Source organism: Oryctolagus cuniculus, chromosome 11 (assembly GCF_964237555.1).
Source record: "Oryctolagus cuniculus chromosome 11, mOryCun1.1, whole genome shotgun sequence".
Taxonomy (NCBI): Eukaryota; Metazoa; Chordata; class Mammalia; order Lagomorpha; family Leporidae; genus Oryctolagus; species Oryctolagus cuniculus.
The window spans coordinates 45,491,527-45,563,615 of NC_091442.1; positions in this window are offsets into that span (position 1 = coordinate 45,491,527).

Genomic DNA, 72,089 nt, shown 5'->3' on the forward strand with positions numbered 1-72,089 from the left:
CTGCCCCTGTCCCTACTGGGTCCAGCACCCCGGCCTTCTGCAATGATGTGGCGTGTTTCTTAGGATTCTCCTTCCTTTTTCATTATTCCAACTCCCATTTTACCTTTGACAATCAGCTCCAACATTCCCTCCTTTTGGCTGCTTGTCATGTCAGTTAAACTCCTTTCATTTACACATTGTTAAAAAGCCACTTAACTCAAACGGGCTTGAGCAGAGGAAAAATTAGTAACTCATTAAACTGCAAAGTCCCAAGGTAGTGCCGGCTTGAGGCTCAGTTTGACCCAAAGTCAACTGATGTCGCCAGAACACATCTCTCTCATCCTCTGCACCCAGCCCTGTTCACCCGCAGGCAATGACTTCATTTTCAGGCTCCAAGTAATGGTGGGTGAGCTGATGCTGCTCTAGCTCTTCATCTCCTCCATTTCAAGGAAGAGGAGAGAGATCCTGCCCCCCTCAATAGCCCTTAAACAAGTCCTATAGTTTGCTTAGCATAAGATATGCTTAAGCTACATGCTAATCTCTGAACCCATCAATCAGCGAAGCCAGAGCAAGGAATATTCTAGTTGTCTCTGGCCTGGCCCATCTGCCCGGGCCATGGGGCTGTGAGATGTGGGAATCCCTTGAAGCAAGGGGTACGGGTTTGTCTACAAATAAAACCCAGGGGCTGCTGCCAAAATAGGGTGGAGGGTCAAGGGGTCAAGGGATCAAGAGACCCGAGTCAACAAATGTCCTCTCCTCTTCTCCTGACCGTGTCATCGACTGCTCCTCCGCTTTATTTAATGCCCTTCCTCTGTGGTCTTGGCATTCATCACACCGTATTGTAATAGTTGCCTACATGGCTCTTTTCAGCAAGGTCCTGTAGAAACCCTAGGGAAAGAGGCCATGATTGATGTGTTTTTAGATCTTCATACATACTTCTCCACCACCAGCATTACATAGTGCATGGCTGGTCAACAACTGCTTGTGGAATGAATGAATGATGACCCTTAGATTACAATGTAAACACAATGGAATATGCACTAACGCTCAAGAGCAAAGGCAACATCTAGCTAATGGATCGAGCCTAGTTTGGCAAATTTTACCAAAATATACCAAAAAGTGCATAAGCCATAATCAGTTCACGAATTGTCATAAACTGACCACGTGTGTCACCAGAATCCCAGGTCAACACAACTTTATCAGCACTACCACCTTGAAGGACAAACAGTATCCTGACTTCTAGCACCACAGATTAGCTTGGCTTGTTTTTGAAAACTGCAGGTTGTTCATTCTCATTACTGTCTAGTATTCCATTATGGGACTATGCCACCATTTATTTATCCATGCTAATATTGATGGGCATTCTGGTGATTTCCAGTTTGGAGCTACTACAGTGTTGCAGTGAGCATTCTACCATGTGTCTTTTGATGAACGTGTGAACCTATTTCTGCTGAGTATATACCTGGCTGCAGAACTGCTGTTGCAAGAATATACAGTCAGGGGCCAGCACTATGGTGTAGTAAGTTAAGCATCCACCTGTGGCACTGGCATCCTATATGGGAGCTAGTTCTAGTCCCAGTTACTCCTCTTCTGATCCAGCTTTCTGCTGATAGCCTGGGAAAGCAGTGGAAGATGCCCCTGTACCCACATAGGAGACTCAGAGGAGCTCCTGGCTCCTGGCTTTGGATTGGACCAGCTCTGGCCATCCAGCCATTTGGGGAGTGAACCAGCAGTGGAAGACCTCTCTCTCTCTATCTCTTCCTCTCTGTCTGTAACTCTACCTCTCAAATAAATAAATAAAATATTTTTTAAAAAGAATATAAGGTTGGGAAATTATAGGGGTATATTCAGTTCTTGAAGATATTTTCAGTTTTCCAAAGTGAGATTATTAATTTACACTCCAAACATGTAAGAGTTTGACTGAATTTTGCAGTTTTCATATGTATGCTTTGTGAATACATTTTGGATGTCTTCACAGAGCTAGATACACAATAGATGCTTGATAAATACTAAATGGATGTATGAAGGAGTGAATGAATGAAGTACCGCCTTGAAGAACCCTGGAGAGCCACAGAATTTGATGGAAGCAAACTTTCTCCTTCCTTGACTACAATGTGAATTAAACGAAGGACTTTGTGGAGGATTTCCTTCATAATCCCCTCAAAATGAGTTAGTCCCGCTATGTACTAAATGGATTATGCATGAATCCCAAAACAAATCCAACTGCAATTAATGTTTTCATAAACCAGTTGCTAGTGTATGCAATACCCACAACTCGTCAGGGGGGATTTTATTATATTTATAAACATTAATTAGTTGTTTGTTATTGTCAAACTAAATTTAAAATAAATCCAAGCATTGTTGGCCACTTGGGTGAAAATATTTCAGTGGTGACTGTAATTAGAAAATAGATGTGAGAGAATAGCCTTAATTAGTTAGTCACTGGTGAGCTTTCCACTAATTGAAATGAGGAGCTCCTATCTTGCAGCATGATAAAATATCTTAGGTGGAAGGAGTGAGCTCCTTTCGGTATTAAACATAATATTCGCTTTCCTTGTGGGGTTTTGATATAGACCCACAATGCTCATTGTTAAATAAATTATAGAAGTGTTTTATAAAAAAAAAAAAGAAGAAAGCAGAAGTTTTTGGAAAACTGAAACTGAATATTCTTTTTACCAAAATCAGGAATAGCCTTCTTTGCCTTCTAGAACCTTCTCTATGTTGCCAAAGTGAATTCTAGCCGTCGTCTTTCCAGTCTCTTCTGAGACAGCTGACGTTGACCCTCGTGTTTCTCTAGCTTCTTTGTCTCCTTTCTCAACTTTCTTCATTACTCTTCTTTCTCCCAACTCTTAAGCACTGATGGTCACCCAAGTTCTAGCCCTCTTATCTATTGGTTCTGTGCTCTCTCCTGTGAGAGCCTCACCCACTGCCCTGTTTTTTTTTTTTTTAAGATTTATTTATTTATTGGAAAGTCAGAATTACTCAGAGAGAGAAGGAGAGGTAGAGAGACAGAGAAAGAGAGAGAGAGAGGTCTTCTATCTGCTTGTTCACTCCCCAATTGGCCGCAACAGCTGGAGCTGTGCTGATCTAAAGCCAGGAGCCAGGAGCTTCTTCTGGGTCTCCTACACAGGTGCAGGGGTCCAAGGACTTGGGCCATCTTCTACTGCTTTCCCAGGACATAGCAGAGAGCGGGATTGGAAGTGGAGCAGCCAGGACTTGAACCGGTGCCCATATGGTATGCTGGCACTGCAGGCGGCATCTTTACCTGCTACGCCACAGCACCAGCTCCTGCCCTGGTTTTTAGTCTCTGCCTGTGCAGGTGCCTCTGCTCTGCGACCCGAGTTCTGACTGCTCTGTAATACCCCAGCACCTGTTCTTAATTTCTACCAGTTGTCCCCCCACCACCACCACCGGGATTCTGTAGCAGACACTGTGAGCACACTTCCAAAAGTTCATTGAAAATGGATTTAAAATGTAAGATGATTTTGCTGCCAAAATTTTTGAAATTCTCATGTAGTTTTTTTGTAATTCATATTTCCCAGGACTTTTGGGAGAGCTCCTGTGTGGGTTGGCTTCTACCTGCCCACACCTGCGACTCTGGAGGACACCCCTCCAGCCGCTACAAACACTCAGCCTCCACACAAGGACCAGGCCAAGGATGGAACTGTGCCTGGGATCTTGTCCCTGTTGGGCTATTCCTTTCCCTGTCCTGCTTCTTCTATTCCCTTGTTAGTCACCCTGGGAGCATCTCCTTCCTTAAGCCCCGTGCACACAAATTCTCATCTCCGAGTCGGCTTCTACTAACCCAGCCCAGGTTATACACCAAGTAAAATGTCTCGTCTTTCTCTTTCTCTCCAGAGGCACAGCTCCTCCTTTGGTCAGTCCATTCTCAGTGGGTCTCAGCATTACCAGAGTCAGAGAAGAAGCCGCCACCCCCTTCTCCCTGCAGCTGCTGCCCCCAGCCAAGGGGCAATGGTCCCCAGGTCCTGACAACGTGACTCATCTCTGTCCTCCTCCTCCTCTCCATCTGTGGCAGAGACATCTGACTGTCCAGCACCCTCACACTGCCCTGTCCACAGCATTGGCTCATCACTACATCCCCAAGCTGACCTTGCACCTGAGCCAGCCACATGACTGGAAATTGAGGTCATGTGTGACTCTTTAGGACAAGATCTGCTGCTTCCACCTGGAGGACGACCCTCGGCTTGGGCAGAAACCCACTGCTATGGACCTGTTGGGGGATTTTGTTTGTTGGGGCTGCCAGAGTGCCCCTGACTATTAGGCAGTTCCTGTTGCCTCTGCTCAGTGTTGAATTGGAGCTCACTTGGGTCCCTGAGATGTGTCCCACCTCCCCACTCCTTGCACCAGAGTTCAGAACCCAGTGGAAATGCAAACTCTGCAGCTCCTCTGTTCTCAAAAGCTCATGCTGGTCGCCTGGGCCCTGTTAAGTACAGGGTAAAGGTGAGGGGTTCCCCAGCATCCTAAGGGAACTCCATGACTGACAGTTTTACTCCCAGCACTCTTTTATTTTTTTATTTTATTTTATTTTTGACAGGCAGAGTTAGACAGTGAGAGAGAGAGACAGAGAGAGTTTTCCTTCCATTGGTTCACCCCCCAAATGGCCACCATGGTCAGTGCGCTGTGCCAATCCAAAGCCAGGAGCCAGGTGCTTTCTCCTGGTCTCCCATGTGGGTTCAGGGCCCAAGTACTTGGGCCATCCTCCACTGCACTCCCGGACCAGAGCAGAGAGCTGGAGTGGAAGAGGAGCAACTGGGACAGAATCCGGCGCCCCAACTGGGACTAGAACCCAGGGTGCCAGCACCGCAGGTGGAGAATTAGCCTAGTGAGCCACGGTGCCAGCCCCAGCACTCTTTTTTTAAAAAATATTTGTTTCTGAGAGATAGGTGGAGGGGGGAGGGAGAGAGAACCCGCTCCCCTAGGCTGGCTCCTCAAACACCCGGGCAAGGGGGCTCAAAGCTGGAAGCTGAGAACTCAGTCCGGGTCTCCCACACGAGTAGCAGGGACTCAAATTACCTGGGCTATCACCTGCTGCCTCCCATGAGCAGAAAGCTGGAATTGGCAATGGAGACGGAAATCAAATCCATGAACGCCGATGTGGAATGCAGCTTCCCCAGCAGTGTCTTAACCTCTAGGCCGCCTTCTCACCACTTGCACGTTACCCCGCAGGAGCGCCTGAAAGCACTTAATGCAGCCTGAGAAGCATCCAGTTTTCACCTGTGCCCAGGCCATCCTCGTTCTCATGGGCCATCTGCCTGGTTCCTTCCGGTTCTTGGAGGCTCAGTGTGAATATGCCAACTTTGAATTCCCTCAGGCTACGTTAGGCTCCTCCAGGGAGCTTCTGCAGGGTAGGGCCACAAGGTATAGATTCGCCCTCTGCCTGACCCTCTCTCCATAACCTCAGCAGCCTGCATGTTTGCTGAAAGTAGGGACCCAGACTTTGCCTTCTAGAACCTTCTCTGTGTCCTAGCTACCCATCCAAAGCTTGTTGAGCCAGTTGTTCAAAATTATTTCAACAAACATGGAGGGTATGGGGTAGGTGTTTGGCACAGTGGCTAAGCTGCAGCTTGGGATGATTGTATTCCATATTGGAGTGCCTGGGTTCAAGTCCCAGCTCTGCTTCTGGTTCCAGCTTCCTAGGGAGGCAGCAGCAGATGATGGCTTAAGTACTCGGGTTCCTGCCACCCACATCGGAGACCCAGACTGAGTTTCTAGTTCCAGTTTCAGCCGGATCTAGCCCTAGACATTGTAGGCAGTTGGGGAGTGAACCAGCAAATGGGAAATCTCTCTCCCTCTCTGTCTCTTTGTGTGTATGTGTTAAATATGCATTTATTTATTTGAAAGGAAGAGTTATGGTGGGGGGGAGAGAGACGAGACAGAGACAGAGAGATCACCCATCCACTGGTTCACTCCTCAAATGGCTGCAACGGCTGGGGCTGGGCCAGACTGAAAACAGGAGCCAGGAGATTCATCCAAGTCTTCCATGTGGGTGGCGGGGGCTCAAGCACTTGGGCCAGCTGCTGTGGCTTTTGTAGGTGCATTAGCAGGGAACTGGATCAGAAGTGGAGCAGCCAGGACTCGAACTGGCACCTATATGGGATGCCAGCATTGCAGGGGGTGGCTGAACCTGCTGTTGTGCCTGAGTGAGTGCTGACAGAGGAGCGCCACACACTGAAAAGTTTTCGAGTCCTTTATTGCCAGCGGCCGAGAGTGGGCTCATGACCCAAAGAACTCTCGACCCCGAGGCCCAAACCTACATGGTTTATAAAGGCAAAAACCACAAAATCAGGAGGGGGAATACATGGTTGCTAAGATCAAAAAGGAGTACATAGTTACTGGGGTCAAGCTAACCTAAGACCTAAGCGAAATTAATATCCATTATAATCTTGACAATACCAGTTACAATCTTAACAATTATCAATTATAATCTCGACATTAATCCAATTATTGGTTTTAATTATATTTAGGACAAGACAAATCACATCTTTATCATTAACCCAGGTGCAACCTTTCTACTTTCAAGCTTGAACAATCATGCTGGGGGGTTTCTGGGCTCTGCCAAGGGTGATGTAGTGCACTGCTATTGTCTGATTGTTTCAGATCATAGTTTCAGACCAGAGTCCCATGGTGTGGGGTGGGTGCTTTCCCAGAATGGAGTCTCAAGTGCTCCAAAATGGAGTCCCTACTGTCAACGTGCTACTTCAATACCATAATGCTGGCACCAGTGTGTGTGTGTGTGCATGCACGCATGTGTGTGTTTCAAATTAATTAAATAAATAAAACCAAATCATATGTAAGACAAAACTATTTAAAAAACAAATATGGAAATTATATATAGTGGATAAAAACATATTTTCTCGTTTTTTGGCACTGCTACAGTGGACTCTATAACAAGTTGGCAGTAATAGGGTAGACACAACACTAAAGAGATCAGAGAGTTGGTTGTGGAGGAAGCAAGAGAGAGGGATGAGGGCTAGAGAGTGTGGGGGTTGGGGGAGAGCAGGAGCATGGGGGTGGGGCCGGGGAACTCAGGTTCAAAATCCTTAGGCCCTGAGGAAATGTATGGATCTGTGGGTCCAAGTACTCACTGCAAATCGACAGCGTGGAGCCCTGGATGGATGAGCTCCCTGTCCAAGCACATCCAGCCCAGCAGTGGCCAAGCCAGACCCGAGCCCTGGTCACCTGCATGCAGGCCTCTTGCAGCCATGCTGTTTGCTGCCTTCAAAAGCTAAGCATGGTCCAGACAAAGCCAGGGGGTCCATCAACTACCAACATTTCCTTTCCCCAGAACTTTGGCAACCAGACTGGAAACACACACTGGGAGAAGACAGCAAGTCTGTAAGGGAGGTTTTGGTTTTTGTTTTGAGCAGAAGTTTTAAACATTTTACTCACATTTCTCCCCTGGCATTGACAGATTCCATGAGAAATCCCTCTATCTGTGGGTCTTATAGAAAAAAAGCATCTAAAGCAAAATGCATCCACTGGAAAGAGTAAATAATCAGGGCTGCTGGGTTTTGCATGGTTTGCTCAGTGAGATGCAGCAGGCACGGAATTTCTGTAGAGGCCCCTAAATCACTTAATGGTGAGAGGAATTCCCAGCTGGCCTTATCAGCCTCTATGCAAAATCATGAGATAGCCACCAACTAATAAATTCGACATGGGGCTGGGTTTTCTGACATTTGCTCAAATCCTCAGAGAACTGTAGTTACTGTATATCCTGGTACTGTATTTGAATTCTGAAATGCTAGGTCTGGATGGCTGCCCATTGGGACAGGAAATAAAACTCCATAATTGAATGTCATTTAAAAAAAAAAAAGTCTGAGCATTACTAGTTGTAGTGATATTATATGGCAAACTCATGTTTCTCTCTCTCTCTCTCTCTCTTTTTGTCTCAAATGTTTTATTTTCCAGGAAGACTCATTTGCATCGCTGTCCCATGTGGGGACCATGCGTCGCGGTACATGATAAAGATACAGAAGGGAATTAGGTCACTAGGTCTGCTCTTTTTTTTTTTTTTTTTAAATAATCCTGTCCAACCTCCTCCTACTTAATCCCGTGCAGACAAAAGCAATGGAAGCTAAACCTCCCAGAGCCCTGATAGGAAAGGCGGACGAGCAAATCCACCAACATGCATCCTTTTACTCACTGTGGATGTATTTAATTAATCCCATGTGGACTGGTCTTATTCAAATAAAACTATATTTTATAAACTGCTGCCTTGTTGTCTGCTCTGTGTGGTGACCCCTGCCTGAGGCAGCTGTGCGGCTCTACACAGTTGGTTATTAGGGGTTTGGGCTTCTCTTTGCTAATGGCGTCATGCGGGAAAGAATCTGTCTTCTATGCAGGGTGAAATGTCCCCAGTGGGGAAGGAATTAGGAGCACACTAGGTGGGTACAAAGCAGAGGCAGCAGGCAGGGGAGGGATGGGACCAGGTAGCAGGGGCTGCAGCCTTGCACAGACGGTGAGCTCAGAGACCGGACGCTTCCTACATGCTGGCGCCCACTTAGGCAAGTTCTCATGGAGGCGGGTAGAAGCCTGCAGAGCGGGATGCTACTGTGCCTCTTGGCAATCCTCTCACCTCACTTCATTTTCCACGTTCATGAGGGGGAGGTTACCCGGCATAATGTTTGCTTGTGGAGACCTCTCAGTGAGAGCTCAGTGTGTGTCAGGCATTCTGCTGGCATTGATTCGCTCAGTCCTCACTCAAACTCTGTGAGGGAGCTCTTGTTAGTAGCCTCTATTACAGACGTGGAAACTGAGGCACAGGAGCCCAAGGACTTGGGCCATCCTCCACTGCCTTCCCGGGCCACAGCAGAGAGCTGGACTGGAAGAGGAGCAATCGGGACTAGAACCCGGTGCCCATATGGGATGCTGGCGCTGCAGGTGGAGGATTAACCAAGTGAGCCATGGCGCCAGCCCTTGTGATGTATTTCTTGATGTTGGTGACCCAGGAGTGTTCACTGGATACAAATTCATCAGGGTCAATACGGTGCTGTGCGCTGTTTTCCACATGATCACAGAAAATGTCTTATGATAGCCTCAGTGTCCATTGTCAAATCACCACCTGATGTACGTGATGAACGTCCACGCCTCACCAGGAGCTGACTTAGGACCAACTGTTATAGAACATGGAGGGCTGAAGGAGGTTGGAGAAGCATGGAAGGAAAGTTTCTTTGTGGACAGTGCCAAAGCCTCCTTCCACACTCAGCTGAGCCTTGGGTGGGTGAAGGCCCCGGATGAACACCATCCATGCTGGTTTGTAACTGCCAGGAGAAACAGTTACAATAATGAGTGTCAGAGATGTGTTGGAGGCTGCAACAAGTCAGCTCTTGGACACTTGGACAGTTAGACTTTGTAGCTCACCTTGGAGAGGGAGCAGCCAGAGGAGACATACTCGGGTCCAAGTACCTGGTTCTCTTAGGGCAGCTTTGCCAGGCCGTCATCTGCTGTTTGCCCAAGTGCATTAGCAGGGAACTGGATTGGAAGCAGAACAGCTGGGTCTCGAACCGGCACTCATGAGGGAGGCCAGTGCTGTGGCGCAGTGGGTTAAAGCCCCAGCTTGCAGAACCAGCAACCCCCATGGGTGCCAATTTGAGTCCTGGCTGCTCCACTTCCGATCCAGCTCTCTGTTGTGGCCTGGGGAAGCAGTACAAGATGGCCCAAGTCCTTGGGCCCCTGCATCCATATGGGAGACCTGAAAGAAGCTCCTGGCTCCTGGCTTTGGCTCAGCACAGCTGTTGCTGTTGTGGTCATTTGGGGAGTGAACCAGCAAAATGGAAGACCTCTCTCTCTCTCTCTGGCTCTTCCTCTCTCTGTAACTCTGACTTTCCAATAAATAAAATAAATCTTTAAAAAAAAAGCAACCAATGCTGCCACTTGTGCTGCAGGCATCCCATAACAGAGTAGCAGTCTGAGTGGCTTGCTCCACTTCTGATCCAGCTTCCTACTAATGCTCCTGGGAAGGTAGCAGGAATGACTCAAGTCCTTGTGCCCCTGCCACCCACATGGAGTTCCTGGCTCCTGATTACAGCCTGGCCCAACCCTGATTATTGTAACCATTTGGGGAGTGAACTAGCAGGTGAAAGATCTCTCTCTCTCTCTCTCTCTCTCTCTCTCTCTCCTTCTTTTTCTGTTGCTCTGTCCTTCAAATAAATAAATAAGCAAACAAATATTTTTTAAAGCAACCACTGACCTGACTTCTATTGCCTTGTATTAGTTTTGTCTGTCCTTGAACTTGCTATTAATATATTCATACAGCATCCATACTTTAGTGTCCAGCTCAGCTCAATGAGGTTTACCCATTTTATTGAAGACATCAACTGTTCATTTCTATATTGCTGAACATTTCTTTATTCCACGAACAATCCACGCTTTACATTTCTATTCTACTGGCCTATTGGACCTTTGGATTGTTTCTGCTTTGAGGCTATTATGAATAAAGCTGCTGTGAACATTTATAAGGATATATATCATTTCTCCTGGGTAACTATTTAGGAGTGGAGGACTGATGGTGCTTTTTAACTTTCTGAAAAAAAAAAACTGTCAAACTATTTTCCAAAGTGAGTGGACCGTTTTATATTCTCCCAAAAGTTACAGGAGAATTACAGTCTTTCAATGTTCTTGCCTCTCTTTGCTACACCGTGGCCATTTTCATCCATGTGACTAGAGTGCTTATTAAGAAATACGTGGTAGCTTGGATTATTGTCTGAGGTGAACATTAGCTGGCTCCTCTCCCAAGGCGAGCAGTGCGTGTGCTCCCCCGACCCCGTTGGTATCGGACTTGGCCATGTAGTGTGGTTTGGCCACTGGAAGGTTAATGGATATGAGAAAAGCAAAATCATGGAGGGCCTGTGTGCAGGCAGCCTTGCTGTCTTATGCTTCTGCCAATGCTGTGAGAAGAATGTGCCCCGGTTATAACGTCCATTGACCCAATAAGCAGGGGACATGTGAGGACGAGCTTGTCACAAACTGCAGCTCTCAGAGCCAAACACGACTGACTCCAGCCATCTTGGACATTTGGAAAGCAATGACCCCCATCTCAGGCCCCTGGGTTGGGAGATGAAGTCAGGCAGCACTTCTGCGGCAGTGACCGGCTATAGCATAGACATAGGTGTCCTTGTCAAGCTCATCAAGCTGCCCACAGGCACAACTGCCCCACTCCCAGCTTGACTGACTGCAAAAGTCTGCACACACAGCTAACACAGTGAATAGCTGCATTCTCATGACCAAAGATAACCTTGAACTCCCTCCCACTAGATAGTTAGCACAGGCTTGAGTAGAAGAAGCAGTATATACAGAAGACTGCCTGAAAGCTATGCCATCCAGCCGCTGCCCGCGCTCTCCACAATGTCTCTTTGCATTGATCCCAGACGGCAGAGAGCTGAGTCCTCGGAATGAGACGCTTGGCTCTGCCAGTATTGCTTCAACACTTGTGTTTACGTCTGCTATAAGGACTTCGTTGGGGACGCTCTGTAAGATGGTGGAGAAGGGGAATACCATTTCTAGCTTCAGAATCGGGGACAGCTGTGATTCTCCTAAAGAACTTTGAGTTTGGGGGCACGTGTTGTGGCATAATGGGCTAAGTTGTCATCTGCCATGCTGGTATCCCATAAGGGTGTTGGTTCGAATCCCAGCTGCTCCACTTCCAATCCAGCTCCCTGCTAATGCATCTGGAAAATCAGCAGAGGATGGCCCAAGGGTTTGGGCCCCTGTACTCATGTGGGAGACTTGCATAAAGCTCCTAGCTCCTGACCCAGCCCTGGCTGTTGTGGACACCTGGGGAGTGAACCAGCTGATGGATGATCTGTCTCTCTTTCTGTCTCTCTCTCTCTCTCTATTGCTCACACACTCTCTCTCTCTCTAATTCTGCCTTTTAAATAAAATAACTCTTTAAAAAAACTTTGTGCTTTTATTAGATTGTGAATCACGTGACTGAGTTTCTTTCATTGTACCACCACCACCACCATCACCACCACCAAATCCAGTTCAAATTTGTGACCCATTGGTGGCAACTGTACTTGGCCCTTGACCATGTATCTTGTGAACTCTCTTCACTCCTGGCTACTCCCTAATTTTCTCACCAACATAATTGAAAATGTTATTTAGTCCTCTTTGGGGGAGTAAGTTTTAGCAAAGACTTGAGGGTGGTAGCTGCCATCCCAGGTTTTCCCACCCACTTGTCCACCTGGTATTTTTTTTTTTTTGACAGGCAGAGTGGACAGTGAGAGAGAGACAGAGAGAAAGGTCTTCCTTTGCCATTGGTTCACCCTCCAATGGCCGCCACGGCCGGCGCACTGCGCTGATCCGATGGCAGGAGCCAGGTACTTATCCTGGTCTCCCATGGGGTGCAGGGCCCAAGTACTTGGGCCATCCTCCACTGCACTCCCTGGCCACAGCAGAGAGCTGGCCTGGAAGAGGGGCAACCGGGACAGAATCTGGCTCCCCGACCGGGACTAGAACCCAGTGTGCCGGCGCTGCAAGGCGGAGGATTAGCCTAGTGAGCCGTGGCGCCGGCCACTTGTCCACCTGGTTTTATCATGGCATCTTCCCACTTGGTCACTCTGATCATTTCTGCATCCAAGCACCAACACTTTGTTCTCCTCAGCTCAACAGACATGTGCTGAGCCCACACAATGTGCCAACTCTGTCCCAGCACTGAATAAAAAGAGAAATATGGTTGACCCTGGCCCTCAAGACACTTGACAGTCTTTTGTCCTTAACCATACATTGAAAATAATAGGAGTTATTATATAATCTGCCTTGTGGGCTATTGGGGGAATCAGATTAGAATGACAGACATGGAGTGTTTGGCCCTCAGAAAGTTTCCAGCGAATTCCATTATGACTGGTAATAGTATATTCCCTCTCTCTCTCTCTCTCTGACTATTCCAACATACCCTTATCTACTATTCCTATTGCAGTTGCTCATTGTATCAAACTTCCTCTGAATATTTTTGCTAGAGTAATGTTTACTTTTTAAATTTTTAAAATTTTTCAGGTTTATTTATTTATCTTTTAAAGATTTATTTTATTTATTTGAAAGACAGAGTTACAGAGAGAGGTAGAGCCAGAGAGAAAGAGAGAGGTTTTCCATCTGCTGTTTCACTCCCCAAATGACCTCAATGGCCAGAGCTGAGCTGATCCAAAGCCAGGAGCCAGGAGCTTCTTCTGGGTCTTCCCACATGGGTGCAGGGGCCCAAGCACTTGGGCCATCTTCTACTGCTTTCCCAGGCCATAGCAAAGAGCTGTGTGAGACACAAACCTGTGCCTATATGGGATGCTGGCACTGGAGGCCACAGCTTTAAGCCACTGTGCCACAGCGTCGACCCCTAGATTTATTTATTTATTTTGAAAGTCAGAATTACAGAGAGAAAGATCTTCCATCAGCTTGTTTACTTCCCAGATGGGTGTAACAGGGCTGGGCCAGGCTGAAGCCAGAAGCTGGGAGCTTCATCCGGGTCTACCACGTGGGTGGCAAGGGCCCAAACATTTGGGCCATGCTCTGCTGCTTTTCCCAGGCCGTTAGCAGGGAGCTGGGTCAGAAGTGGAGCAGCTGATGGCCTATGGGATGCTGGTGTCCCAGTCAGCAGCTTTACCTGCTACCCCACAATGCCAGCCCCCTTGAGTAATCTTCAAAGGACAACTTTTCTGGCCAGTGGGTACAAAGAAAGGTAGAATGAGTGCTGTTTTTGTATCACAGAATAGGGTGAGAATAGCTAATAGAAACACAGTGCATATTTCAAAAAAGCTAAAAGAGAGCATTCTGAATGTTCTCACCACAAAGAAATGATAAATGTTAGACATGATAGGTAGGCCAATTACCCCAATTGGATCATTACAAAATGTACTTTTATATCAAAATGTACTCCCATAAGTATGTATAAACACTATATAAATCAAAATAAAAATCTTAAATGTACACTTTCTTATTATAAGCACAGATGCACACACACATACACACACACACGTCTCTATATGTTGAATTTGGAAATACATTAAAGCTGCCAGGAAACCTTGCTCCTCTCTGTATTTCTCTTCCTTTTTTCTCTCATTGGCTGACTGTGTTGTTGCTTCTCTCTACATTTTTCTCAATCTCATAGTTTCGCCCTGGCCATTTCAGGTGATGGTGATGCTACCCAAAACCCTTGCGTCTATCTGAACGAGGGATCGGAAAGGGGCTTAGCAGTGGACCTTATGCATAATGAAGCACTCCATTAACGTTTCTCAAAATCACTGCATTTTTACTGTAAAATTCCGTAATTCCATGAATAAATTATGAACCAGGGTTGGCAAGGCCTTGAGCAAGTTCAGAGACACTTTTTTGCAGGAATATGCATACGTGGGGGCCATTGTCCTGGCTTATAAGGCAGAGCAAACTTTTGGGGTCACAAAACATTTGCCAAGCTGTACAAAATGTTTAGAAAGAAAAGGAAATAAATGAAAGGTAGGAAAAATTTTGCATATAGTTTCTATTTATTTTCTTGCTCTTTATTATTATTTTTGAATTTTGTAAGTTTTTAACATTTTGCCACATTCACTTCAAATGTGGGCATTATATACATACACATATATAACATTTTTAGGATATGTATTCATTTATTTGAAAGCCAGAGTTACAGAGAGAGAGAGAGAGAGAGAGAGAGAGAGAGGTCTTCTATCCACTGGTTCATTCCTCAGATGGCCACAATGGTCAGGGTTGGACCAGGCTCTGGGGCCAGGAGCTTTTTCTGGGTCTCCCCCATGGGTGGCAGGGGTCCAAACAGTTGGACTGTCCTCCACTGCTTTTCCTAGGCCATTAGCAGGGAGCTGAATCATAAGTATAGCAGCCAGGACATGATCTGGTACCCATAGAGGATGCCAGCATCATAGATGGATGCTGTACCCACTATGCCACAATGCCAGCTCCACTGTTTTTTCTTGAATTAATAGAGATATTAATATCACAGAGGGAGAGATTCGTAACAATGATCAAACTGTGGGGGAAAAAAAGAGTGCATTGCCTTTTATGTGGTATGATTCAGTGAAGCATTGTTTGTATATATTTTTAAAAGCTTCCTCTTAATAAATTAGACTGGTGCTTCTAAAATGCTTTCATTTGTCTTTGAGAAAAGATCACTATTTGTAACATCAGAAAATGTTTCACGATTTTCTCAGCACCAGTTCTGATGAGGGCCATGTTTGGGGGTCTCCCATGCCTGAGGTCCTTTGGGAGCAAGAAGAAGCATATAAACCCTCCATGCCAAGGAGTTAAGGGCACCATCAGCACAAGGAGACATGAGATTATAATTCTTAAAAACAAGAAAAGATTTATTTATTTATCTGAAAGGCCTAGTGAGAAAAAGAGAGGGAGAGACAGAGAGAGAAAGATCTTCCATCCGCTGGTGCACTGCACCAAATGACTGTGTCGGTTGGAGCTGAGCCAAGCTGAAACCAGGAGCTAGGAACTCCGTCTGGGTCTCCCACATGAGCAGCCAGGGCCTGAGCCTTTGGGCCATCTCCTGCTGCTTTTCCAGGCACATAGCAAGGAGCTGGATAGGACGCAGAGGATACTATGGGATGCTAACATCACAAGGGGAAGCTTGATCCACCATACCACAACAACAGCCCTGAGACTATGATTTTTTAAAAACGAAATTATCTTTCATTGAGCAGGGAACCAATTCTTGAATCCCATTTTGAACTTGCTAAGTGAGCACAGGCTTAAACCAGCAAGTCCTCTTGGAAGAATCTTCCTTGATGAAATTGGTTTAAAGCTCGAGCAGGTGAGACCCGCCCCTCACATCACAGTATGACTTTTCCCAGCAACTTGTCTTTATTATCAACAGCAAACGTGCGTCGAGCACCTGTTATGTGTGAATCACTGAATCACAGGTCGAAGATGCTTTTAATGTCTGTTTAACCTGTAAGTGGTTTTCAAGGCCATTGAAAAAAAGACAGTTTAGCTGCAGGGGAGGTTCAGAGCTAGAGGACAATGGGGTACCGAGCCTTATGCATGGCAAGCTCCCTGATGAGGGGCTTGGCTCAGCACGGGGTGGGGGGTGTGATTTCTCTAGTCCAGCTGTGTCCTGGAGTCAGAGGGGATGTCCCAGGCAGCTGTAGGCACCAACCCACGAGCAGTTGTCATCCTGCGGTCCCCGGGTAAGAAGTCGTCCTTTTTGGAAGGAATTCCTCTGATAAGTCTATGTCAAATCAACACACACATCTGCCCAGCAGCATATCCTGGCCCCGCACCAGGTCAGTTTGGTCCAATGGTTACCCACCTCTCTGAGAACCCTAGCATCTTGGCCCAAACCTTCCCCCTGGATGGTGAGCATCCCCCACCAGCCCCCGTTTCTCCCTCTGCTATCAACAGCTCTTAGGTTTACAACTGGAGAACGGTGACTACAAATAGGATTCCAGCTACAAGGCCTGTGAGAAGCTATGAAGGTAGGAACTCAGAGCCCAGGGCAGGAAGCCCCACCGACACCACTTCCCAGCCGAGAGAACGTAGGCAAGTTACTTCCGGCCCTAAGCTCTGGTTGAGCATGGCAGCAGCCGTGGCCAGCTGCTGCAGGTTCAACCATGGGTCCATGCACCTGTCATACACTGAGAGCTCAATCCGTATTAACAGATGTCATTATTCACCCCTGCCAGCTTGCGGAGCCTCAACAGGAATGGCAGTTCACGCATCCTGACCATTCCTGGTGGGGGAAGTGGGGAGTGACTCACGCTGTATCAATTAGACTATTTCTCCTGGGAATTTGATGTTCCAACCAAGTGAAAGGACTGTTTGTCCCAGGCACTACCATGAGGAAGCAGCTGTGAAAATGTAGTATTTACCTTCCAGACCTCTGGGTGACTCTGGTTCGTGTCCTATCCAAGATCTGACTCATCAGGTTCTCCTCTGGCTCTGTGAGCTGCCCATGGCTTGCCAATACCTCCCGTATGTATTTGGCCTGAATTATTCAGAATCTATTTCCACTGTTTGTACCCAGGTCATCCTGCCAGCAAGAGGACCTGCTGGAGACACAGTCATCATGTGTGTCTTTGTTCCAAGGCCGCTGCTTGATTCTCTTAGGCCCATTCTCTGCAATGGGAAAAGGTCAAGGCCATGTATCACTAGTATAACTTGAAAGCTCTCAGCCAGTAGCCAGTAGACTTCTGCCACACAGATCTCCCTCAAGGAAGGACTTGTTGGCCAGTACAGACACGAAGCAATCATTTGTTTTGCTCATGGATTCAATGGATGAGAAACTGACAAAACAGAGAGTGGACAACCTGTCTCTGCCCTTGAATGTCTGGAGTTTCATTACTCTTATTTTTTAAAGACTTATTTTATCTATTTGAAAGGCAGAGTTTGAAAGAGAAGGAGAGACAGAGAGAGGGAGAGAGAGAGATCTATTTGCCGGTTCATTCCCCAAATGACCTCAAAGACCAGGGCTGGGCCAGACCAAAGCCAGGAGCCAAGAGCTTCTTCTGGATCTTCCACATGAGTGCAGGGACCCAAGCACTTGGCCCATCTTCTGCTGCTTTCCCAGGGATGTTAGCAGGGAGCTGGATCAGAAGTGGAGTAGCTGGGACTCCAACCGGTGCCAAGTGGGATGCTGAGGTTGCAGGCGGCAGCTTTATCTGCTACACCACACCAGTCCCTAATTGTCTGAGGTTTTAGCTGGAAGATTCCAAGGCCAGGGACCTCAGTCATCTGAAAGCTTGTTCAGTTGTGCATTGGTGTTTGATGCTGGCTACCAGCTGAGACCCTGGCTGGGGCTGTCACCCAGGACACTCACCTGTGGCCTTTCCCTCTGTTCTGGGCTTCTTTACAGCCCAGTTCAAGGTCAGATAGGTAGAACTCTATGGCCTTTTACCAACGGACTTCAGAAGGCACACCGTGTTGCTTCCGCCACAGGCCAAGGAGAGAGGAAATGGAGGTCACTTCTAGGTAGCAGAGTAAGAAAGTTCTGGAAGAGCATATGGGACCAGAAATATCACTTTGGTCATTTTTGGAAAATACAACTTGTCACATGTTCCTAGAAAAACAAAACAGTAATGTTTGGTTTAGCAGAAAAGCTGTAGCTTGACCATCAAGGACACAGAAAAGAAATATAAAGTCGGCCGGCGCCACGGCTCACTAGGCTAATCCTCCGCCTTGTGGCACCGGCACACCAGGTTCTAGTCCCGGTCTGGGAGCCGGATTCTGTCCCGGTTGCCCCTCTTCCAGGCCAGCTCTCTGCTGTGGCCAGGGAGTGCAGTGGAGGATGGCCCAAGTGCTTGGGCCCTGCACCCACATGGGAGACCAGGAGGAAGCACCTGGCTCCTGGCTTCGAATCGGCGTGGTGTGCCGGCCATAGCGGCCATTTGGAGGGGTAAACCAACATAAGGAAGACCTTTCTCTCTGTCTCTCTCTCTCTCTCTCACTGTCTAACTCTGCCTGAAAACACACACACACACACACACAACAAAAAAAACAAAATGGCCATATTGAGATTACTGTTCCCTTTTCAGCTGCAGGATGACAAAGACCCTATTGAAAGGTAACGTAAGGCTATGGAGAACAGAGTGGACAAGGTCCTTACCTGCTCTGATCCAGTGTTCTCCTCTGTAAAGTGAAGTGACAATGGGAATCTCCGGTTGTACAAATGTGAAATGCTCCCGACAGAGGTAAAACAATGTGCATGGCAAAACGCTCAGTGGATCCCACCTGCTCTTATATGCAGGAAATCTCTTGGAAGTCTAAAAATCAGTCTAAAACCAAGCTCATGGATTTCCCCTGGATCCATTTTCTGCGTGTATTCACTACTGAATGGCTTAGAATGATTGGTTGCTGAGAGTCTCCATCTACTCAAACTACATTGAATCTACCAGGGTGGCTCGGAGCCTGAATCCTACATCTTTCTTTCCATTTCCCATCAGGCATTGATGATCTGCTCATTCTCATCTGGAGCCAGTGGGGTCTTTTCCACAGAAAACCAATACCCAGGCATGGTCTGATCGGCTCAATTAGTCCACCATCTCATACCTAAATAATCACAATGGCCAAGCAGAGAGAATGTTGCTGATTGGCTTATGAAGGAACCACCTGTCCCACCCAAGGCCACAGCTTCATCCTTAGGAGGATTAAAGTGGATGTGCGAAGAAAAATAGGTGCGATACTTGCAAGAGAAGAGGGAGTGAATGCTGGTGGCCAAAGACGTAAGAAAATGTCACCTCCCCTACCTAGCTTTCTGCCACCCCTTTTTTTTTATTTTATTTTATTTTTTATTTTTTGACAGGCAGAGTGGACAGTGAGAGAGAGAGACAGAGAGAAAGGTCTTCCTTTTGCCGTTGGTTCACCCTCCAATGGCCGCCGCGGCCGGCGTGCTGCGGCTGGCGCACCGCGCTGATCCGATGGCAGGAGCCAGGAGCCAGGTGCTTTTCCTGGTCTCCCATGGGGTGCAGGGCCCAAGCACCCGGGCCATCCTCCACTGCACTCCCTGGCCACAGCAGAGAGCTGGCCTGGAAGAGGGGCAACCGGGACAGAATCCGGTGCCCCGACCGGGACTAGAACCCGGTGTGCCAGTGCCGCAAGGCGGAGGATTAGCCTAGTGAGCCGCGGCGCCGGCCTGCCACCCCTTTCCACCAGCTGCTCTTTCTACAAAGCTTTAGCCCTGCCTCTTCCTTCTCTCCTATTCTCCAATTCCCATGACTTTATTTTAATTAATTGTTCTCCTAAATATTATTCCTATCTGCCCATTTGACTCCATACACGTTGTTAATGTCTTTACCTTGTGCGAGCCACACACTTGCTCCACTAGCAATCAGAAGACAGAAACCTCACCTGTTATTTTAAGAGAGCGAGCGTAATATAAACAGTTGTTGCCTTTGTCATTAAGAAGGGTAAAAGACAAGCCCTTGGGTTTCACAGAGATTGCAATTTTGGAAGGCAGCTACCGCTTGTAGTACTGGGAGATAAAAGGGACAGACTTGGGACCCCTGATCCTTGAATGCATGGAGAACGGACCCCTGAAGAGGAGACCCAGCTAGCTTTGACCGGTGTCTCCCAGCGAAAGCAGTGAGACTAGAACTGCAAGTGTTGTAACAATGGCAGATTGCTCTGGTGTAAGGAGGAAGTGAGCCCAAGTAGATGCAGTCAATACCCGGAAATACTCAGGTAGAGGAAGTGTGGCTCCCGTGATGATCCTGTGAACAGGAAGCCAACCAGAAAGCCCAAGTCCCTTCTCACGCCAGGCTTCCTGCCCCCTTCAAGCGCCCGTCGTTGTCAGAGCCCAGACAGAAGCAGCCGGCAAAGCAGAGATGAGACTTGCAGATTCCCAGGTTTATTACCGCCGAGCAGAGTATAAAGGAATGAACTTGGGACTGAGAAAGAAGATCTGAATCACTGGCTTCCTAAGTGATTCTCTGATTTCATTCCTCATTCTGCAGGCTCTCCTCCATCACTGCTGCCTCAGCTACCACCCATATACATCACAGCCTCATGGTTGGACCAATGAAGGAGCGACAGGAATTCCAATAAGGAAAGTGTGGGCATTTTGGAATCCAAGTTAGTGCAGCCATGGTGAAAATGCAAGAAGGTGCCATGGAGAGGCCAGTGGCCCATTGGCGCGCTGAGAGGCGTGGATGTTCTAAGACAATCTTGGGTGCTCAATTATCCTTGACAATTCGAGTGTTCTTGACTTTGCCCATGGCTCTTTTTTTCCTTTTTTTTTTTTTTTTTTTTTTTTTTTTTGGACAGGCAGAGTGGACAGTAAGAGAGAGAGAAACAGAGAGAAAGTTCTTCCTTTTGCCATTGGTTCACCCTCCAGTGGCCGCCGCGGCCGGCGCACTGCCGCCGGCGCACAGCGCTGATCCGAAGCCAGGAGCCAGGTGCTTCTCCTGGTCTCCCATGGGGTACAGGGCCCAAGGACTTGGGCCATCCTCCACTGCCCTCCCTGGCCACAGCAGAGAGCTGGCCTGGAAGAGGGGCAACTGGGACAGAATCCAGCGCCCTGACTGGGACTAGAACCCGGTGTGCCGGTGCCACAAGGCGGAGGATTAGCCTAGTGAGCCGCGGCGCTGGCCTCCTTAAAAAAATTTTTAATAGGTACATGAATTACTTTCCTAGGGTTTAATATGTGTCTATACATCAATAACAGTTTAATTAAAATAAAAAATGTTCTCACTGAGGGTTCACAAAAACCCATTTTCCCCTTGAAATGGGTTCAGGTATTACTCAAATTGATAGAAAGGAAAATGTCACTTGACCACCAGCTGGGAGGTATAACAGCACCAATTCTACAGTCTCCTCTGCTAGCTAAAAGGCATAAGAGAGACACGGGCAGGGCGAGGTGGATGAGGGGTTCAAGAAAGACAGGTGTGAAGCACTTGGTGCAATTAGATACAACCCTTTGCATTTAGGATCAGGCTTCTGGCTAATCTCCCACATTTTTAAAAAAGATTTATTTTATTGATTTGAAAAGCAGAGCTAGAGAGAGAGAGAGAGAGAGAGAGAGAGATTTTCCATGTGCTGGTTCACTCCCTGAAAGGCTGTAATGGCTGAGGTTGGGCCAGGCCCAAACCAGGAGCTTCATCCAGATCCCCAACATGGGCCATCTACCACTGCTTTCCCAGCCCGTGAGCAGGAAGCTGGATCAGAAGTGGAGCAGCTGGGATATGAATGGGCACCCATAGCGGATACTGGCATTGCTTATGGCAGCTTTACCTGCTATACCACAATGCTGGCCCCAATATATTTATCTTTATATATACATTAAAATATGTGTATTTTGATGAAAAAAATTTTGAAGTCCATGCAGAAGGGAGGATCTTCAAAAAGTTCATGGAAATGCATATTATGAAAAACCTGTGCATGGATTTTGATTTTTTTTGTCATCAAAATAAGTTTATATTTTAATTCCATTTTTCCACCAAACATTTGAGGAATGCTTGTATTCAGTGAAAGTACAGATTGCTGAAGAGACAGAGAAACGTGTTTAGGGGCCATCAGAGAATTCAGATGAGCTGGTATCGGATTTGGGCCTTAACAGACTTGAAAGGACTTAAGAGAGATGGAGAACCGGGTGAGAGCCTGCCACGGTGAGGAGATGGCTTGGGTGAAGGTTGGAGGAGTGGCAGGGCCCAGCTCCCTGAAGAAGCAGGAGGTGACCAGTCAAGGGATCCAGGTACCACACCTGTTCCAGGTAATGGAGTTGGGCTTTTGCTCCGAAGCCAAGTTGGAGACGTCTCCGCCATTACCTAAAAGAGACAGGGCACGTTCTGAGTTTGTTACTGCTGTTCTCATTTTTTACATTCAAAGACCCTGGGACACCTGGAGCTCACAGGGCAAGTTAAACAAGTGTGGAGAAGCTGCCTCCTTGCCCACAAGGGAGCATCACTTCTGTCCCTGCCTCCTACAGGCAGCTCAGGAAAAGATGGGGGTGGGGGAGGTTGACATCGTTTGTCTGCCTTGGATCCGGAGCCCACTGCCTCATTTGCATATCTCTCTGGCAGGCCAGGACTGCCGGCCAGCCACTGCAGGGAGTAGAGGAGTCCACATCTCCCACTCCCCTCTGGAGGTGGTCACAGGCCTCAGTTCATCTGGGAGATGTACAGCCACGCGGCGAGCCCTGGGCTGCCATTAACGCTGGATCTGAAAAGGCCAAACAGCTCCTGCCCTGTAAATTATATCTCATTTCTCTAAAAAATGTGCATGGGTGGAGAAGAGGCAGAGAGATGCGAGGGAGGAGAATCAGGTCGGGGGCAGCCGGGAAGGGTAGATAGAAAAAATAAATGGGCCTGGTGCATGCCTTTTGACCATTTTGCTTTAGTCTATTGATTTGGAATTCTCCCCCTACCCCGGGAGTAATCAATTTTTTCAGCAAATGGGCAGAATACAATAATTTCAAGCAAACTCTTCAAATGGGTTGTCATTAATTTGCCTTTTGCCGGTCTGTCCTTCTTCACTCAGAGTAAGATGCGTTTAGCTTTCTCCAAACACTGTTGGCGGTGTCCTCTGGGGATTTGCTGGGGCTGATTGGCACCGGGCAGGGAATGCCGGGATGGGAGGGGGCGAGGGGAGCTGGGGCAGACTAATGAAGGCACAGTGTTTGCTCATCTTTACAGAGTCACTTATTACTGCTAATTGGGGGGGACAGTTCAAATAAGCACAGAGGAACAGTTGTCACACACGCGTGACATGGTTTTAAAGAGGCCTGCCCTACTCCCTGAACTCCCACTGCAGGCTGGCCAGGCGCCTGGGCTCCGAAGCCTCCGCAGAGTGCAGGCTTTGTCAAGGCGCCCCATAGAAGTCAGCGGTCTTAAGAAACCTGGGTTTGGCAAAGTCATCACAGGGAATCTGAGACAGACACGCAGCTGCCTGGGACACTTAGAAAGTCAACAGCTGACGGAAGGGGAGGAGTTTGAGCTTGGCTACAAATGGACTGGAAGACGTGATTGGAATTAATTTTCAGCAGATAGTTAGAGGTTGTTTTCCTTAAAGGGCCTAATTGGTTTTGAAGAACATTCATTTGTACGAGTGTTAAAATATTAATAACCCAACATACCTCCCCTAGGGTCTTGCCCCTTTAACTTTTGGTTGTTTCTTTCCAAAGAAGACATTCATTTCCTTTCTGTTCTGTTAAATACATAGGAGCAAACGCACTAAGCTTATCCCACCTTCAGGCCAGTATTTCCAAATTATGTGGCTGCATTTGTGCCGACCAATTAGTGATTAGTCAGTGCTATTGAAAAACACTTGCATTTTCCCTTTGTCCACAAGAAAGGAATTGCAACTGTCTCAATTCATTCATCTACAAAGGTATTAAATGCTCACAATGGGCCAGGACCCAACCACATACAAAATAAGAGTCCCTACTGTCAGGAGATTCCATTGCCAAGGACAGTGAGGACACCAAGAATGAGCAAGCAGTGGCCAAGGTCATTTCAGGTGAGGACACGGTCGGCTTTTCAGGGTCTTGCACTTACTTTTGTGCAAAATTAGATGAATCCTCACCACAGGCACATGTTAGAGTTCATACCTTTGAGAGACTCCTAGGGAAGACAGTTCAGCTGCCTGGCTTTAGATACTGGAAATTTCTCATTTAAAATATGACCCCCCCCCCCACCTGGAAAAGCATGTGTAAGAGATTCTGGCCCAATGTTGCCATCAATTAAGAAAATGTATCCTAAGGCAAGTTTTTGGTCAAAACCATGCTATGGTTTGAGGATTTACCCCTCTGAATTCAGAGTTTAAACTCTAAAAGTCTTATGTTAATGGTGTTAAGAGGGTACAAACTATAGCAATTATGGTATTCAGAGGTAGGGTCTTTGGGAATTTATTAAGATTAAGTTAGGTCATTGTAGTGGAGCCCATGATTGAATCCTGGTAGCTTGATGGAAACATAGACACTTGTGCTTCCTGATTCTTGCCTTGTGATGCCCTGTGCCACTTCGGAACCCTGCAAGCAAGAACACCATTGCTGGAGATCCAACCAGTGAGATCCACCCGATCTTGGACTGTGAACCTCCACGACTGTGAGCCAAAATAAATCTTTTCTCTCTATAAGTTATCTGCCTTGGGTATTTTGTTATATAAACGAAAAGCTGTTGAATTCACTTTTTATGACCTCAATTTCATAAAATGTAGTTGAACACACAAACAGCATTCTATTTAAAAGACAAGTATAAAAATCAAGTCTCCCATCTAACACTACTCAGACTTCAAGGCTATGGAGTATATTCTGGACCTGGAGTGTGGTTGAGATGAGGATCAGAGGAAGATTTCACTTAGAGGCTGGTTTCATTCATACTCTCTCTTGGTTCATGGTTGTTCTTGGCATTTATGCTTGAAAAATACACATGCAAGCTCATGTCTTCATCAACATCATCCTCATCATCATCTCACGCACACACATCCAAATGGGAAAAGGTAGCTCCTTGGGAGAAAATAAAGCCATTCTTCTTCCCCTGAACACTGGAAATTTCACTATTTATGACCCAAGCAGATGACATGACTCTAAGCTTTCACTTTGAAAGGATGTTCAAGAAGGTGACAGACCTTGCCCAGTGAAGAGAGTTGATCTATGAAAGGAATATTAGTTTACAAAATCCATATAAAGCCATCCCTGCAAACCCTTGCATTTGTTTTGAAATTTAAATCGCAATGATGAGCTGTAGAGTCAAGTCTAGGGGTAAACAGTCAAATGCTTTCCTGGAGAATGTAAGCCTTGGTACTTAACAAGAAATTAGATTTGGGCTTCTCAGCATGGAAAATAGGAAATTATTTGCTGGGTGATACATTCCATTTTATATTTCCTGTGATATATTAAGAATGAATTTGTTGTTCATTGATACCTTCCAAGAGACCCCAACACGGGGCAAACAATGCCCCCTTCACTTCTGCATGAATGCATTCAGTTCTGTTTTTCACATCTGGAAGTCATTTATTTTGCCCTGAGACATCTGCAGAGGCTGTTGACATGTGACGGAGGCAGGGGAGCTGGCAGGCATGGCAGTCCCTTGGACCGTCACCACTCTTGGTGAGGCCTGGCTTTGTTGGAGGCAAGAAGAGAACCCGCTTCCCTACTGGGTGATGAGTGCAGGTTGGCCAATTAAGAAGCCAGTTGAATAGGCTTAAAAAGAACATTTCTGGAAAAAGGAATTTATGTTGTGAAAAATGAATCCTTCATTTTGAGCTCTAAAAGGAGAATGTCTGGCTCAGCTGTCTGTGGGATTTCATTCTTACCCGGCCTAAGCAGAAAATGTCTTTGCAGGCGGAAGGTGTATGTGTGGGTGAATAGATGTGTAACACTGAAGGTTTGTTGCTTCAAAATAACTCCCTGTGGTGGCGCTGCACCCTTCATGCTCTCTCTGGTCAGGAGGTTCCCTTGGGAGTCCACCCCCACATTCAAGATCACTGCCCTGGGTGCTTTGGAAAGCACAGGGACAGCTGGAGATTCTGCTTCCATCAGGAACAGAGCGCATGAACGTAGTTCACACTCCTGTGTCACGGATAAACGGTAGGGCCACGCCAACTGTGGCGTGAAAGCTGCAGAGAGCTTGAATGGCTCTGCACTGAAATTCCATCACTCTGCTGATGCCGAGCAGCCTTATCCAACATGCAAATACCCCTTTGAGGGGCCGTTCGTATAGGTGCTCTAAAGTTATCATAGCTGCTTGGTAGAAAGAGAGCGCAAGAATATGACTTAGGGCTTTCGGTAGGGAAGAGAACTCCCAAGACTGATGCGGTCTACTCTATAATTCTAAAGAGTCCTGCCCTGCAAACAACCCAAGGAAGGGATTTGAAAGGCTGAGGAGAAGGAAGAGGGATGAGGCATGGGAATTGAATCCTTGTAGACTTTTCAAAAGCACATTCGAGAAAGGAGGACGTGGGAGTACACAGCCTGTCCGAGTGTGCAATGGGGATGCAATGATGGTGGTGGAGTGGAGAGATCATTATGGCCTCAGAAAAGAACGGCACACACCTGGCAAGGAGCATGCCATGGGCCTAGACTAAGGTGATAACAGTCCAGAGTATTAAATTATTGAATTTTTTACTTGAAATCCAGGAGCTTAGTCCAGCCCCTAAGGGAAAATCATGTTCTTGTGAATCAGAAACCAGATCTACAAATATTGCCAACTGGGAAACAGGAAGGGAGAGAGAGCGAGCAGAGTGACTGTGGCACATGACAGGAAGACTCAGGGACATAACTTGCAGTTTTCCTGCTCCAAGAGAGAAGATAAAAGTTATTGTAATTGGGGGTGGTTTAAGTTTAGGCTAAGATTTATGACGTGAGTTAAAGCCCTGGCCTACAGTGCCAGCATCCCAAATGGGCGCCAGTTTGAGTCTGGCTGCTCCTCTTCCCATCCAGCTCTCTGCCATGGCCTGGGAAAGCAGTAGAAGATGGCCCAAGTCCCTGGGCCCCTGCACCCATGAGGGAGATTTGGAAGAAGCTCCTGGCTCCTGGCTTCTGGTCAGCATGGCTCCAGCCACTGTGGTCACCTGGGGAGTGAACCAGCAGATGAAAGACCGCTCTCTCCCTGTCTCTACTTCTCTTTGTAACTCTGTATTTCAAGTACATAAAATAAATCTTAAAAAAAAAAAAAATGCCTGTGTCCCACCTCAGAGTATCTAAATTCAATTCCTGGCTCCAGCTCCTGATTCTACCATCCTGCTAACATAGATCCTACCCTGGGAGACCCCACCCAGTGGTAATGGCTCATGTGGTTGGGTTCCTACTACTTGCCTAGGAGACATGGACTGCATCCCCAGCTCCCAGCTTTGGCCCTGGACCGGTTCCAATCATTGCAGTCATTTGTGGGAGTGAACCAGAGGATGAAAGACCCCCAGCGCCCCTTGTCTCTGATTCTCAAATAAATAAACAAAAATAAACAGTTGCTATGATCGGGGAACATAGAGAAAGGAAAGGACATCACAGGGATAAGATAAGGTGAGGCTTCAGAGCAGGCTTGCTTTCTACAACCATACCAGGGAGTTGTGAGAAGTTTGTCCATCCGCTCACTCAATCAGTATTTATTGAGTGTCTAGTATATGTCAGCCACCATTCTGCACACTTGGAATATATCCATGAACCAAAAACATAAAAGATCTCTGCTCTCATGGAGTAGGAAAGACAGACAGTACACAATAAACACAAACATAACACATACCTTCCTGAAAGACAGCACTTGCCAAGAATGTAGGAACAGTAGAGTTAGGTGAGGGGGAGCACTGTAGGTTGGGGAGCTATAATTCAGTATATGCTTTTTAAGATTTATTTTATTTATTTGAAAGGCAGAGTGACAAAGAGAGGGGGAGAGACAATGAGAGAAAAAGGTCTTCCAACCACTGGTTCCCTCCTGAAATGGTTACAATAACTGGAGCTGGGCCAGGCTCAAGATAGGAGCCAGGAACTCCATCCAGGTCCCTCACATGGTGTTAGGGGCTCCAGGACTTGAGCCATCTTCTGCTGCTTTCCCATGTGCATTAGCAAGGAGCTGGATTGCAAATGGAGCAGCTGGGACCTATATGGGATACCAGTGTTGTTGGCAGCGACCTAACTCCCTGTACTACAACACCAGTCCCAAATTTAGTGTGCTGCTAGTGGGCCTCACTGAACCAGACTGCAAGCAAGACATGAAGGAGATAAGGGATAGGGCAAGCAGGCAGTGTGGCCTTGGGCCCTGCCTTGGCAGCCCTGCCTTGGTGCCCCTGTCTCCAGCCAACAGCCTGTGCAGGACCCACCTCAGCATGAAACATGTCTGTGCCCAAGACTCCGTCTAGCTTTCCAGGACTCATTCTGACAACCCAACACGAGCCCAGAGTGACAGGACCAGGTGGTCCTTGAGAAGGTGTCATGTGGTTGATGATGACCAAAGCAGAAAGGAATAGAAACCCGCTCTCCACGTGTCCACTGAGTATGGACAATGGTAGCACCTTCCTCCAAAACTGTCTCCTTCAGTTTCTTTCAGAATATCACCCAAAACGCATGCCTACAGGAGCTTTTACCTCCTTGACAGTTTTAGTTTTGCTTTGCTTTCTTCCTGATTAAGTTGATGTATTTAAATGACTGTCTCTGGGAGCTGGCGCCGTGGCTCAATAGGCTAATCCTCCACCTTGCGGCGCCGGCACACCGGGTTCTAGTCCCGGTCGGGGCACCGGATTCTGTCCCGGTTGCCCCTCTTCCAGGCCAGCTCTCTGCTATGGCCAGGGAGTGCAGTGGAGGATGGCCCAGGTGCTTGGGCCCTGCACCCCATGGGAGACCAGGAAAAAGCACCTGGATCCTGGCTCCTGCCATCGGATCAGCGCGGTGCGCCGGCTGCAGCGGCGGCCATTGGAGGGTGAACCAACGGCAAAGGAAGACCTTTCTCTCTCTGTCTCTCTCTCTCTCACTGTCCACTCTGCCTATCAAAAAAAATAAAATAAAATAAAAAAAATAAATGACTGTCCCTGGGACTCAACCTACATCTGCATTACCTTATTTTTACTTTTTTCAAGTTTCTTTCATTTTGACAATTGCGTCATTGTATTTCATGTAATTATATTCCATATTCATGTTTTTCCTTGGTAAAAGTTCTATCAGTTGCTGTGTTAATGGTGTCACAAGTGTGCTAGAAGACTGGCATCTCCAGGAGCTGAGGTGTGGTTCCCTGAGTCACAAATCCCAAGTTTCCACAAGCCTTTGACCTTCGCTAGAGGATTCCTTCCTTTGGGTATAAATAGGAGGCTTTCCTTGGTAACTTTCACAATGAGTCATTCCATATGTGTTCATGTTCCTGTCCTTGTCTATGCAAAAGGCCAGTTCAGTAGCCAAAAGCATGGGATGGGCTGCTCAGAGCTACGTTTCTAAATGGGCTTCTAAATCTCATTTTTTACTTCTCCCATGTGGGTCTCCATTGCCTTTGTGAAGTACTTGGAACAACATCATCTAGATTTGATGGGACCATAATGCATTCCATCATGAAGGTGAATGGACAGTTTGAGCCCAGCTGAAAGGGAATACATCAGATTCAGCCCTCATTATACCAACCCTCCCCCCATACCGAGCAGTGGAGTGTGGTCTCCCTTGCCTTGTGCTCTCTGCATCACATCCGGGGCAGCTCCACACACAGGGCCATGGCGGGTTCCAAAGGAACACTCACTGTCTTCTGTATCTTGGTGGTCAGTGTACTCTTTGAGCCTTTCTTTACATCTAGCACCAGCAGTTCTGCTTGTCTAGGGGTCTGGGGTAGGGTGGGGTGGGGAAGGAAGTGAAAATAATAACCAAAGGTACATTTGACTGCCGATCTGACAGCACCCCCAGCTCCCCAAGTCTGCAGATGCCTCTCCTATAGTAAGACAGTGCTTTCTTGCCTCTCACCCCCTCTCCTTACAACCTCCAATTCCTGGGGTGTAAACTTGGCACAGCCCTGCTTACATTCCAGGACTATCATCCAGATTCAGTGAAAATATATGTGTAACATGGCCCAGCACGTAGCCAGATATAATAAGTGACTGCAATGAAGATGATACTTAATGAGTGGGAAGTAATTTTAATTAGTTTTAATGCTATCGCCTAATTCAGTTCAATGAAGCGTTTATTCAGAACCTCCCCAAAATGCCTGTGGATGTCCATGATGAAGGATGTGCTAGTTAGGAAAACTCTGCACTAAACAAGGAGACGTGAGCTCCATGGTGGGCATCTCCGTGAGATTCTTCATCCTTCCATGGTGGGGCGTTAACTCCCCAGAGCTTTCATTTCCTGTCTAAAAATAGGGCTGGCACTATCTCTGCTAACCCACCTCTTATGCCCTGTATGGAGAGATGAGAAAGAGAACAGAATGGCCTTTCCTGCTCTAAGCAAAACCTGAAGACCTGCACCTACCCTCTTTGATGGCACATAGGAAACACAACACGATGACACATTGAGAGCTCTGTGGTCAACCAACCTTTTCTCATTCAACCTAAGCATATGACTAACGGGGAAAAATATGAGCCATCTCTTAGCCCTAGAAATAACCTTATCCAGCTCTTCAAATTCCATTTTGACAAACAGTAAGTGCCTACTATGTGCAGGCATTGTTAGATCACCACTACTCACTGGAATTTTCTGTGATAATAGAAAAGTTCTGGGGCCAGCGCCGCGGCTCACTTGGCTAATCCTCTGCCTGCAGTGCGGGCACCCCAGGTTCTAGTCCCGGTTGCTCCTCTTCCAGGCCAGCTCTCTGCTATGGCCCGGGAAGGCAGTGGAGGATGGCCCAAGTGCTTGGGCCCTGCACCCGCATGGGAGACCAGGAGGAAGCACCTGGCTCCTGCCTTTGGATCGGTGCAGTGTGCCAGCTGTGGTGGCCATTTGGGGGGTGAACCAACGGAAGGAAGACCTTTCTGTCTCTCTCTTTCTCACTGTCTAACTCTGCCTATCAAAAAAAATAAATAATAATAAAAAAAAGTTCTGTATCTGTACCATCCAATATGGCAGACACTAACCATGTAGTTACTCAGCCTTGGAAATATGTAGCTAGTGTGTCTGAGAAATTAAATTTAAATATTTATATATATAAATTTAATTTAATTTATATCTTTAGAGATACAAAATTGAATAAAATACGGACTCTATCATGAAGTAAAAAAATTTTTTTAATTTTAATACTAATTTATTTTCAATGGAATTGAAATAGACACAGGTGAACAGTGACTACCACACTGGACAGGGCAGGACCAGAGACTGGGGCTTCAGCAATGGATAAAACAGCTACATATCCTTACTTTCTTGAAGTTTCTATCCTATGAAAGGGAATAAGGGCAAACAGCAAGATAAGTCAATATATGGTAAGTCAGTTTAGTGAAAGGTGCTATAGGAAAAAAAAAAAAAAAAAAAAAAAACTAAAAAAGCCAGAAGGGAGTTAAGAGAGATCAGAATTCTAAAAGGGAGAATATATATAATTTTTTTCCGCACCCAGTGAATGTCCCAGACTCTATTGTAGGTATTGTCCAAAGCAAACTGTGGAGCCAGGGCTCATAGTTTTTGAATACATTGGTGAATCAGGTGTCTGATTTGGATGGTTGCTTTCATCCTGTTCAACTCCATACTCAAAATGCACCACTTCTCACTTAGCACAATAATCAGGAATAATGCGGGTCTTAATGGAGCTTCTCCATTAAAAGGTTTTGGAAATAATATATAAAATTAATGGTTTACAAGAATAGTTTTAGACACTTGAAAACATGGCTAACCTAAAGACCTTAATGCACCATGAATACATTCATTCCCCGACTAAAAATGAATCCCAAAATTGGTTTTGATTTTTATTTAAAATTCAAATGTCTGATGTCCTTAAATTGAACAAATGATATTTAAAAATATCTATATCAGCCTCCAACATCTGCAGATTGCGATTTGCATTTTGAAATTGGCTGCTTGAAATGAACGCGATGAGCCCTGTCACTCTTCTTTTTCTTCCTCCTGGTTTTTAATGAAATGCGAGAGGTCAACCCTTTGTCCTTAAATTAGTTCCCATAAAAATCTTTTTGTACTTTGCAGCTTGTTATGATGTCTTGAGGCTGAAGGAAACGTTGCCATTAATTATGTCTTTGTTGAATATGGATATCTATTCAGAGTTAGTTGAACAGTTTCAAACAAAATTAGCATCGGGCGACACTCGGGCCAGCTTTGGGTTGGTTATCAAGAATATTTTTCCCTTTTTTTCCCCCTTTTCTGTTTTGCCTTTAATTTTTTTTTAAACAGCTGAGTGAATGCTCTCCGGCAAGTGTGTATTATCTAATATATTCAGCTTTCAGTTGCTACTTTTTTCCAGATGAAGATGAGCTTAATTGAGGTTGTCCTTTCAAGTCTGTAGGGCCCTTCAGCATCTCACACAAAAGCATCTAGAAGCTTTTCATTTGTCTTGAGTACGTTTCAGATGTACAAATATTATTTACTTTAAACTCCCAATCAAAAGGTGCACCGTCATGGTTTTAAATAAAGCATTAGTCAAGACTGAAATATATATAAATTCAAAGTAAGCCTCACTTTTTTTTTTTCATTATCAAATCATTTATGTGAAGGGAGTTCGGTTAGCGAATTTTAGGTTACATATTGGAGGAACTGTCGTGCAGCCCACTTCAAATAAGCAAGCACTCAATAAAGGAATTTATTCCCAGTCCTCCAAAGACAAACATCGCAAACCCACTCGGGCTGCTCAGCTGTGAAATCAGCCTCCTGTTGTAGATGGTCCTAAACACTGGCCTGGCTAAGATGGGCTCAAACTTGATTTTGAAGAAGTTGAAGTTCATCTTTGAAATGTACCCAGTGTGGAGGGCATTTTGGAAAAAAAAAAAAATGAAGAAAAGCCATCAGCCACAAACCCGCACTATCCAAATCTGTTTGTAGTATCAGGGTCACAAAGACTGACAAACAGGACTACAGCCCTGGGGGAAACCCTATTCTCAGAACATTTCAATCCGCACCTTGGAATGACAGTACGTCCTAGGGAACATGAAGAAAATAGCAAACCCTGGGATAAAGCATTTTGTTTTTAAGAATCAGAATCATAATAAGCCCTAACAGAGTGTTCTAATCGGTTTAGGAATAAAATTCTCCAATGATCTAGTGAAAAATAATTATTCCCTAATATAGGAGCGCTCCAGCTCCAGTGTTTTAGTCCCAGTGAATGGCTCATGTAGCATCTGAAAGATTTTGCACTGATTTTTATTTTCTGCCGTGCGCCTTGCAGCTCCTTTCCCGAGCAGGGCACCTCCAGTGTCCCTGCTGCGGAGTATTCCCGGGGGAAGAAGCTCCAACCTTGCACGCCTTTTAAGTGTAGTATACATTTTTCATTTTAAATGCGAGCTCATAATGACATTGTTGTGGAAGGGATTCCAGCCTTGCTGATTATCACCGTGTCGTCTTGCACTGTGCATCTGGGAGGGAAAAATGTGAAGGAGGGTAGCCCTGTGCCATGGATAAATTCTGTGGCCTTGCCTGTAATTATTTATTAAAATAGATGAAAGAAAATGGGCTAAAAAGGAACCCGCCCCCGCCATGTTCGAGATAGCCCTAAGAGGAGGACACAGAAAGGGAAAATTAACACCCGGGAAGAAGGAATGTCAGATATGTGCGCTCAATAATGTGGCCATCCTGGCGGGCGCTCCCGCGGCCACACTCCCGCTCCTGGTTTTGTTTTGTTTTGGTTTTTTTTTTTTTTTTTTTTTTTTTCCATTTGGCAGGGTGGTCTCTGCGCTAATGAAAGCGTGGGTTACTAATACGGATGTGTAGGTCTCTAATTAACATTAGAATCGAGTGGTCAACATAACCAGGAGAGAAAGCGAGGGAGAAATGGGCTGAAAGAGAAGCCTGTGTGTTGGGGAGGAGGAGGAAGAAGAGGAGGAGGAAGAAGAGGAAGAGGAGGAGGAGGCGGGTTCCAGGGAAGAAATCAGTCAGCCCTTGATCAGATGGGTTTAATTTTGTCACTTGAGTCAAAATTGGAAACCCGTTTTCTAGTACAATTGCTTCTGTGTTTGGTGGGCGCCTTTGACTCCGGGGGAATTTTTATAAACTTACCACCCCATCATCAAACCATCCTGAGGGTCAACTTTCCACTTGTGCCTTTAGCTCTTCCACGAGTGCTTTTAGTGTCTTCTAATGTATGGGATTTATCTTCGATTCTGAGAAGAGCTTTTAAACTTAATCCCTCGCTGGAGTACTAATTTGTTTCTTCATCTTTAAACCAGTACTGTCCGCGAACTTTCAGCAGAAGTGCCAGATTTCTGTAGCGTAGCTTCTCAAGAAACATGGTTGGTGTCATTTGTTTTGCTTTGTTGTGTTATTGTTTGTGATGGCGGGAAGCTCCAGTGGTTGGGGGGGATTTTGATTATGGCTGCTTATGTTATTAATGTGTTCCTTCTTTTTAAGCCTCCCCCCCAAAAAAAACTTGGAAATGATATTTGTAGACCGTTGCCTTAAAAATACTTCAAATCATATTTGACTAAAGAAAAGTCTACCATGTGTTTTTAAAACAAGGAATGCCAGACTGCTTTTTGCTTTTTAGAATTCTGGCTTTTCCCACGATGTTTTTGAGGAATAATGTGTTTTGATGTTTATGTATGAAAAACAGAATGCACTTGCGTATGTATGGGGGAAGAAAGCTCTTTCTAAGAAAATGGACTCTTTTTTTTTTCTTTTCTTAGGGTTTTGGAAATGATTTATCAAAGTAGCAACTACCTGGGAAAGCTATGTTACCTACAGAAACAATGGATGTTTGATTTCCTGCGTATCTACAAGGCTGATGTAACAAGAAAGAGAAGCAAGCCCCTGAGAATCCTTTGACCGGCAGGCATACTTACGAATTTTTTCGAAGCTCACATGGAACCACTTTATTTAACCAATTTAATATTAATGCTGAGCACCCCCAAATTGTATGCAAAGAAAATGTACATTTCCTGCATACTATCTACCTTACCTTGGTACTTTGTTAGGGAAAAAAAATACACCCATATACTCAGAAAAGTGCTTTGTGTTTGTTCTAAAGTAATGTCCGAGGAGACTTCGAAAACTTTTGTGGAAAAGTGGTATTAGATCAGTTGATTTTCACGCAGAATAATTTTGAAACCCATGCATGGTTCGTGGGTACTATGCATTTTCCACGAACTTTCTGAAGACCCTGGTATGTGCAGAGAGCCACAGGATGGAAGGCACACATCTCCAGCTCCAGGATTTGGGACAATGTGGAGCTACTTGCAAGCATGAGCAGCGAGGCCTGCCCCTCCCCTGGTCGTCAGCGTCGTGTTCATTAGCTCTACCGATATCCTGCTTGTGTTTATCTGCTCTTACCATCTTAACAAAGTAAATCATAGCTGTTCTGCCCAGATCGCGTCCCTTCTCCCGCCCTCCAAAAACTAACATTGGTTACCCATAAACACGGGGAGGCTCCTGGCTAAGCATAATAGCTGGAATTGAATTTCCCTCGGAATGATTTAGTGAATACTAAGAACACATTTTTACTTTGTTGTTTCGACTCAAGAAGGCATAAAATCGCAGCCATCTATTTATCATGTAGTTATTTTAATGTAAACATGTGTCCATTTAGATGAAGTGTTTTCATTATTAAGCTAATTCCGACGCGGCTCAGACAGAACTTGGGAAGGGAGCAAGGGCTCTGGCTGCTGGGGGAGCCTGCCAGGTCTCAGCCTGCTGTCAGATATGTCTTCATTAGTTTTTTGTCATTCACCGGTGGCAAATGCTGTATAAATGGAATGACGATCAGGCCCGCCTTGATAACTTGTCTTATCTCATTAGTTTTCACATCAAAGTTAATCAGCAATGTGAATTGTAATTGCCGGAGGAGACAATGTGTGGATCGCCGGTCGTTCCCCCCCAACCCCTCCCCGGATGGCATCTTGAAACATCAGCAGGCTGGTTGGAGCAGATAGGCTCGAAGGAAAATGATGTGGAAAGCATAATAAGCAAGCTGCTTGGAATTAATGAGCTAACCCAATAAGAAAAGAATGGCCAATCAATGAGCGTTGGGCAAATATAATTTAGAAATAATTGCTTGATTGGTTGCCTATCGTAGACCGATTTGACCACACACAAGGATTAAGAATTAAGATGTCAAAGCAAAAAAATAATTTGGCAACTGAGGGCATGTAATTTTTGTGTGTGTGTCTTTGCCTTTGTGATGGAAAGAGATGGGTGTTTGATATGCTCTTCGGCAGAATGAAAACATTAGACACCTCTCGTTCGCTTTCTGTTCCCCCTCACAATGCGGCCCATTCAAAACGTGATTGTGATACTCCTGGACAGGACATGAAAAAGGTGTGGATTGTGAGAGAGAGAGAGAGAGAGAGAGAGAGAGAGAGGATGCGAGCGAGTTCCCATTTATCACAGTCATGCCTGAGGATGAATGGATTGGTATACAAGGTGTTTGGATATAAACTGAGCTGCTGCATCACCGGGAGCCATGGCAAAGTGCTAGATGTGGGAATTTCTAAAAGCTGTCCGTGGTCTCTCCCGGACCCGAAGAGCTCTGCCCACATCCTCCATGTTCCTAATGCAATTTTCCCTACAGCTATTCACCAATTAGTACAGAGCGCTTGCTATAGTCTTCTGTCTAAACTATCGGGAAGGTTCAGCCAGAAGGTAAATTTGCTTTGATCTACATTACACCTAATTGAGTCACCAGCAATGTCTCTATCCCAACATCAAGAAATGTGAAAATGTTAGATTATTTCACTGGGGATTAAACCTAATTTTCGCGTGTTCTGCATTAACCTATTAGGCTGGCTAATCTGCATTGCTAATGTGGCGGAGGCAGCTGTCACAAGCTAAAGAAAAACATGATCATGCAATCCTTGAATGAATGATTCCCGGCCTGATTAGTCTCAGTGAAGTTAGCTGAGCCCTGGTGATAAGGAAGGAAAATTCCCAGGTTGCCAATAGCTTTGAAAATTATCAGACTGTAGGCAAAAAATATACCTCATGATTCACAGGCTTCGGTCCAAATGCCGAGTTGAGTGACATTATTTAAGACTGACTAAGGCTAACTCGAATTGTCACTCGCATAAATGTTTGTGTTTATTTTAAGAGACTAATGTAATAGATGCAGATTTAAATGCTAATAGAAGCCAGCCAGACACATAAAACCGCAGGCGTTGTTACCCTGTTGGTCTTTTATTAACACAGATTAAATTGTAATATTTTCTAGATAAATTGGCAAAATCAGAAAGATGCATTGTCCCCCAGAATGCTCGGTCAGACGGATTTTGCAAAATTTCTGGTTTTCTTGTAGCTGTGGGGAACACGCTGACGCTTGTACTGCTTTTCTTTGCTGTCAGTTTGCTTTGGTTGTTTTTTTTTTTTTTTTTAACAGAATTAGGGGGAAATATATATTTACAAGGATGAAAATCAGCTTGCATGCTCACTGGCAGGAAGTGCTGTCTCTGCCCGCTCACTTGCCCGTGTGGACCCGGCGTGTGTTTTTCTTCATCCTTACACTTTGTTGGCTTGTAGGCAGGCTTTGCTGCCATCTCAGCCTTTCCTTGCTCCTCTCCATTTGATTTCAACAGCAAGAGAAGCCCCGGTGTTGGGCCGCCTTCAGAAAAGGTTCTAGGGGGTTTGGTGGCCGCAGTGAGAGCTGGGAGCCCATCTAATCCGATTAGCAGAATTGCACAATGGGCCTGCCCAAACCACTGTGGACAGAAGCCTTGACTTTATTTGTTTCTATTAGCCAAGAATCAGTTATCAGAAAAGTGGAATTTTGCCCCCATCAGATTGCCCAGACAATCAACAGAAAATAAATGAGGAGGGAGTCTTATGTGTCAATATTTATCTTCTGGCCCTAATTGTACACAGAGAGGACTTGTTGAGTGTGCATAGTTGGCCGTGCTGGTTTCTCTGCGTGTTCTTGATGGTTTTTCCCATTGTGTAAGACTCCGTAGCAGCTCTTCGAAGGCTCACTGTGACATCTCAAAGGCCAAGAGCACTGGCTGGAGGGGAAGGGCATTTTAAAGGCCTAAGAACAGTGGATTGGAGAGCCCAGGAGAACCCTCAAGGGACTGGGGCAGTGGTGGTGGTGGTGGTGGGAGGAGAGGTGGGGAGGTGAGGTAATGCCCAGCAAATAGGGCATTTGCTACTGGCTTTTAAATGCTGGGCAAAGTTAGAACAAAAGGATTGCAGACAGGAGCCTCCCTCCACGCCCTGGGCTCAGCCTGTCTTCTCCCATTTCCCAGGAAGCCCGGCTGATGACAAGCCTGGACGGCTTCAGGGCTTCCCCTTGTTTTGTTGCCTCTCATTGGTTGTAAAGTTATGATGTCTAAAATGCCCTCAAATTGCCCTTCCTGGTGATGGTAATAAGCATTGTTAAAGCGAAGGGCATTGGAGTACTTCCTCCCTCCCAGGCATAGTCTCAGCTCCTGACTTTGATTTCTCCCAGGCCCCATCAGATGGCTGCTATCATTAGGCCCATTTTACAGAGGAGTCACTGAGGCCCAGAGAATAACTTTCCCAAATTCACTTTCAGGGGCCATAGAGCAAGGACCTCAGAGTGTAGCTGGGGCCCCCAGAGCCCATGTCTCCTTGAATGCGGCGTCCCAAGCACCACCAGGCCTCTCACCTGGAGACCTTCCGTTCTGCCTTTTCAAACTTTATTATTATTATTATTTGACAGGTAGAGTTATAGACAGTGAGAGAGAGACAGAGAGAAAGGTCTTCCTTCCGTTACTTCACTCCCCAAATGGCTGCTACGGCCGGAGCTGCGCTGATCTGAAGCCAGGAGCCAGGTGCTCTCCTGGTCTCCCATGCAGGTGCAAGGGCCCCAGCATCTGGGCCATCCTCCACTGCCTTCCCGGGCCACAGCAGAGAGCTGGCCTGGAAGAGGAGCAATTGGCACTTGAACCCCGAGTCCATATGGGATTCCGGCGCTGCAGGCAGAGGATTAACCAAGTGAGCCACAGCGCTGGCCCCCCATTCTCCCTTTTCATGACCAAGTTCTGCCTCTCCCACCTGACAAGCCCAAGTTCATGTCAATGGCAGGGGTGATGTGTGAGTCTGGCCCCTCCGTCCACTTGACCCAGAGTTTCCAGTAGCATGGTCCACTCAGGCCTCCCCACATCTTTTCACGCAAGGCAGGACAGAAGTTTCGAATAGCCGAGCTGCCTGCCGGCCTCTCAGACCTCAGCCATGCTCAGGTCCCAGGGCAGTGACCTTTAGTGCAGAGGAATCACACAACTTGTCTGAACTGGGGACAATGGCTGGCAACGGCCCCCTTTCCCTGGCACCACTGAAAAGTCCCCTGTCCTCTGGCTCCCTGGGATGAGCTGTGGCTCCGGGTTCATTCTGAGTAGAGAGCAACTGGATCTAATCACCAGAGCACAGCACATGCTGGCCTGGCCATAGAGGCAGAGGCGTAACCTCTGCCCAGAGTTCTTTCCTAACTCCAGCCCCTTGTGTACCATAAGCGGGCTTCTTTCTTCCCACTAGGATCTGATAGCACATCAGGATGTCTCCGAACCACTTTATTTATATTTTAAAAAATATTTATTTATTTATTTGAAAGCCAGAGTTACAGACAGGTAGAGACAGAGAGAGAGAGAGAGGTCTTCCATCCGCTGGTTCACTCCACAAATGGGTCCAACGGCCGGAGCTGCGCCGAACCAAAGCCAGGAGCCAAGAGCTTCTTCCAGGTCCACCATGTGGGTGCAGGGACCCATGGACTTGGGCCATCTTCTACTGCTTTTCCAGGCCACAGCTGAGAGCTGAATTGGAAGTGGAGCAGCTGGGAGTCGAACCAGCGCCCATATGGGATACTGGCACTGCAGGCGGCAGCTTTAGCTGCTATGCCACAGTGCTGGCCCCTCTGTATCACTTTATATCATAGGATCACTTTACACTCATAGGAATGTTAACAAACCTATGGTTATGAAACCCTGATATTATCTTCCAGTAAATTAAATCTGCCTTCCCTCTGAATAGCAGAGTTAAGAAAGATGAGACAAATTCTTTAAAAAATTTTTTCTTTGAATTTCTATATTATGCACACATGATTTTCTCATTCTAGCAATTCTACTGGGCTCATTCCTTCCCTGCTAATGTGATGTGCCATCACAATGCCAAATGTTCTTTGACCTTTGATAATAGCTACTCAGAGAGACAGGTGAGGGCCCTTAACCTTAGTGCTGATCCAATACCAGCTGAACGGGCCCAGGAGGTGTGCAGAGATGTTTGACAGGTGTGTGAGTTTCCCATTGCAGCTGTAACTTATTATCCTGCAGTTAGTGATTTAAAATGATATGGATTTATTCTCTTACAGTTTGAAGGCCATAGGTTCAAAATGAGTCCTAAAGGGCTAAAATCAAGGGTTCCACTGGGCTAGTTCCTCTTCGAGACTCCAGGGAAGAGTTTGTTCCTTTTTTTTTTTTTTTAAGATTTTATTTATTTATTTGAGAGACACAGTTATGGACAGAGAGAGGGAGAGACAGAAAGAAAGGTCTTCTATCTGCTGGTTCACTCCCCAGATGGCCACAACGGCTGGAGCTGAGCAGATCCAAAGCCAAGAGCCAAGAGCTTCTTCCAGGTCTCCCAGGGGCCCAAGCACTTGGGCCATCCTTCAGTAATTTCCCAGGCCATAGCAGAGAGCTGGATTGGAAGAGGAGCAGCCGGGACTAGAACCGGTGCCCATATGGAATGCTGGTGCTGCAGATGGAAGCTTAGCCTACTGCACCACAGCGTTGGCCCCCAGGAGTTTGTTCCTTGCCTCCTCCAGCTTTTGGAGTCTGCTGGCATTCCTTGGCTTGGGACTGCATCACTTCCAACCTCTGCTTCTGTCCTCCTCTGCCTCCTCCCCCTTTTCAGCACCCTTATGGTGACATCAGGCCCACCCAGGTAAACCAAGAGAATTGCCCCATCTCCAGATGCTTGTGTTGATCACCTCTGAATGGCCCCCTTTGGCCACATACGGCAACATCCACAGGTGCCCAGGATTAGGACAAGAGCATCTCCAAGGGGGAGGGTCACGTGAGTTGTTCCCACTTTCTGGCTATGATAAATAGCACCGCTGTGAGCATCCGACACACAAATCTTTATTTCTCCTTTGTGTCTACCTAGGAAGGGGTTTCCTTGGCCACATGAGAACTCTCTCTCTAACCTTCCAAGATACATTAGATTATCTTCCACAGTGGCTGCATCGTGGAACATTCCTGCCAGCAGTGATGAGGGTTCAATTTCTCCACATCCTTAGAGGGTGTGAGGTGGCATCTCATTGTGGTTTCAATGCTTTGTGTTATTCTTTTTCTGTAGTTTCCTCTCTCTCTCTCTCTTTGCTTTTTTCTTTGTTTCTTTTATTCTTAACCACTTTTCTATATGTTTGAAATCATGTCCAAGTCAAAACAGAAAAATGTTGTGTTCCATAGTTACTCTGTAAAAGGACTTTGAGAAGTCTTGCCTTTTTCCTACACTAAGATGATGAACCTGGGCTGGCGCTGTGGCACAGTGGGTTAACGCCCTGCCCTGAAGCGTCAGCATCCCATATGGGCACCAGTTCGAGTTCTAGCTGCTCCTCTTCTGATCCAGCTCTCTGCTATGACCTGGGAAAGCAGTAGAAGATGGCCCAAGTCCCTGGGCCCCTGTACCTGTGTGAGAGACCCTGAAGAAGCTCCTGGCTCCTGGCTCCTGGCTCCTGGCTCCTGGCTCCTGGCTTTGAATCGGCGCAGTTCCAACCATTGCAGCCATTTGGAGAATGAACCAGCGATGGAAGATCTCTCTCTCTCTCTGCCTCTGCTTCTCTGTAACTCTGCCTTTCAAATACATAAATAAATCTAAAAAAAAAAAAAAAGGATGATAAGCCAACATTTAGACCCTGTATCAGTCCTATTTTCATCACTATATTGAAACACACATTCTCTATCTCATGGGACAAAATATATTTGAATTCCAGTATTACATTGCTTTCCATTATTTCTCTCCATTTTTCCACAGACCCCACCATTCTCTATTGTCCATGAGCCTGTTTTGCACATTTATCACTCCTTACTTGGTCCTGTAGGAGGAACTCAACAACTCAGCCTTGAGAATATGAGACAGGGAGCAACTGACCATTTGCTGGTATCCGAGAAATCTTCCCAGTGGCAAGAGGCTGTCCAATGTTAGTGTGAATTCAGCTCACTCTCTGCACAGAATCCCCCTGACCTGACTTGCTAAACCCTACAAAAGAGAAAACTTGCCAAGATTTTTTGCTCTTCTAAACAGACTACTGGAAACTACGGTTTCTTAATTTTCATAAATCATCTGCTTAATATTTCATTCATTTGCTAGAAATTGATATTAACACTCATTGTCTTGGGACAAACTTTGTGGCACAGTGGGTTAGGTCACCACCTGCAACATTGTTATCCTGTTCGAGTCCTACCTAGCTGCTCCACCTTTGATCCAGCTCCCTGCCAATGTGCCTTTGCAAAGCAGCAGAAGATGACCAAGTGCTTGGGCTCCTGCCACCAGTGTGGGAGACCTACATGGGGTTCCAGTCTCCTGGTTTCAGCCTGACCCAGCCCTGGCCATTGTGGTCATTTGGGGAGGGAACCAACAAATGGAAGATTACTCTCTCTCTGTCTCTCCCTGTCTCTCAGTAACTCTGCCTTTCAAATAAATAATGAATCTTAAAAACAAAACACTTACTGTCTTCAGCAAGCCCACTCACACTGACTTAAGAAAAAAAGACCCAAGAATGCGTTGGCTCATGCAGCAGACGTGGCTTTCACCTTGGCTGGGCCCAGGGTCCTCCTGCAGCTCAGCTCTGCTAGATTCATACTAGGGATCTCCCTCTATGGACGGGGCTCCCAAGTCCTGAGGCCAACCCTCCCCTCACAATTACCAAGCTCAATTCTCAAATCATAGTCTGCAATCAAGTATCTTCAGTCTATCACCTCCACTCCTCTCCTGCTTTCTCATATCCCACACCCAGTCGGTAAAACCTGTCGGCTTTTCTCAGATTAGAACCTGAACATGGCAAATTGTTACCACCTTCACCGTTCACCTGAGCCACTTTTATTCCATTTGGGAGCCGAGGTTCTGGCCCTCTGACTGGCCTTCTTAAATTTTTTGAAAGATTTTAAATTTTTATAATTTATTTGAAAGAGTTACAGAGAGAAAGAGAGAGAGAGAGAGAGGTCTTCCATCTGCTGGTTCACTCCCCAAATGGCTGCAATGGGCAGGGCTATGCCAAGCCCAATCCAAGAGCCACGAGTTTCTTCTGGGTCTCCCACGTGAGTAGAGGGGCCCAAGCACTCAGGTAATCCTCTGCTGCTTTCCCAGGCACGTTAGCAGGGAGCTGGATTGGAAGTGGAGCAGCCGGGAATGGAACCAGCACCCATATAGGGTGCTGGCACAGCACACAGAGACTTAACCTACTATGCCACAGCACCCCCCCCCCATTAATTCTTGACCTCTATTATTTATACAATGCCTAGAGCCACATTGGCAGTGGCTTCCATCTAAGACAGAGGGAAATCCAAGCAGTTACTTGATCCTTGCCTGATGTGACCCCAAGTTTCCCAGAACCTCGTCTCCTGCCTTTGCCCAGCCCCCTCTCTCCCTGCTCTTACTGCTGGCTCCTTCCTGTCCCTCCAAGATGTGAAGCCTCCTCATGGTTCAGGGTCTTTGCCCTCATCCTCTTCCTGCCTGCAGTAATTTCCCAAATACACCTCCTTCGGCCCACTTACTCGATTCAGGTCTTGGCTCACATGTCTCCTTACCCAACATCTCTTGGCCACTGACAGCTCTACCCAAAGCAGCTACACCCCTTGATCCTTATGCCCCTGTCCATCTTCATTTTTTATTCATTGTCCTCATCAGCACCTAGTATATAATGATTTTATTTAAAAAAAAAAAAAAAAAAAAAGGAGTGACAGAGAGAGGGAGAGTCAGACAGACCTTCCATCCATTGGTTCATTCTCCAAATGGCTGCAATAGCTGGGGCTGGACTGGCCAGAAACCAGGAGCCTGGAACTCCAGCCTGGACTCCCACATGAGTGGCAAGGGCCCAGGTACTTGGGCCATCTTCTGCTGCTTTCCCAGGCACATTAGCAGGGAGCTGGATTGGAAGCAGAGCAGCTGGGATTCTAACTGATGTGCTAATACTGTTTAACACACTGCACCACAACACCAGCCCCTTTTTTTGTTAATTTAGTGTCTGCTACAAACCCCATCCGGAATCCAAAACAAATAACTTGTTTTTGCTTTGTTTGCTGCTTAATTATTTTTGCCTATTACAGAACTTAGGCAACAGATGTTTACCAAGTGAATGAAGAAATATTTAGATTGTTCAAGCAATTACTATCACCATGAGAACGGCAGGTAGTGATTGGCTGGGCCTGGTTTCTTATACCCTGAGGCTGGTGGGGCGGAGGGATCAGATCATTGAAACCTTATGGAGTAAGAAAGAGGACAAGGCAGGTGATTTTCTGCTTTGACCTGATTTCTCTGAGAAAGCAGAATCCGAAACAAGGGCTCGGTGCAGACAGATCATTTTGAGAAGTGCTCCCAGAGAACAAGGAGAGGCTGAGAATGGTGAAGCAATGAATGAAAGAATGAGTGAAACAAGGTAACATTCGTGAAACAATGTAGCATATGTTACATGCCATGCAGGTGTTCATCCAAGGAGGATTGTTGCTGTAGGAACATGGGGCTCCATCCCAGTGGGGCCTCTGAAAAATTGGATTGAGTGCATTTCCAAACCATCCACCCAAGAGACAGAGAAGGATGCGTTATTCATGGGTGCCCATCCCCCACTGGCCAAGGGTCTTCCCGTGAAGTGTTAATGAACCAGAATTTACAGGTTTCTCCAGAATTCTAAGGTTCCCACAGTGTCCCCTGCCCCTTAAGTTAGAAAGTGAGATGTAAGTAACTCAATGGTGCAGCTAATTCATGGCACTTACAGGTTTTTCTTAAAAAAAAAATTTATTTGTTTGTTTGAAAACCAAAGTGAGAGAGAGAGAGAGAGAAGAGATCTTCCATTTTCTGGTTCACTCCCCAAATAGCTGCAGACACCAGGGCTGGGCCAGGTAAAAGCCAGGAGCCAAGAGCTTCATCTGTGTTTCCCATGTGGATGCAGGGGCCCAAGCACTCGGAACATCTCTCCCTGCTTTATCAGGCACATTACCAGGGAGCTGGATTGGAAGTGGAGCAGCTGGGACTTGAACTAGCAACCATATTGGATGCCAGCACTACAGATGGTAGCTTAACCCATTGCACCACAGCTCCGGCCCCTTGGCACTTACAGTTTCTCCTTGCATGGAGGTGATTGCCATGTAATTGGTTGCAATAATAAATTAACCAAAAAGTATAGCCAGAGCGCCAAAAATGACCAACGCAATCCAGCCACGGCTCCATTGAGATGTTGGAAAGGCTAGTTGCTTGCTTGTGACATGACCTGGGCTTCCACCTCTGAAGGGACCCTGTCTGTGGTTGCTTCTCCCTTGATGGACTATGGACAGCACATGGACTTGGACGTGAAAGCACCGAAAGACACCACAGCATAACACAGCTCCTCACACCAACTCGGACCGCTTATCACCAACAGAACATTACTCCTGTGGCCCACCAGAGAGAAGGGTCCCAAATGACTGGGTTCATAGCTTCAGCCTCCATGAATCCCTCCTTTTGTCTCACCAGGTAAACATTCTCCCTCTTGAAAGCCAGGATCTCTAATTGAATAGAGAGAACCATTGGAAAATGGAAAGTACAACATCTGGGGCTGGTGCTGTAGTGTAGCAGGTAAAGCTGCTTCCTGCAGTGTTGGCATCCCATATGGGTGCTGGTTCAAGTCCCAGCTGCTCCACTTCTGATCCAGCTCTCTGCTATGGTCTGGGAAAGCAGTAGAAGATGGCCCAAGTGCTTGGACCCCTGCACCCGCGTGGGAGACCTGGAAGAAGCCCCTGTCTCCTGGCATTGGATCGGCCCAGCTCCAGCTGTTGTGGCTATTTGGGGAGTGAACCAGCAGATAAACCCCTCCCCCTCCCTCCTTCCCTCCCTCTCTGTAATTCTGACTTTCAAGTAAATAAATAAAATCTTAAAAAAAAAAAAAAAGTACAACATCTAAAAGTGGATGACTGGGAGTGACAACAAGAAAGGGGACATTTTTTTCTGACCCATGACTTCTAATGATGGGGACACAGCACCTTACTCTGCCCATTAGCTCGCTACATATACTGCATCCTAGAAAATAGCATCCCAATGCCCCAGGATGCATCCCTGCACTAGTGACGTATCTGAGTCTTTAATAGGCCATTTCATCATTCCATTGAACTTGCATTTCTGGTTGGACCAGTGGATCCCGTGGCCATTTGCCTATTGTCACATCTCCTTCATTAAATGGCCTCTTATGTAGGGCAACAGTATGCAGGATCCCATGTCAGTATATCAGGTACACTGAAGGCCTGAGAGAGTGGTGTTGACAGAGGCATTGAGTTCAGGGAGGAGAAACCTATATCTAGCGTAGAATTGATGCAAATAAGAGCAAATTCAAGTTCAGGATGGAAGAGGTTTCCTATAATCCACCTGGCAATTAATGGCGGGCTCATATTCTTGTGTATCGTGCTATACTTAGGGTTTGACATCAGTCTTTTTGCAAGAAGGTTGATTATGAAGCATCAGTAGGACCTGCAGTCATCTTAGTGCTGGGGCTATGTGTAGCCTGCAGCCCTGTTACCATGGTTATCCATTCAAGAATCAATTTTGTAAGCACTGGAGTAGCGTGGAAGGGAAGTTAAGTGACATTCCCAGGAAGAGTTGTCTCTAAGGAAGAGCCCCACCTCTGACAGGCAGTAGGATGAGACACAAAGCATTCAGCTCACCTACTGGTACTCATCCCTTTGTCTTCCTTTTCTCGATCCTGTTCTCTCCAGTTCAAGTCAACCAGTCAAACCATTCACCCACTGTCAAGGAACCCATGCATACGCTCACCTCGGTGCAAAGTGAGCAACCAAAAGCTTTGGGCTTTACCCTCCTGGACATCTTCCCTTCATCACTGTCCTTCAAGAGCGGCACACACAGCGGCCGGAGCAGCAGCTGTCCACTCCAGCTGGTGCCAGCTTGTCAAACCAGCCCTGTGTAAGAATCAAGTCCATGTATTTCCCTCTGGTTTAATGAGAAGTTTTCCCCAGCCCCTCCTCACCATGACACAACAGGTGGAATGAGGCTGATGTATCAGTGCTACAGGAGCAGTCTACCTGGGAGTCTAAGTGTCTTAATCCAATTACTGTATCTGTAACAGAAGACTTGAGATAAGTGATTTATAAAGAGCACAGGTGGATTTAGCTCATGGTTCTGAAGGCTGGGGGATCCCAGAGCACGGCATCAGTATCTCGAAAAGGTCTTCTTATAACATAGTGGAAGGTATCCCATGGTGAAAAATAGCAAGTGTCCAGCTCAGATTTCTCTTACTCCTTTTATGAAGCCACTAAAGCCATTGTAGGAGCCCAAAATTTATTCATTTTAGAGGTAGAGTTACAGACAGAGAGAGGCAGAGACAAAAAGAAAGATCTTCCACCTGTTGGTTCACTCCCCAAATGGCCGTAATGGCTGGAGCTGGATTGATCCGAAGCCAGGAGCCAGGAGCTTCTTCCAGGTCTCCCACATGGGTGCAGGGGCCCTTGGGCCATCTTCCACTGCTTTCCCAGGACATAGCAGAGAGCTGAATTGGAAGAGAAGCAGGTGGGATATGAACCAGTGCCCATACGGGAATCCCAGTGCCACAGGTGGAGGCTTAGCTTACTATGCCACAGCATGAGCCCCAACCAATCTTTTTTTATATATATAATTTACTTATTTGAAAGTCAGAGTTACAGAGAGAGTGGGAGAGATGGAGGTGGGGGGGGGAGAGAGAGAAATAGAGTGAGAGAGAGAGAGAGAGAGAGAGAGATTGTGATTGATTCAACCCCTGGGTTCACTCCCCAAATGGCTTCAATGGCCAGGACTGGATCAGAACAAAGCCAGAAGCCAGGAACTCTGTTCAGGTCTCCCACATAGGTACAGGGACACAAGAACTTGGGCCATCTTCCACTGCTTTCCCAGTCACATAATCAGGGAGCTGGATCAGAAGTGGAGCAGTCAGGTCTTGAACTGGTGCTCATATGGGATGCCAGAGTCAGAGGCATCAGCTTAACCTGCTGGACCACAGCACTGACCCCAATCAACCTTTGAAACTTACATTAGAGGGGCCGTCGCTGCGGCACAGTAGGTTAACCCTCTGCATGCATCGCCGGCATCCCACATGGGCGCCAGTTCGAGTCTCGGCTGCTCCTCTTCCAATCCAGCTCTCTGGTAAGGCTTGGGAAAGTAGTAGAAGATGGCCCAAGTCTTCAGGCCCCTGCACCCATGTGGGAGACCCAGAAGAAGCTCCTGGCTCCTGGCTTCAGATCAGCATAGCTCTGGCTGTTGCAGCCATTTGGGAAATGAACTAGCAGATGGAAAACCCTTCTCTCTGTCTCTCCCTTTCACTGTAATTCTACCTCTCAAATAAATAAATAAATAAATAAATTGAAAAAAAAAAAAACCTACATTACAGTGGTGCTGTGTCTACCTACCCAGCGTATGACCTGCTAAATGCAACAACACCAAATCCTGTTGGGAGAGTCTGCTTGCAAACCCACTCAACACCCCCATAGCCAGGTGACTCATCTCTACTAAGGAGCAGAGCATCTGGGTGATGCTTTTCAGATGGCAAGTAGTTCCCTGCTGTAAGTGGCAGAGCTTGACTCCAGAACCCTAATGAAATGGGCTAAAACTTTGGGGGTTTTCTAGAAATTCCAGACAATTCCAGACAGGTCTCCTTAACAACTTGTGGTTTGATTAATTATATAACCAGAGACAACTGTGTCTACCGCAGAGGCTACTCTTGCTAGAAGTCCTCAGAGTCAAGTGATTAACGATTCAGAGTGGTATTCTCAAGTGTGGCATATGCTGCCTCCAAAAGCCAAGAGCACTCAACAAATGTTCTGCCTCTCTCCCAAGGGCAGGAGCTAGAAGGCACAATGTTGATGTTTACCTTAGAAGGGGATATTTCTGCATGCTCCCAGATCTCTTCACGGATGGGGTTCCCTAATTCCTTGTCAGGACTGTGTCCTCCGTTCTGGTCATAAGCATTTTGTTAAGGCATCAGGAATATTGTCAACTTCCTGCTCACACAGGTCCTGGCGAAAGAAGTTCCTGTGGCAGATACCGGGAGCTGGAATATGTACATATTCTGGGGGCAGGGTGGCAGGGGGAGGGAGGGAGATGTACACTTCTGTTCTAATGTAAAAATGAACTGCTTTGATGCTCCTTGTTGGTGGGGATTGGAAAGAACACACTCACACCTGCCGCTGACACATGCTGAGTTCCAGAGGCTACTCAGATCTGCTTTGGAAAGATAACACATTCAGCAAGGCAACTCTGATCAGAGATATCATTTGGTTAAGTTTATGCTATAATTTATCTGGTTTTTGCAGAACTGCATGCATGTTAATTGGATGAGAGTAGGATAGGGACCACCACTCTTTCATTCTTAAAGTCTTTGAGAGTGGCGAGATTCCTCCAGAGGTTTTCTTATGATTCTTTCTTAACAGGGACAGGAAACAAGTAGATTCAGGGCTTCCTCTTGGCCCTTCCTTCCATAATATCTCTTAGTCCATGGCATGGAGAATCAGTGTAAGGATTCTGCCTGTCACTATTAATTGCCATCCCGATGATGCCCAGGAGTCATGGGAAAATAACGTGAAGATGGGTGGAGGACTCACTGGACAAACTTTGAAGTAGACTTGGGCCAAAATTCCATTCATCCTATGATCTCCATAAACTCCACTCTAATAGGGATTTCTGATGCTGTTTTGAGTTCTCTGTTATCAATGTCAACTCAGATCTATAACAGACATTTCTCTATGACAAACGGTCACGGTGGTCTAATTGGCTGGAAACCAAACAGAACACAGGAAAAATAGTGTAGAGGAATGTGAGAGAAACTTAAAAGTCCTAGACCCATAGAAAGAGTAAAGACTTGGATCATCACGTATCTGGGTTACATCCCTGCTCTACCACTTGTTAGCCAGGTAAGCTTTAATGTCATCTGTAAAGTAGGACTATTGATGCTTACCTTGCAGGGACATTCTACATAAACACCTAGGGAGCTGGCATTGTGGCAAGTTAAGCCACGCATGCAATCAGATGGCCCAGGTACTCAGAGCCCTGCCGTGAACCTGGAGTTAGTGGAGTTCCAAGCTCTTGTCCTCAACCTGGTCCAGCCCCAGCGATTGTGGCTACTTGGAGAGTGAGCCAGTGGGTGGAAGATCTCACTTTTTCTGTCTCTCTTCCACTCTGCCTTTCAAACAAATGAAATAAATAAATATTTTTATTTATTTAAAAGGTGGAGTGACAGGGGGATGGGAATCTTCTATCCACTGGCTCACCACCCAAATGGCCACAATGTCCAGGGCTGGACCAGGTTGAAGACAGGAGCCAGGAGCTTCTTTCAGGTCTTCCATGTGGGTGTTGGGAGCCCAAGCACTGGGACCATCTTCCTCTGCTTTTTCCAGGCCATGCGTGGAGCAACCAGGACTCAAACCAGCACCCATATGGGATGTCAGCATCACAGGTGACCGCTACACCACAACACTGGCCCCTTAAAATAGATCGTAAGTAAGTAAGTAAGTAAATAAATAAGCAAGCAGAAGGGCTGACACAAAGCAGCATCTCATGAAATCACAGCTGTTTCCGCCGGGTTCCATGGTGTGATGGTGAGCACTCTGGATCTGAAATAACAGCTGTCTCTGTATTACCCATGGAATGTTTCACACTGGGCGTATTGGGCACAATCCTGGTTCAGGGCATTGTCAGGGGGTTGTAAGTACAGAACAGTTCTATCTGGTGACGCAGGTCAAAGAAGAATGAGTACCTGCATTTAACGAAGAGAGTGTGTCTTTGGGCAAGTGGGTTGATGAAGGAGTGGTCATCGAGTCTGAAGTGATACGGTAATGAAAAGAAGGAGCTAGATTTGTACACAAAAGCAGAGCTTTAGTTATGGACTTAGGTCCTGGGCATTTATCTGAGAGGTGGTTCCAGTAAGGGAATTGGGACAGTGTTATAAAAAAATTATCTAATGAAATACAGTCATAGGAAGGATTGGTTCCACAAACCCCTATGGATAACAAAATCCATGCATGCTCAAGTCCCTCAAGTAGAATGGTATACTACTTGTGCATGACCTACACACATCCTGTATACTTTATTATTATTATTATTATTTTGACCGGCAGAGTGGACAGTGAGAGAGAGAGAGAGAGACAGAGAGAAAGGTCTTCCTTTGCCGTTGGTTCACCCTCCAGTGGCTGCCGCAGCCGGCACACCGCACTGATCCGATGGCAGGAGCCAGGTACTTCTCTTGGTCTCCCATGGGGTGCAGGGCCCAAGCACTTGGGCCATCCTCCACTGCACTCCCTGGCCACAGCAGAGAGCTGGCCTGGAAGAGGAGCAACCGGGACAGAATCTGGCACCCCGACCGGGACTAGAACCCGGTGTGCCGGCACTGCAAGGCGGAGGATTAGTCTAGTGAGCTGCGGCGCCGGCCTCCTGTATACTTTAAGTCATCCACTTATTAATATCTAATGCTGGGGACAGTGCTGTGGCGCAGCAGGTTAAAGCCTCAGCCTGTATCACCAGCATTCCGTATGGGCTCCAGTTCAAGTCCCAGCTGCTCCACTTCCGATCCAGCTCTCTGCTATGGCCTAGGAAAGCAGTAGAAGATGGCCCAAGTCCTTGGGCCCCTGCATCTGTGTGCGAGACCCGGAAGAAGCTCCTGCCGCCTTGCTCAGCTGTGGCTGTTGTGGTCATTTGGGGAGTGAACCAGTGAAGTGGAAGAACTCTCTGTCTCTGGTTCTTCCTCTCTCTGTTAACTCTTTTTCAAATAAATTTTAAAAATTGTTTTAATTTTAATGCTGTTTAAACAGGTGTAATACTGTATTATTTAGGGAATAATGGCAAAGAAAAAAACCCTGTACAATATATAAAAAAGGATGCCCTTTTTGGGAAATTTTTAAAATTTTCTGATTTACTTTATTTTTACTTTATTTATTTTTTATATTTTATAGAAAGCTTTTATTTAATAACTATAAATTTCATAAGTACAACTTTTGGATTATAGCGGTTCTTCCTCCCATACCCACCCTTCCACCCCCAAACCATCCTACCTCCTACTCCCTCTCCCATCCCATTCTTCATTAAGATTCATTTTTAATTATCTTTATACATAGAAGATCAATTCTATACTAAGTAAATATTTCAGCAGTTTGCACCCACACAGACACACAAAGTATAAAGTACTGTTTGAAGACTGGTTTTACTGTTAATTCCCATAGTAGAACTCGATAAGGACAGAGGTCCTACCTACATGGGGAGCAAGTGCACAGTGACTCCTGTTATTGATTTAACAATTGACACTCTTATTTATGACATCAGTGATCACCCGAGGCTCTTGTCATGAGCTGCCAAGGCCATGGAAGCCTTTTGAGCCCACATTTATTTATTTAGACAGGGCCACAATCAAAGTGGAAGTTTTCTCCTCCCTTCAGAGAAAGGTACCTGCTTCTTTGATGGCCCCTTCTTTCCACTGGGATCTCACTCACAGAGATCTTCCCTGTAGGTCATTTTTTGCCACAGTGTCTTGGCTGTCCATGCCTGAAATACTCTCGTGGGCTTTTTAGCCAGAACTGGGAATATTTCTGAATCATGGTCGGGGAAACCACCAATGCTGAGCCTGCAGGTACGGAGAGGTACCGTAAGAGTTAAGCTTGCTCCTGCCGTGGGCAGTGGAGGCTCACCTTCACTGGTGACTCCTGTAGAGCACCCTTCAGTATTGTCTCTTCAAAGACTGGAAGTTGGGGGATTTATCTTTTAACTCCTATTAGCCACTGTGTGAGGGCGACTCCAGCCTGCCGGGGCTGAGCAAGCTTCCATGTCTCCAGGGAACCTCAAAAAGACAAGCAGAACTTTGGGATGGGTACTTGAAGCAGGACACTCAAACATGCTGGAAGACCACAGCTGAAGTCAGGGGCGTGCAAAGGGTATGTTGCTCAGGACGCAATAAAATGCATTGCAATTCTTCGATCTTTGAATACCCCTGGCGAACCCACTGATTTTCTAAGTAGCCTCAGTGCGTGTATCTGCAGTGGTCTGAAGGAAGAGAACATGATTTAGTATTTGCTGCTTGGTTTCTGGCATTTGCTTTTGAGGATGCCTGCCATAGAGCTGGAGATGGCTCAAGACTCTTACTTCTTTATTTTGAAAGACTTATTTAATTATTTATTTATTTGGAAAGAGAGGGAGAGACAGAGAGAGAAAGAAATCTTCCATCCGCTGGTTCACTCTCCAGATGGCTGGACCAGCTCAAAGCCAGGAGCCAGGAACTTCATCTGAGCCTCCCACATGGGTGGCAGGACCCCAAACAGTTGAGCCCTCTTCTGCTGCTTTTCCCAGGCTGTTATCAAGGAGATGAATGGGAAGTGGAGAAATTAGGACACAAACCAGTGCCTTATGGGATGCTGGCATCACAGGCTGTGGCTTGACATGCTATGCCACAATGCTGCACCCTAGGGAATATTTTTAATTTGAAAGTCAGAGTTTCACAGAGAGAGAAGGAGAAGCAGAGGCAGAGGCAGAGGCAGAGGGAGAGAGAGAGAGAAAGGTTTTCCATCTGCTGGTTCACTCCCCAGTTGGCCACAATGGTTGGAGCTGTGCCAATCCGAAGCCAGGAGCCAGGAGCTTCTTCTGGGTCTCCTACGTGGGCGCAGGGGCCCACGGACTTGGGCCATCTTCTACTGCTTTCTCAGGCCACAGCAGAGAGCTGGATTGGAAGTGGAGCAGCCGGGACTTGAACTGGCATCCCTATGGGAAGCTGGCACTGCAGGTGACGCCTTAACCTGCTAGACCACAGTGCCCAGGGAATCTTTTTTTTTTTTTTTTTTTGACAGGCAGAGTGGACAGTGAGAGAGAGACAGACAGAGAGAAAGGTCTTCCTTTGCCGTTGGTTCACCCTCCAATGGCCGCCGCAGCCGGTGCGCTGCAGCCGGCGCACCACGCTGATCCGATGGCAGGAGCTTCTCCTGGTCTCCCACGGGGTGCAGGGCCCAAGCACTTGGGCCATCCTCCACTGCACTCCCTGGCCACAGCAGAGAGCTGGCCTGGAAGAGGGGCAACCGGGACAGAATCCGGCACCCCGACCGGGACTAGAACCCCGTGTGCTGGCGCTGCAAGGCAGAGGATTAGCCTAGTGAGCCGCGGCGCCGGCCCCAGAGAATCTTTTAAACATCAGAGCCTTTCCTGATGTGCAGCCACTATACCAGGAGGCTTCAAAAAGTTCATGGAAACAGAACTAAAAGATAAATTGTGGTGGGAATTTAGACCAGTGGTTGGGTTCCTCCCATCCACATGAGACACAAGGATTAAATTCCTGGATCCTGGCTCAGCACCCCCAGCCATTGTGGACATTGGGGAGGGAGGGAGGGAGTGCTCTCTCTCTCTCTCTCTCTCTCTCTCTGGGTGTGTGTACATCTACCTCTCAAAAAATTTTTTAAAAACTGTATATTGGCACAAAGACAATGGAAATCCATGCACATTTTTTCATACTATACATTTTTCATGAACTTGTCAAAGACCCCTCGTACATGGGGGGAAGCAGAGAGCAGAGGGTTGTAGGTTCAACACAGATCTCAGAAGAAAAAGGTAGCACTTGGGTTTGAAAGAGTGTCTGAGGGATTTGGGTTCTACAAACACAGCATTTTTGGCAGTTCTGGGCAGCTGTAAGCCTGTGTCCGTACATTTCATTGTATTTTAAGAGGAGCTGTGTCTATTTTCCTTTAGCTGATAAGAAGTCTCCTCACATTATGAATAAAACTCCAAAGCTTATGTGAGAATTCATTTGGCTCCACCTCAGAAACTTCCCAGTGTCCCATTTCTGGTCTGTGTATAATAGAAATAGCTTTGGCTCATTCCGGAAAGCACTGCCGTCAGTTTTTGGCCTGGGTCTCAGCTTCGGGAGGTAAAAGCTCCCCAAGTGATTGGTGATTGGCAAAAATCCTCTTGGTGGCCCATGGGGTGCCAGGGACCCTCCCCACTTCATCAGTAATAGGTCTCTGGGGTGACAATGGTGGACTTTATTCTGGTGCACAATTCTTTCCATAGAACCTAAAAACTGTGTATGATGAAAAAGCTGTGCAAGGGTTTCAAAATGGCTTTTGCATCAAAATAAACTCTGAATTCTGTTCCCCATGCACTTGATGTTGTGCACTCGTAGTTGAACAGTTCAGTGAATGCGCTTTTTCTTCCAGAAAGAATCATCACCTATTGAGGCACATGCTTGTTCCTCAGCTTCATGCACAACCACCACCACCCCTTTAAAATCTGAAGACCAGGGCCGGTGCCATGGCTCACTTGGTTAATCCTCTACCTGCTGTTCCGGCATCCCATAAGGCGCCAGGTTCTAGTCCTGGTTGCTCCTCTTCCTGTCCAGCTCTCTGCTGTGGCCTGGGAGGGCAATGGAGGATGGCTCAAGTGCTTGGGCCCTGCACCCCCATGGGAGACCAGGAAGAAGCACCTGGCTCCTGGCTTCGGATGGGTGCGGCACCAGCCATAGCAGCCATTTAGAGAGTGTAACAATGGAAGGAAGACCTTTCTCTCTGTCTCTCTCTCTCTCTCACTGTCTAACTCTATCTGTCAAATAAAAAAAAAAAATCTGAAGACCATTTGTTAGGAGGGTGTTGATGGTAAACAACAGAAACCCAGCTGGAGCTGATCTACATAGCGAGGGCACCTGTCACAGTGGCCCTGGGCTGTTTCACAGGAACAAGGGCAGCAACCTAGAAGTGTGGGAGAAACAAATCTGGCCATAGGAACACCCGGATGTGGGGACAGGCTCAGCCTCCAGACAGATCCTCTCCCGTTTCTTGGCTATTACCCTGGCTCTACATTTGCACCATTCTTTGTTTTTAAGGATTTATTTCCTCAGTTTCTCTGCTGTTTAAGGTCAAAAAATATAACCCTGGATAATTTCCAAGATGTATGTCCTAAAGCTGAACCACCAAGAGGAGACTGTATGCTTCAGCTCCAAGATAGAATCTGATTGGATCACTTGTACTGCTTGACTATGCTCAGGATGCCAGTTATGGGATTACAGGGTGGATCCCTCTTATAGAACCATGGTGCGTCCCCAGGAAAAGGGAGATCAGGGATAGCCAAGAATCATTTTCTCTTGCCAAAGTGTTGGGCTCACTGACTGCTAAGGCTTCCTCCAGTTCTATCAGCCCACCATGCACTGTCTGTTTGGCTGGGGCTGACTCTCAGCTCAAGGGAGCCAGTGGTCGTGCGTCTCCCAGACACAGTTGGAAACCTGCTGTAACCCAGGGCTGAGCCTGCAACCACAGAACCTGAGGCATCCCCAGTTACTAATGCTGCCAAGTCCCCTCTATCCTGGGCTTTTTATTCCATGAGCCGCTACCCATTTAGGTTTACAAACAGCTCCCTAGAGCACACTGTGATACCCAACCGAAAATCCTGCCAGCTGAGGTTGCCTTTGTTGGAAGCCAGAAATCATGGCCTCCAAGATGGAAATCATGGGATCAACAGGATTTAAAATTCCAAGTCAGGGCTGTAGAGTGATCCTGTTTACCCTTTTGTTGATTATAAAGTCAGTAAATCCTCAGCAAAATGGAAGCCACCTAGTCATCCATTCACTCATTCATTCTACGTCTTCATTTTCATTCCATGAAGAGAGCACCATCTAGATTCAAGTGTACAAAATTAAATACTGCGGCATCTCTGTATTCACTGAACTCAGTTCTCTGCTTCCCTAGGCTTAAGAGGAAGGTGTAAGCAAGCAGTTGCAATAGTATATAAAACACACAAAGTCAGTATTAAGTGGTGCAATGAAGCGAATCATTAACTGTCCCGAGACAAGGGGCAGAGGGCTCAGAATGACTCACAAGGTAGGTGGTATTTGAAACAGTTCCACAGGGATGCAGAGGAGTTTCCAAGGGTAACACGGAGGAGGAGAGAATTCCAAAGAGAATGCAAATGGATTTTCTAAAACTCAGAGATATTACATCAATGACAGCATCAAACCAGTTGGCCGATGAAGAATCAAGGATGTCTCACATCAGATGTTAATTATCCTGGCAATTTTCCTTACTGTATCCATTAGGGTAAACTAAGATGCTATAATAAATGCACTCCATGTCTCTCTCTCTCACCGTCCACTCTGCCTGTCAAAAAATAAAAAAAAAAATAAAATAAATAAATGCACTCCAAATCTCTCTCTCCTTTGCAAATAAAAACTTTAAAATAAAAAATTTCGGCCAGCGCCGCGGCTCACTAGGCTAATCCTCCGCCTAGCGGCGCCGGCACACCGGGTTCTAGTCCCGGTCGGGGCGCCGGATTCTGTCCCGGTTGCCCCTCTTCCAGGCCAGCCCTCTGCTGTGGCCAGGGAGTGCAGTGGAGGATGGCCCAAGTGCTTGGGCCCTGCACCCCATGGGAGACCAGGAAAAGCACCTGGCTCCTGGCTCCTGCCATCGGATCAGCGCGGTGCGCCGGCCGCAGCGCGCCGGCCGCGGCGGCCATTGGAGGGTGAACCAACGGCAAAGGAAGACCTTTCTCACCTGTCTCTCTCTCTCACTGTCCACTCTGCCTGTCAAAAAAAAAAAAAACAAAAACAAAAACAAAACAAAAAAAAACAAAAACAAAAACAAAAAAAAACAAAAAAAATAAAAATAAAAAATTTCAACCATGAGAGAATAATCAGCCTACATAAAAAGTAAGTAGAGGCCAATGTTGTGGTACAGTGGGTTAAGCCACTGCCCGAAACACCGGCATCCCATATTGGAGTGAGGGTTCAAGTTCTGGCTGCTCTCTTTCCCATCAAGCTCCCTGCCAATGCACCTGAGAATGCAGTGGAAGATGGCCCAAGTGCTTGGGCCCCTCACACCCCTGTGGGAGACCAAGATGGAGTTCCAGCCTCCTGGCTTTGGCCTGGTCCAGCCCCTTCTATTTCAGCCATTTGAGTGAAGCAGTGGGTGGAAGATGGAATATCTCTTTCTCTCTCTATCTCTCCCTCTGACATTCTGCCTTTGAAATAAATAAACTAAACCTTGTTTTAAAAAGTGGGAAAAAATATGAACAGACTCCTAGCCAAAGAAGTATATGAAAAAGTCTATATATGACAAGCAAGTATATGAAAATGTGCTTCACCTCATTTGTCATTAAAGAATTGCAAATTTGCTGCATACCACCATATCGAATAGTCAAAATCCAAAGCACTGATAGTGCCAAGAGCTGGTAAAGATGTGGAGCAGGGGCTGGCACGGAGGTGTAGAAGGTTAAGTCTCTACCTATGGCGCTGGCATCCCATATGGGCACTGATTTGAATTCCGGCTGCTATGCTTCCTATCCAGCTCCCTGCTGGTGCGCCTGGGAAAGCAGTGGAAGATACCCCAAGTTCTTGGGACCCTGCACTCACATGGGAGACCCAGATGAAGATCCTGGTATCCTGGTTCTTGGCTTTGGCCTGGCCCAGCCTCAGTCGTTATAACCATTTGGGGAGCGAACCAGCAAATGGAAGATCTCTCTCTGTCTCTCCTTCTCTCTCTGCATCTCTGCCTCTCAAATATAAAAGATGTGGAGCAGCAGGAATTCTCATCCACTGCCAGTGGAAACATAAAATGGTACAGCCAAAATGGAAAACAGCTTGGCGGTTTCTGACAAAGCCACCAGAGCCTTGTTGTGAGATCCCAGCATCCTTGCTCCCTTGGTATTTACCCAAATGAGTTGAAAACTTAACTCCACATAAAACCTGTGCACAAATGTTTGTAGCAAGTTTAGTCATAATTGTCAAAGCTTGGGAGCAACCAAGATGCCCTTCAATAGATAAGTACATAGAATTGTACATCTATACAATAGACTGTTATTTAGAGAAAAATTTTAAAATGAGCTAACAATCCAAGAAAAGGTATGGGACAAACTTATATGCATATCGCTAGGTGACAAAAGCCAATTTGAAAAGCTTCCATACAATATGATTCCAAGCACTTGATATTCTGAAAAGAAAATTATAGACAGTAAAACAGACAAATAAAAGTCAGTGTCTGTCAGTGAGTGGTTTTTGTGGGGCGAGATACGGTTTAAAAAGTGAATTACTGGGGCCAGCATTGAGGCACTGCTGGTAAAGTCATTGCCTGCAAAGCCGGCATCCAATATGGGCACTGGTTTAAAATCTGACTGTTCCACTTCCTGCTAATGGCCTAGGAAAAGCAGGAGAAGATAGCCCAAATACTTGGGCCCCTGCTATCCACATAGAAGACCTGGAAGAAGCTCCTGGCTCCTGGCTTTTGCTTTGCCCAGCACTGGCCATTGTGGGCATTTGAAGAGTGAACTAGTAAATGGAAGATCTCCCTCTCTGTCTCTCCTTTTCTCTCTGTAACTCTGACTTTCAAGTAAATAAATAATTTTTTTTTAAAGGTGGATAACAGGAAATTTTTAGGATAGTAAAACTCTTCTGTTTGTTATTATCACAATGGAGTGATAGTGTTACACATTTGTCAAAACCCATTGATTATACAGCACAAATACTGAACCCTAATGTAAACCGTGGGATTTAGTTAATGATTCAGTGTTGGTTATTGCTTCCCAAAGGTCACAAATGTACTGCACTAATGCAAGATGTTAATAATAGGAACTCTCTGTATTAAATGCTCAATTTTTCCTCTACATTGAAAATATAAATTCTGTGCTCAATATCTGACTCTGGCTCCTTAGTCCAGCTTCCTGCTAATGCAGACCCTTGGACGCAGCAGCTAATGGCCCAGCGTAGTCAGATCCCTGCCATGGAGACCTGAACTCAGTTCTTGGCGCCCAGCTTTGGCCTAGCCCAGCCCCAGCTGGGTGAGCATTTTGGGAAGCGAATCAGCAAATGGGAGTCTATTCATTTCAGATGCAGTTTAATTTTTCAGCACAGAGTATAATGTTAGCTGTGGGCTTTCACACATGGCCTGTATTGTGTAGAGGTACATTCCTCCTACTCCTAATTTGATGAGAATTTTTTTTTACTATAAAAAGATGCTGAATTTTTCAAATGCTTTTTCTGTATCTAATGAGATGATCCTATGATTTTGTTCTTCTTTCTGCTAATGCGATGTGTCACATGTATTCATTTGAGTATGCTGAACCATCCTCGCATTCCAGGAATAAATTCCACTGGACCATGGTGGATGATCCTTTTAATGTATTTTTGAGTTTGGCTTGCTAGTATCTTCTTGAATATTTTTTGCATCTATGTTCATCAAGTGTATTGGCCTATGACTTTCCTGTCTTATAATATCCTTATTTGGCTTTGATATCAGGGTCATGCTGGCCTCATAAAAGGAATTTAGAAATACTTCTCTCCCTTCCTCACTATATTGAAAGAGTTGGAAAAGGATTGGTATTGATTCTTCTTTAAATGTTTGGGAGAATAAAGCAGTGAACCCATCAGGTCTTGAGATTTTCTTGAATGGGAGACCTTTTATTACTAATTCAATCTCTTTACTTGCTCTTGGTCTGCTCAAAATTCCAATTTCTCCATGATTCAGGCTTTGTAGGTTGCATATTTTTGGATATTTTTCATTTCTTCTGGATTATTCAACCTGTCATGTAAGTGTCCACAGCAGTCAACAATGCTCTGTGTTTCTGTGGTGGTGTCTTCTTTCACTTGTGATTCTACTTACTTGATCCTCTTCTTTGTTTATCTTTTCAAAAAGCCAACTCTTGGCTTTGCAGACCTTTTTTTTTTTTTTTTTTTTGACAGGCAGAGTTAGAGAGAGAGAGACAGAGAGAAAGGTCTTCCTTCTGTTGGTTCACCCCCCAAATAGCCGTCATGGCTGATGCGCTGCACCAATCCGAAGCCAGGAGCCAGGTGCTTCCTCCTGGTCTCCCATGGGGTACAGGGCCCAAGCACTTGGGCCATCCTCCACTGCACTCCCGGGCCACAGCAGAGAGCTGGACTGGAAGAGGGGCAACCGGGACAGAATCCGGCGCCCCAACCGGGACTAGAACCCAGAGTACCGGTGCTTTTGTCACCCAGAGCCACCATCCCAGTCATGGTTAACTTTACTATGTTCTTCCACACCACCACGAACAGCTAATCCTCATGCTGTCAGCACTGGAAAGAAAAGATTTGGTTATGAGGACTCCAACTTTCACAGAATTATTCCAGGGTTTATACACCACGTGGTACCTTCATACACTGTGATGGCACTGGTGATAAGTCCCTGTGTGGAGAAACAGTTGATGATGGGAAGAAATTTGATGATGAGAACTTCATCCTGAAACATCCCGGTATCTTGGCCTTGGCAAATGCTGGACCCAAGACAAAAGGCTCCTAGTTTTCCACCTGCACTGTCAAGAAGGAATGGTTGGGTCTTAAGCATGTGATCTTGGGCAGGGTTAAAGATGTCATGAGTGGGGCCAGTGCTGTGGTGTAGTGGGTAAAGCTGCCGCCTGTGGTGCCAGCATCCCCTATGGGCGCCAGTTCAAGTCCCAGCTGTTCCACTTCCAATCCAGCTCTCTGCTATGGCCTGGGAAAGCAGTGGAAGATGACCCAAGTTGTTGGGACCCTGCACCTGCATGGGAGACCTGGAAGAAGCTCCTGGCTCCTGGCTTCAGATAGGTGCAGCTCCAGCCATTGCAGCCAGTTGGGAAGTGAACCAGTTGATGGAAGACCCCCCACCCTCCTTCTCTCTCTGTGCAACTCCAACTTTCAAATAAATAAATAAATCTTTAAAAAAAAGATGTCACGAGTATTGTGAAATCCAGGGAGTGCTTTGGGTCCGGGCAGAGCAGGACCAGAAGAGAGATCACCATTGCCAGCGCTGAGCAACTTTAATTCCTTTGACTTTTAGGAGTACTCATTCCACCTTAACCACCAAATCACTCCTTCTGTAGCTGGGGAGAGCACATCCCATCCCACCTGCTCCTGACACCCTACAATCCTGGTGCTCTTGCTGCAGTTCTGTGCGCTCCATGTATTTCTTCTCCCCTTCAGTGTCAAGGCTATGATTATGAAATCAAAGTTAAATAAGCAAAAGACCACACCTCTTAGTTTGTTGATCCTTTGTATTGTTTTCTCTTGTCTCTACTTCATATATTTCTGCTCCAGTCTTGATCTTTCCTGCCTTCTGGTAACTTTGGGCTTGGTCTGCTCTTCCTTTTCTAGTTTCCTGAGGTGTGATGTTACACTGTTTATATGAGAACTTTCTTCTTTGTTGAGGTAGGCATCTATTGCTATTAAGATTTCCACTCAGGACAGCATTTTCTGCATCTTGCAAACTCAGTGATGAAAACTGAAAGCCTTTCTGTAAAGATATGGAAGAAGACAAGGATGCCCACCCTCTCCACTTCTACTCAACACAGTATTGGAAGTCCTTGACAGAGTGATCAAACAAACGAAAGAAACAAAAGGCATCCAAATGGGAAAGGAAGAAGTGAAATTGTCTCCATTTGCTGATAATATTTTCTTCTATATAGAAAGATTGCGGGCTACATAATCAACACACAGGGTAGGTGTTTAGTGTAGCACTTAGGATACTGCTTGAGATTCCCACACCCCATACTGGAAGGCCTGAGTTCAAGTTCTACTTTTGCTTCCAATCCAGTGCCCTGCTAATGTACACCCTGGGAGACAGCAGGTGATGACTCAAGTACTTGGGTTTCTGCCAGTCTTTGGGAGGCCCAAATTGAATATTGGGCTCTTGGCTTTAGTCTGGCCCAGTCCTGGTCATTGTGTGAATGAACCTGTGTATGCAAGATCACTCTGTGTATGCTTGTCTCTGTCTCTCTCTATTGTGTATGTCTTTGCCTTTCAAATAAAATGAAAATAAATTCATTTTAATAAATTTTTAAAGATTTATTTGAAAGGCAGAGTTACAGAGAGAGAAAGAGAAATATATATAGAAAGAAAATACATAGAGAAAATTTGCATCTGCTGATTTACTCCTCAGATGACCGCAATGATAGGGCTGGACCAGATCGAACCCAGGAGCCAGGGGAGCTTCATCCAGGTCTCCCACGTGGGTGCAGGAACCCAAGTATTAGGGCGGTCTTCTGAAGCTTTCCCAGGTTATTAGTCTGGAGCTGGATTGGAAATGCAGCAGCCCGGCACCCATAATGCACACTGGTGTTGCAGGTGGCAACTTAACCCATTATGCCACAATGATGGCCTCAATAGATACATGGGGGAGGGGCAGCATTGCAGTGTAGCTGGTAAAGCCACTGCCTGTGACACTGGTAACGCATATGGGTACCTGTTGGAGTCCAGCTGCTCCATTTCCCATCCAGCTCCCCGCTAATGCACCTGGGAGGACAGTGAAGGATGGTCCAAGTGTTTGGGCCTCTGCACCCATGTGGGAGACCCAGATGAAGCTCCTGGATCCTGGCTTCCCACTGGCCCAGCCTTGGCCACTGCAGCCATTTGGGGAGAGAACCAGTGGATGGAAGACCTCTCTCTTTCTTCCTCTTTCTCCCTCTCTGTAACTCTGCCTTTCAAATAAGTAAATAAACAAATGTTTTAAAGATGCATTTAAAAAGTTAAAATCAGTACACAATAATCAGTAAGATTTCTATACACTAATAAGAAATTATCCAAAAATGAAATCAAGGGAATAATCCCATTTATACCAGCTACAGAAAAAAAATAAAATACTTAGGAATAAAGTTAATCAGGGAAGTAAAAGACCTATTCACTGAAAACTATAAAACATTGATGAAAGAAATGGAAGACGACAAAAAGAAACGCAAAGGTATCTATGTTCATAGATTGAAAGAATTAATAATGTTAAAATATCTGGGGGCCGGTGCTGTGGTGCAGCAGGTTAAGACCCTGGCCTGAAGCACCAGCATCCCATATGGGTGCCTGTTTGAGTCCCAGCTGCTTCTTTTATGATCCAGCTCTCTGCTATGGCCTGGGAAAGCAGTGGAAGATGGCTCAAGTCCTTGGGTCCCTGCACCCATGTGGGAGACCCGGAAGAAGCTCCTGGCTCCTGGCTTTGGATCGGCGCAGCTCCAGCGGTTGCTTCCAATTGGGGAGTGAGCCATTGGATGGAAGACCTCTCTCTCTCTGTCTCTACCTCTGTCTGTAACTCAAATAGATAAAATAAATCTTTAAAAATAAATAAAATAAAATATCTGGACTACCCAATGTGATCTAGTTTCAATGCAATGGCTATCAAAATACCAACATCATTTTCAAGGAAATAGAGAAAAAAAAACCTGAAAATTCATATGGAACCCCCACCCCTCCACACACCTTCACAAAATAGCCAAGGTAATCATAAGCAAAAAGAGCAAAGCTGGAGATATCACATCACCTGATGTCAAACTATATTACAAAGCTCTGGTAATTAAAACAACATGGTACTGACAAAAAAAAAAAAAAGAATGGCGCAGAAGAGAATACAAAACTCAAAAATTAATCTATGCTCATATGGTCAAATTATTTCCAACAAAGGTGCCAGTAATAAGCAAAAAGACAGGGACAGTCTTTTCAATAAATGGTGTTGGGGAAACTTGATATCCACACACAGAAGAGTCAAATTGGACATTTACCTCACATCACACACAAGAATCAACTCCAAATCAATTACAACTTAAATATCAGATCAGAAACTGTAAAACTACCACAGAAAGCCTGGGGAAAACACACATGACATTAGTCTGGGCCGTAAATTTTTGAATTTGACCCCAAAAGCACAGGCAACAAAAGTGAAAGCAGAAAAGGAAACAGCAATAGATAGCAACAACCTACGGATTTGGTGAAAATATTCACAAATCATACACCTGATAAGGGGTTAATATGCAAAATATACGAACAATTCAATAGCAAGAAAACAAGAAACCCAGTTATAAAATGGGCAACTGATCTGAATCAACATTTCCCAAAAAAATACACAAATGATCAACGGCCATAATGGAGAAATGATCAATGTCATTATTCAATAGGGAAATACAGATTAAAACCACCATGAGCTATCATCTCACACCTGTTAGGATGGCCATTATCGAAAAGGTGGACGATAACAAGTGAAGGCAAGGATGTGGAGAGGAGAGAAGGGAATGCTTGTGTGCTGCTGGTAGAAGCCTAAATCAGCACAGCCCTGTGGAAAATTCTATGGGGGCAGGTGTTTGGCTTGGGATGCCTGCGTCCCGTAAGAGGACCTGGGATTTAGTGCCAGCTCCACTTCTCCTTCCAGTCTCCTGCTAATGCACACCCTGAGAGGCATCAGGGGATGGCTCAAGTAGTTGAATCCTTGCCATCTACATTGGATACCTGGATTGAGTTCCTGGCTGTGGACTTTGTCTTTGCTCAGCCCCAGCTGCTGTCAAATTTGAGGAGGGAGTCTCTCTCTCTCTCTCTCTCTCTCCCTTTCAAAACTAAATTTTAAAAATTGTTTTTTCAAAAAACCAAACTGTATGGAGGTTGTTCAAAATCCTAAAAATAGACTTACCATATAATCGAGCAATGCCACTTTTGGGTATTGACCCAAATATAGGAAATCTATCTTGCTGAAGAGATATCTGTCCTCCCATGTTCACTGAGGCAACATTCACAGCAGCCAAGTTATAGAATCAACCCAAGTGTCCATCAACGGAAGAAAGGATTTTTTAAAAGGTGGCAGATACACAGAGGAATACTAGCCATCCTTTGGGAAGAAGGAAATTCTGCCATTTGTCACCACATGGATAGAATTGGGGAACATTATACTAAATGAAATCGGACAAGCACATAAAGATAAATACTGCCATACTCACTCACATGGGGAATCTAAAACAACTAAACTCCTAGAAGACACTGGGTTCCAGTGTTGTGGTGCAGCGGGGTAAGCCACTGCCTTGTGAGGTCAGCATCCCAAATGCGTGCCAGTTCGAGCCCCTGGCTACTCCACTTTAAACCCAGCTTCCTGCCCTAGCACCCGGGAAGGCAGAAGAAAAATGACCCAACTACTTGAGCTCCTGCCATCCATGTTGGAAACCTGTATGGAGTTCCAGGCTCCTGTCTTCAGCCTTGACTGGTTGCAGCCATTTGGGGAGTGAACCAGTGGATGGCAGATTTCTCTCTCTCTCTCTCTCTCTCCATCCTCTTGCTACATTTTTCACAAGGCAGAAGGGATGCGAGCTCTCTCCAGGGTGTCTTCTATGGAAGTACAGTTCCATTCATGAGAACAGATGCTTCCACCTAACCACCTGCCCAAGGCCCCTCTTCCAAAACCCACTGCGCTGGGGGTTAGGTTTCAACAGGTGAATTTGTGGGACCATGAACCTTCACTCCATAGCAATGTGCTGACAGCTACTTCGCAGGTGATCTCGGGAGAAACCAGTAGGGGAGTGGGATGATAAGACAGGGAAAGAAAGGAGCAATTCAGGGTGTCCCCGTGATGGAGGAGGCCACTGCTTGTGAGCCCCTGGAACTTACAGATGAGAGGCGTCTTGCTTTAGCCTCTCTGGGTTCAGAACATGCTGTCTGCAGGCACAGCAAGCTCCTGCCCTCCCCCAACACCAGGCTTAGGCTCCGCTGCACCTTCCAGGTCCTCCCCAGACTGCTGGCTTTGGAAGACTGGATTCCTGCGGTCAGAATGGGGAGATTCCCAAGGATGCATTTTGATAGATGTGGTTTTTGTGAACTAACTGTGTGGTTAATAACCAAGGTTAGTGAGGATGAGAGGAGACAGAGAGAAGCCAACTTTAGATATTTTATAAACAGGGATTGGGGTGTGGGGAGGGGAAGCTTAAACATGTATTAACATCGAACCCTGCTAAGATCTTCTCCGTGCGCCACTGTCACAGCAGAGTCGCCGTGTGCACTAATTACCCCCGCTGTATCCTGCGCCTACGCTTCCTACGCAGCTCCTGACCTTTCCCTTAATAACTCTGCGTTCTATTCATTGACCTGAAACAAATTGAATTCAGTGGCACTCACTCAAGAATTGAATTACATAGTCTGCTTAATTGGTCTCTTATTTCAATGCAGAAAAAAAAGGGGGGAGGAGGTTAGGAGCTTGCCACCTGTAATATGTTTCCAAGAAAATAAAATGGAAATTCTAGGGTTTTCCCCAAGCTGGATAATTTTCCTTTTGAGATTTGGACGTGAAAATGTTGTGCTGGTAATTATCTCCCAAAAGGATCTCTGGGTTTTCTTTTTGTTGTTGTTGGCACCATGGTGGGTAAAAAAAATCCATGTACAAATATATTAATTAAAGGAGATTCCTGCAAATCTGCTGGGCTGTGACCACCTTCCTGGTAAGCAGTCCTTGGAAGCAGGCAGTCCTCCATGGCTATCACCCTTAGCTGGACTGCCTGTCTCTCTCTGTAGTTTCTCTGGACTGGGACTACTGTGATTTCATATGCCTCTGGTTGGCAAACTGGGAAACAGTAAGCCAGGAATATGTTAAACATGCGAAGGTATTTTCAGCTGCGTTTGTTAGTTTTAAGTCCTTGAGCCACATTCTCGCTTGGCTGCAGGGAGCCAGAAATCTAATTTCGGGAGTTTAGTGATGTTTTCCTGTCGGCGGTTTCACAGCTCAGCGATGCTGCTGACAACGTGGTTCTCAATGCCGTTCACTCATCTCTTTCTTTGGAGGATTCTCGCTAGCAATGGACGAGATAGGAGCCACTGGAAATTTGGGGGGCTTTGCTCTCTAATTCCACTGTGAAATTCATCGTCCCAACTGTGAAGAACTACTGGCTCCTTTACTTAACTATATTTAACTTAAAAATGCAAATGTTATTAGTGGCCTGATCGCTGATAAGGATGCCTTTGTACCCAGCTTTACCCTCTATTAGTGGGATTATGAGGACGTAGCCACATTGGCATTTTCTAAGTGTCACCGTGACAGCACTTGCTGCACAAATGCCTAGCTGTCACCGTGAGTTTTATCACTCGGTTTTTCCCTCCGAATGTAGACTAATAAGCCCAGAAATTACAATTGCCTCCCTGCCGAATCTGTGATAGGCGGAAATAATGATATCAGTGCCCTGCTAATCTCCTTGCCTCTGCGCTTGGCACTGTCCTATTGAGTCACCTGTCACACTCCGCTTTGATGAGGCGAATTCAATCTCCCTGCTGTAATGACAATGGGGCCATTTTAATGTTTGGAAATGATTATGTGGGAGCTTCACCGCGCTCTGTCTTGGCAAGCAAACCAAGGCGCCGTGCGCGCCAGGAGAGCAGGCTCCGGCTGTCGGGCAGGCGGCGGCGGAAACTGATTATTAGGAAACTGATACAGACGCCGGCTTCCTTGTGAGCTTTCTGTTGCGGCCTCGAAGGAGGAGAGGAGGGGAGGGAAGAGGTGGGCCCACTCTGGCAGGAGCACGGCCATTGGCTAATCTCTCTGTTGTCTGCTCAAGTTCGCCTCTAGAAAGATTTCCCAGGATGTGTGTTGTTCAAGGAGGCAGGTGCTTCTGGTCTGGAATTTGTGAATAATTACTGAGGCACCTCCAACATCGTTTGCTAGGGACTATTGGCAGGACAAGAGGGTATGGATTGTGAAGCTCTTTTCCAGAACGTTCACCAAATCAGATTACTCCAAGCCTACTCTGTCTTTGTTCTTGGAGTACCTAATATATACCAGGTGTTGAGGAGAATCTGGAGCAACAAGAACCCACTTGAATAGAAGAACCCACAAGAACCCACTGGAATAGAAGTTTGCAAAAAAGCATCCGTCTACAAACCAGCAATGTTGTTCCTAAATAGATGACCCAACAGAGATGCAAGTAGGTGTTTGCCAAAGACAGGACCTAGAATGCTCCTCACAGTACCCTTCATGATAGTCCCAAGCTGAAATTTATCCAAATCCTGCCAGTAGTGCAATGGATGAGTCAGGTGGAAAGCTGTTTGCAGTGGAATAGGATAGAGTCCTCAGGATGAACATGATACACTTGCATGATGCATCTCCCAAGCACAATGTTAAACAAAAGAAACCACATGTATAAAGAATGTCCTTGTACAAGTCAGAAGCTCTATGGTGTGAGAAATTGGTGCACCTTGGTGGCAGTAAGGCGAAGGGGTTACAAGAGGGTGCTTCCTGGGACTTGTAATGTTCTCACCCATGATCTGAGTATTGCATTTGGTTCTGGAAAAATCCACTGTATTGTTATACTTTTCCACATGCATGTTATGCAACTACTTTAATAGAGGGTTTTCAGTGACATTTAGCATTGTTAAGGTCATGTATGAGGCATCGGCGTGTTCTCCCTGTCTTGACAGCACAAGGGAGCTCAAGACAGAAAAGTCGCTTTGTAGCTGGACCTCACTAATGACTGCCCTGCTTATGTGGGACTTGGGAGGAGGTTGCTTGTTGTTGAGGGACAAGCACATTCCCCTCTCCGCAGCTGCTCATTGAGAGTTGGAGGGGGGCCGGCACTGTGGCGCAGCAGGTTAAGACCCTGGCCTGAAGCACCAGCATCCCATATGGGTGCCGGTTTGAGTCCCGGCTGCTTCTTTTATGATCCAGCTCTCTGCTATGGCCTGGGAAAGCAGTGGAAGATGGCCCAAGTCCTTGGGTCCCTGCACCCACGTGGGAGACCCGGAAGAAGCTCCTGGATCCTGGCTTTGGATCGGCGCAGCTCCAGCGGTTGCTTCCAATTGGGGAGTGAGCCATTGGATGGAAGACCTCTCTCTCTCTCTCTGCCTCTCCTCTCTCTGTGTAACTCTTTCAAATAAATAAATAAATCTTTAAGAGAGAAAGAGAGTTGGAGGGAGAAAGGCCTGACCCAGCTGACCCTCCTGCATTCATAGCATCTCTCTGGGGTGATCCCCTGTGGACCCCTTGACTGTGGAGAGGACAGAGAAGGTGCTGGAAGTCACAGGAAGCACGCTCACTGGGTTGGCGACAGTCTTCAAGAAGTGCGGCAGGTGCCACCATCCACATGGGGTGAAGAACCAGGTGCCCCACGGCTGCTTCCCAAACTCCTTCAAAAGCTTACACAATCTTCCTGGCCTGCTCATCTGGTGCATTTGCCAAATCAAGTCACGTGATCGAAAACCTTCCCTTTTGGAGCCGCCACTTCCCCGTAGCTTCCCTGTTTGAACAGTGAAGTTCAAGGAAAGCTTCTCTGTCCCTGGTAATCACATCCCAGAGGGATAGCAGCACACAGAACACACAACACACAGCCTCTGATCCTTCTAGAAGGGCAGGTCCCCAGCTCCCTGTTAATGTGAAGAAAAGATGTGCAAGGACAAGTCATAATTCGGCAAAGTCATGTGCAATAGGGCTGGGCTCTGTAATGTAAATTGCATAGCTTGTTTCCAAAGCAAAATGGAGATGCCCCTGGCTGATTAGATCGTCTTCAAACTCACCGTATACCTTCATGTGTTTCTTCTGCCTGTCTGTTTTGTTCATCTTATCTGTGCAGAGGTAGTGTTCATTTAAGCTAGTGTTCACTGGTTTACATTTACAATAAAAGATATCAGCACACACATTTTGATCTTATCACAGAAGACTCTTAGGAGTCGCTTGGTCTTTCTTAGACATGGAACCCAAGAAATACCTTTTGTTTTTAAAACAAAAAGCATAATAATAGCAATGAACCCACATAGGTCTAAATTACTGTCGAGGAAATAGGATTTTCTCCACCACCAGCCAGCAGTGTGATCCTGAACAAGTTCTTTAACCTCTCTGAACTTCAGTTTCCTCATGTATATGGTAGGGGTAAGAAAAGAATCTGCCCCTCATGATTATGATGCGGATAAATTAGCTAAGGAGCAGAAAGCAACTGGGGGAAATGCGCATGTGCACCCAGGGACCAGCTTTCCTCCCAACAAGCCCGTATGTGCCTGGAATTCAGGGATCCAGCTGGCTTCACTGTGGACTCTCCTTAGGCATCCAGCTGCACTGGTCCAAAGCCAGGAGCCAGGAACTTCTCCTAGGTCTCCTGTTGGGCTGTCACAAAACACACCAAACACTGGAGTGAGGGAAAGGGTTTATTGGGGGAAAACCCAGCAGACAGGAGGGAAGGGGCGAAGAGGGAAAAGGAGAGTAAGAGAGAAAGAGGAGAGAGGAGAGGAGAGAGGGAAGTGAGAGAAGAGAAGAGGAGGCTAGAGAGAGTGGGCAAGAGAGAGCAAGGAGAGAAGAGAGAGCAGAGAAAAGAGACACGAGAGGAGGAGAGAGCAGAGGAGAGGAGCCAAGAGAGCACGTGTTCAGGAACAGGCCCTTTTAAAACTTTGCCGGAGGGCGGGCAGGGAAGCAGGAGCAGCAAATCCCATTAGGATGGGGGTGGAGCCTGGCACAGGTAGTTGGGCCATGTGGCTACCTGGCTTTCAGTAATGGTGGAGGGAACCGAGGCATAGGATGTAAATCAGGATGTAGATCACGCCATAGATAAAACTGTGCCAGTTTCCTAACAGTCTCCCATGCAGGTCCAGGGGCCCAAGCACTTGGGCCATCTTCTACTGCTTTCCTAGACCATAGCAGAGAGCTGGATCGGAAGTGGAGCAGCCGGGTCTCGAACCAGCGCCCATGTGGGATGCCGGCACTTCAGGCCAGGGCATTAACCCACTGCACCATAGCACTGGCCCCAAGCCACCTTTTTATTATGAAACTGTTTTTTGTCCTGCCTCTTTGTGTGGGAATCCACTGTCACCTGACCGCCCAAGACCATGCAGTAAGTCTCAATTAAGTTAAACTCTATGTAATCTGGGATTTGTGTGCCACTTTCTTCCGTCTCCTGATCCTTTTCATTTGGTGGCTGGCTCTCGCGTACCGGGTCTTCCTGAAACTACCCCGTGGCCCCTGCCGTATGCTGGACCTAAGCAGGAGATCAGAAATATTTGTTGAGCTGATTGTGCTTCCCCTTGTTTCTGAATGAAGACAAAGTCCGAATGGGTAAAGGTGACAGTAAGCTGAGCATTGTCCATTGTGAGGAGTGTCTTCGCCTTCAGTGAAAGGCCACCCCCAGCCCCCTGAGACTGCCTACGTTAGCTCTGTGTGCCCTGACGTCATGGAGCCCCGTGCAGTCAGCTGTGCCACATGGTTCCAGGGCTTCTTCAAGGCTTGTTCCCACTCACTGCTGAGGTATAAGCCTCCAAGGGTGATGACTGGTGGCAACTGTGTGTGTTTGAATAGGCACACAGCGATGGTTTTCCATT